This window comes from Varanus komodoensis, unplaced genomic scaffold (assembly GCF_004798865.1).
Source record: "Varanus komodoensis strain SLA01 unplaced genomic scaffold, ASM479886v1 scaffold72, whole genome shotgun sequence".
NCBI classification, from domain to species: Eukaryota; Metazoa; Chordata; class Lepidosauria; order Squamata; family Varanidae; genus Varanus; species Varanus komodoensis.
The window spans coordinates 16,346-88,434 of NW_025336374.1; the positions used below are offsets into that span (position 1 = coordinate 16,346).

The 72,089-nt window shown below is 42.2% G+C and overlaps 1 protein-coding gene across 1 annotated transcript; it reads left to right on the plus strand.

Annotated features, from left to right (window-relative positions):
* Positions 1 to 1,727: 1,727 nt before the first annotated feature.
* On the plus strand, positions 1,728 to 56,109 carry POSTN (periostin). Its single transcript, XM_044452472.1, has 24 exons — positions 1,728 to 1,894; positions 9,350 to 9,448; positions 12,311 to 12,375; positions 12,939 to 13,096; positions 15,225 to 15,389; positions 16,571 to 16,717; positions 20,430 to 20,571; positions 25,011 to 25,223; positions 25,447 to 25,581; positions 26,583 to 26,731; positions 27,024 to 27,160; positions 30,130 to 30,260; positions 33,277 to 33,407; positions 33,722 to 33,824; positions 34,245 to 34,312; positions 39,150 to 39,195; positions 40,163 to 40,243; positions 41,391 to 41,447; positions 42,504 to 42,599; positions 43,323 to 43,412; positions 44,321 to 44,401; positions 45,096 to 45,176; positions 53,655 to 53,696; positions 54,717 to 56,109. The coding sequence occupies exons 1-24, from the start codon at positions 1,770 to 1,772 to the stop codon at positions 54,785 to 54,787; spliced, it is 2,613 nt and encodes an 870-aa protein (XP_044308407.1). The 5' UTR covers positions 1,728 to 1,769; the 3' UTR covers positions 54,788 to 56,109.
* Positions 56,110 to 72,089: the final 15,980 nt, after the last annotated feature.

Here is a 72,089-nt window from a genome sequence, read left to right on the forward strand (position 1 = left end):
TGATCTCCTCTAGGACTGACCAGTTTGATTGCCTTGCAGTCCAAGGGAGTCTCCTCCAGCACCACAATTCAAAGGCCTCAATTCTTCAGCACTCAGCCTTCCTTATGGTCCAACTTTCACAGCCATACATTGCAACTGGGAAAACCATACCCTTGACTATATGCATTTTTGTCGGCAGGGTGATGTCTCTGCTTTTTAGTATGCTGTCTAGATTTGCCATAGCTTTCCTCCCAAGGAGCAAGTGTCTTTTAATTTCTTGGCTGCAGTCCCCGTCGGTGGTGATCTGAGAGCCCAGGAAAATAAAATCTGTCACTATCTCCATTTCTTCCCCATCTATTTGCCAGGAAGTGATAGGATCGGATGCCATGATCTTAGTTTTCTTAAAGTTGAGTTTCAAGCCAACTTTTGTGCTCTCCTCTTTCACCCTCATCAAGAGGCTCTTTAGTTCATCTTCACACTTTCTGCCATTAGAGTGGTATCATCTGCGGATCTGAAGTTGTTGATATTTCTTCCCGCAATCTAGCCCCCTGAAAATTCATGTGGAACGGGATGAACTGTACTGCAGAGAGGGGAAATCCCCTAAAATCAGATGGGGAGTTCAGCCCTTCCTGTCATGGAAAACCCTTTCCTTTTTGTGGAAGGCAGATCCTGGATCCCACCTCCAGGTGTTTATTGCCTGTGTTGAAATAGACTCATGCGTACACTGAACAAAGTAGAAAAAAAACTCTTTTTAGAATGTACCATTTCAGGTTGAGGGGCAGGGAAGAGATTACATGATTAATGCTCCCTTCAGAAAAGATATTCATTGTACACAAATAACATGTTAGGGAGAACTCTAGTGTGAACTTGCTGATCATCTGTGTGCAGGAATAGTGATCACTAGCCCCTCCTGCAGCCTGATATGGTACAAAAAAAGTATTTCCTTGATCTTGCTGTTTATTTATACTGTTAAATTGTGATTTTATGGAGGGTGCAAATAATACTTAATGGGAGAACTAAAAACTGCGTATAAACAGGTAGTGTAGTATACCTTGCTGGGGGCAGAGACCAAGGCATAGCAAGTAAAGAAATAAGTTTTTTTTTTTTCTGGAAGGTACCACTTCAGACTGTAGGTGGAGGCTTACATAGTTTGATGTTCCTTCAAGAAAGGTTTTTCTTTTCATAGAAAACAAGAGTGTTAGGGAAAAGACTGAATTTTTCCCTCTGTGTGTATATATGCACACATGCAAACGCACACATGCATTTGTTCTTCAGAGAAGAATTCTTGCGGCTTTCATGTGAAGCCTTTCTGAGCATCTAAAACAGTTTTGCCTTCTTTTATGAAAATTATACCAAGTGATCTCCAGGAGAAGGATATGGTTAGGCTCACAATGTTTTGTTAAATCCTCAGGGTAGTGCTTTAAAGATTTGTTCTGTTTTCAACATTAAGAATGTCTTGCAATAGTTAACAGTACACTTTCTCTGAACACTTCAAATGCTCACTGAGGCTGAAAGGGGGTAAAATGTTGTAGAAACAGAATCTATATTCATGAAACATGATACATATATTCTTATAGAGATGCAAGTAAGGGAGGCTGCTGTTGTGTTTCATATTCATGCAAAGCTGATTAAAAACAATGTTCCTGTTTCTGGGAGGGTAATTTGAAGTCTCAGGTTGATACATTTTCCCCTCCCACAGCACTGTAGCATGTATATAAAGTGTGAGATCTCCAAAACCTTTTGCCAGTTCTCTTTTCAGACTAGTGGGGAAGAAAGAAAAGGACAAAAGGATGGAGCGCCTTCTGGTTGCTACAATCACCATTTATTTTCTGTCCCATTGCCCTACTTCAGAATCTTCTGCTGCTCATTATGACAAGATTTTGACCCACAGCCGGATCAGGGCACGAGATCAAGGGTAAGTACATTTTATCTCCACAAGAAACTGGAGCTTTAAATGGAACTCGTTTCTGTAACTGAAGTTATTATTTAGAGAAAGTAGACTGTTCCAATAATGAGAGCTTTGCATGTGCTCTTACAAACATATTTGCTATGTTTTTAAACAACTCTTTTAGGGGAAAAAAGTGCACAAAAAGTTTGAAGATTATTAATTGGATAAAATAGCTGAATGCTGAAACAAAATAAAAACAGGAAATAAATATAAACATACTTTTCATTTAACATGCCTAAGGGTGTTTCAAGAAGGCTTAGATTGTGCTCATCAGATCTCAGTAAGCATCTGGTTTCAGTGCTAAAGCTGAACCCTAGAACATATTAAAAAATGCATGCAGGTTCAAGAACAATTCTCTTACTATGGAGTAGGAGCGACATTAATCAGAGATTGGGGGTAGGCTGCCAAATTAAAGGAGAGTATTTCCATGCCATTGTGAGCCCTGGCAACTTTTCCTTTAGAAATTAGTTTCTAATTTCAGATTCACAATAAGACACACTAAATTAGTTGTTCCCCTAAACATGCTCAAGCATTCTATTTGTTTGTGTTGCATTTTGAAAGAAGAACTTGTCTTTTAAACTTGGAATGCTCAGTTATATGCTTATGAATATTGTGTAAGCTATAGCCATGTTGTAATAATCACATTGGTTAACACTGCATATCAGATGCTTATGAGATATTCTGTCCTGTTAAAAATGGCATGCTCATATAATCCAGTTTGTGTGTATGAAATGATAAAATGTTAAAAGTCAAAGATTTTGTAAGAGAAAGTTACAAAATTAAATGTTTTCGCATCTAAAATATTTCACAATATTTTTGGTTGAAGCTGCCATAAAAGAAAACAGGACACCATGTTGAACTAGAAAATTATCCTACACAAGTTCCATTGTAATGTAAGTGACTTGCTGTTGCATAGTTCACCTTCATTTCAATGAGGTTCACTCAAGAAAATTTCTCACTGGATTGTGCCCATGTTGTGGAGTTGATATAACATTTAAAATAAAAATAAAGATGTGGTATTTTAAGTCCAAATGGCGTGCTGTTCCTACCTTTTGTCTCAAGGTAGGGTTTTAAGTGCTCTTGTGGTGTTCTAAACAGTGCCAATCAAAGTAGCATATTGAAATGCAGAAAAGTTTCCTGTGGGAAGCAAAGGAAACAAAATGTTTATGCATAACTGCACATCTATCTTCAATATACAGCTGTGAGCAAGGTGACACCAAACATAGTGAAAACTTGTGCCAGGAAAAAATGGTTGCCATTCTAATCATTAAGATTTTAGAGAGGCATTTTTAATTATTTATTATTATTTATCAGTGTTTTTTATAGTCTGTTCTCTTCAGCATATACTCTCAGAATATTTTTTAAATCATTACTAAAATAAGGTAGCACATCCTCCAAGAAATCATATCCAAATACCAAAATTAACTATCATAACAAGAAATAGAATCATAATATATATTAGACCAGAGCAACCTATTGTTATTCAAATAAAAACCAGTATTAAAACAGAACCTCTAATCAGCAGTTAAAATGATGGCTAAATAAAAAGGTTTTGACCAGGTGCACCTCCCTGGGGAGCTGATTCTACAGGAGAGGTACCATTACCAAAAAGGCCGTTCCCCTTGTAGCCACCTTCCTTACATCCTTTAAAGGTGGTTCTCAGAGAAGGACCTCCGTTGATGATCTTAGGGTCTAGGTAGGTGTATATGGAAGGAGATGTCCCTTAAGATGTCCAGGTCCTAAGCCTTTTAGGGCTTTATACATTAATGTGAGCGCCTTGAAATGGGCCGACTGTAAAAGAATTACATGGTACACTGAATAACTCTGAAAAAGAGACAAGAGGCCAATCAAGAAAGGGAAAGGATAGCAAAGTTTGCAAGAACAAAAGGAGAAGAGTGCTAGTTGTGGGAGATTCCATCTTGCACGGGATGGAAAATTATGTATGTCATGATGATGCAGAGAAATGCCAAGTGTGCTGTCTCCCTGGTGCCAAGATTAAAGATATAACCAAGAAGTTCAAAAAACTCCTACAACGCACTGAAAACGCACTGACAAATACCCCTTCCTTCTCTTCCCTGTGGGAACTAATGATAATGATACTGCCAGGAGAAGCTTTGATGAAATAACATTAGACATCAAAGCTCTAGGAAGGAAAATAAAAAACACTGGGGCCGAGATAGTCATCTCCTCAGTCCTACCAGGACATGGAAAAGGAACTGTTAGGGAAAGAAAAATCCTTCAAGTGAATGACTGGCTATGATGGCAATGCCGTAAAGAGAGATTTGGATTCTGGAACCACAAGAAATGGGAAGCAGATCAGGAGAGCTTTAAACTAAAACCTGTAGAGGTGGGAGATGTGCAGAACGGCATACCATCACCTGGCAAAGACTTATATATTTCAAGGGAGAAAAAACCTCAAGCAGAGCTCAACACCAGTCTTCAAAAAATGTAGGAGGAAAACCAGAACACAGCAAGAATGAACTTCAATGTCTCTACACCAATGCCCAGAGTAAGGGAAACAAACAACATGAACTTGAGCTCATAGTACATGAGGGCAATCATGATCCTATAGGAATAAATGAAACCTGATGGGATGACTCACATGACTGGAACTCTACAATTGATGGCTACAACCTGTTAAAGAAAAATAGAAGTCAAAAAGGGAGGTGGAGTTCCACTATATGTAAGAGACACATATATTTGCACTAAAATGAAGGAGGAGGAACTTCTGAAAGCCCCACTGAAAGCATCTGGCTTAATTTAAAGGAAGCAAAAAATAAGGAAAACATAGTTATTGGTGTCTCTTCCTGACCACCCAGTCAAAAAGAGGACACGGATGCAACTTTTGAAAAGCAACTTGCTAACATTTTCAAGAAGAATGATGTAGTCATCATGGGGATCTTCAATTTCCCTGATACAGGCTGGAAAACAAAATAAATTCTGCCAGGAAGGCCCCCTCCAAGAGATCCCTGACATGTGTTGCCAACAACTTTCTCCAGCAGAAAGTAGAGGAAGGCACAAGAGGGTCAGCTATCCTCAAAATAATACTAACTAACAAGGATGGTCTGGTGGACAAAATAACAACCATGGGAACTCTGGGGGAAAGTGACCATGTGATGCTTTGAATTTTCAATTATAAAGGTAAATGGAGCCAAACATGCATTCTGGACTTCTGGAAAGCCACCTTTAACAAACTCAGAAAAATGATAAGCAAAGTGCCATGACAACACATCCTAAGGGGAAAGGAGTCCAAGAGGGGTGAGAAATCTTGAAAAGGAAAATCCCGAAGCACAACTACAAACAATTCCATCAAGAAAAAACTGGAGGAGACAATAGAGGAAGCCCATGTGGCTCCACAAAAGGTTAAGGACAGCCTGAAAGGAAAAAAAAAAACAGGAAGTGCAAACAGGACCAGGCCAAGAAGGAAGAATATAAACAAATAGCAAGGAATAGCAAGGAATCAGGAAGGCTAAAACAAGAAATGAACTGAGAATCAAAAGAGATGCTAAGAACAAGAAAGCCTCCTTCAGATGCATCCAGAACAAAAGACATGAGAAAGAGAAGGGTGTCCAGATACTTGAAGTGAATGGCAGAGTGATAACAGATGACAATGAAAATGCAGAGGCACTTAATTCCAACTTCACCTCAGTCTCCTCCCACAGGGAAATCTGCAATCAGGAGGAAACACAAGCTGGAAGTGAGAGATGGCAGCCCAAGACTGACAAAAGTTCAAGGAATACATAGGTGGAATAAACACTTTCAAATCTCCAGGGCCCAATAAACTCCATCCCAGAGTCATAAAGGAGCTAGCAGAGGAACTTTCAGAACCACTGGCTATTTGCTTTGGTAAATCTTCAAAAACAGGAGAAGTGCCCCTCAGCTGGAGAAGGGCTAATGTTGTCCCTATCTTCAAAAAGGGGAAAAAGATGAACCTGGGAACTATATACCAGTTAGTCTGACATCAGTCCCTGGAAAAAATCTGGAGCAAATTATTAAAAAGTCAGTCTGCAAGCATCTTGAAGAAAATACAGTGCTTAACGAAAGCCAGTATAGATTTATAAAAAATAAATCCTGTCAGACTAATCTCAATTTTTGCCTGGGTAACCTCACAAATAGACAGAGGGAACACTACCAACCTAAAGCACTGCCATAGTGCCACACAACATTCTGATAAGCAAATTAGCAAAAACTGGACTACCTGGAAAAACCATTCAGTGGATCCTAAGCTGGCTGCTAAATTGGACACAAAGAGTACTAATCAATGGAACATTCTCAAGCTGGATGGAGGTAAATAGTGGGGTGCCACAGGGATCAGTCCTGGGTCCAGTGCTCTTCAACATCTTTATTAATGATTTGGATGAGGAAGTACAAGGAAAGATAATCAGATTTGGAGATAATACAAAACTAGGTAGAATAGCAAACACCCTAGAAGACAGAATCAAGATCCAAGGTGACCTTGATAAACTTCAAAGCAACAGAATGAGATTCAGTAAGAACAATAAGGATGCTGGGGATTTAGGGGCACAGGTTAGGAGCATCTCAGGGCACCGGATGTAACAAAGGTGCTGGCCCCTAATGGGTTTCACCCGATGATAGTTAGGGAGATGGTGGGGGTACTCTTGTGCCCGTTGACCTCCATTTTTGAGGCCTCATGGAGAACAGGTGAGGTTCCAGAGGACTGAAGGGTGATATCAGTGGTCCTCATCTTCAAAAAGGGTAGTAGAGGAGACATGGGGAAATGAAGGGCACTTAGCCTTATGTCTATTCTGGGAAAGCCGATGGAGAGTCTCATAATAGGGAAAGCTCTAGAAACCCTGGATAGGGAAGGGAGGCTGGAATTCACACAACACGGCTTCTATTAAAACAGGTCCTGCCAGACAAAACTTGCAGAATTCTGACAAGGTTTTGATGTGGCTAGACAGAGGGAACACGGTGAATGTGGTTTATCTGGATTTCAGCAAGGTCTTTGACAAAGTGCCCCATGATGTCCTGGTTGAGAACCTGAGTAGTTTTGAGATAGACCATTGCACTGTCCGATGGATTAGGGCATGGTTGACTGACCAAAAGCAAAGGGTAACCATTAGTGGGGAATCATCAGGATGGCTGCCAGTGACAAGCAGGGTCCCCCAAGGCTCTGTCCTGGGACCAATCCTGTTCAATCTTTTTAGCAATGACCTGGAAGCCTGCTAATCAAATTCACAGATGATACTAAAATTGGGGCAGTGGCCACAACTGAGGAGCAGGTACTCCAGATTCAGAAGGATCTGGACACACTATAGAAGTGGGCAGTGGACAACAGGATGGCGCTCAGTGCAAAGAATTGCATGGTCTTGCAGTTGGGGCATAGGAATGGGTGTCATAAGTACAGGTTAGGGGACAAGTGGCTGGAGAACAGCACTTGTGAACGTGATCTCGGGGTACTGGTTGACTGCTGTCTAAACATGACCCAGCAGTGTGATGCAGTGGTCAAGAGGGTGAACGCCACCCTTGGCTGCATAGCCAGAAGTGTGGCTTCTAGATCGAGAGAGGTATTACTACCACTCTATATGACTCTGGTCGCCCGCAACTGGAGTATTGTGTTCAATACTGGGCTCCACATTACAGGAAGGATATAGCCAGGTTAGAGACAGTGTAGCATAGGGGCACAGGGATGGTGGCTGGATTGCGGGGAAAGCCATACGAGGCAAGACTGAGGGAACAGGGTCTTTTCAGCCTGGAGAAGAGGGGACTCCAAGGGGATCTGTTGGCAACATACATGGGGGGTGTCACATGGACGTGGGTAGAGACCTGTTCTTCCCTGCAGAGGAGGGCAGGATGTGCTGCAATGGAGCCAAGCTCAAGGAACCAAGATTGTATTTGGATACCAGGAAGTACTTTCTGACAGTTAGACCCGTAGGGTATGGAATGGGCTTCCACAGGAGGTGGTTGAGGCCCCATCAGTGAGAGTGTTCAAGGATAGGCTGCACAAGCACATGGTAAGCACATGTCATTAGCAGAGCTGGTTGAAGCTGGAGTCAGACTAATGGCCTGGGAGACCCCTTCTGACTTTCTATGTTTTAAGTTGTCCAGCCAGCAATCCCTGAAGCATGTTACCCAAGAAGGGAATGTTGGCCATAGACCTATAGTAGTTAATGTCTTCTGGATCCAGTCTAGCCTTCTTCTGGAGATGCCTGATCACCACCTCTTTTAATGAAGACTGGAGCTGATGCGACCTCTGATGAGACTTGTCAGAGAGCCATACAGAATCTCCTGGACCCAGTAATGCATTCCTTTCTTCGCTTGCCTTGATGACCTGCCATGAGGGGCAAACATCAAGGAACAGGGCAGATGCTTTTGTTTGTGAAAGCAAACTCAGTTGTCAGAGGTTCCCCTCCCTTCTAGGCTGTTGAGCAGGAGGGTCCTACTTCCCAAGGATACAGAACAATGACCAGAAGTGGGATGATGCCAAGAACTGCCTCAGAGCAAAACTGCTTGGGACAGTTGACATTTTGGCTGAAGGCAAGAAGTAGCTTGTACAAGAGCTGAAGGTGGAAACACAGAGATATTGGCTGGATTCTTATAACATGGCAACCCATACACAAGACTGAGTGTGTGTTGTCATTGAATCATGGGTTGTTGTGTTGTGAACCCAGCGAAGCTAACAAGTGATAAATGATTTGTTAACCAGAAACACCCAACAAAGAGAAACTGTGGTTTGTTCATGATAAAGAAACCATGGTTTGTTAGCATGGCTGGATACACAAAGTATAATAATCCATGTTTCAACAACACTCATGATTCAACAATAACCTGCATTCCACTTTAAGTATGGGTTGTCATGTTGTGTGAATTCAGCCACTGATACGCATTCAATTAATTTAGTTCAGTATTGTACATGTTCCAATAAATTTTGTGGGCTTTTGAAGCACTACAAAACCTACGAACCTAAAGTGCAATGAACTTGCCCATCACAGGTAGTAGTGGGTCTTACTCTACAAAATAAAACACAATTGTATGTCTCCAGACTTAGCCATTCAAGGGTTAATGAAGTTCAGGGAGCAGAATTTGAACTAAACTTAGGAATCAGCTGGAAGGTGAAATAAATTTAGCCATGCTACTATTTCTCCTTTGAGAAGAAGAGCTAAATCGGTAATCATTTGCAACTAGAATTAGCAAATGTGGTTACATTCAAATCCCAAGGGGACTCTTCTGCTCATTCCCCTAAAAGAAATCTTTCAGACCTTTTCTGTGTGAGAAAGCCTTTACAAACTTGACTTTTTTCTTTTTGAAGAAGTCCTAATGACTTTAATGCATTACTCTGTAGGAAATAGATTGCTGGTTGTAGCCTTGCAAAGCTTTGCTTTTTTATAATGAGTCTGCTCACTTTAAAATGTTAGAACTACAAAAGACTTTTCATATTTTCCTTTTATTTCCCCACTCAAGGCCAAATGTTTGTGCCCTCCAGCAAGTTATGGGGACCAACAAGAAATACTTCAGCACATGCAGGAACTGGTACCAAGGAGCCATCTGTGGAAAGAAAGCGTAAGTGTCTACTCAGACTGGGTGGCAGACCACAAGTGACACAGCCAGCAGTTGATGGCACCATCTTGATAGGAGTCGGTTGGCTAATGTGCCTGGCTCAGGGATGGCATTAAGGCCTGTGTTATTGTGTAGAGACGAACAGACTATTGCAAGAAAGAAATATAGATTTATAATCTGGAAGCATTTTTCTTTTAGTGCAGAGTATCTGCAGCCCTTTAAGCTCAGCCATTAAATGAGACCTTACATACTTGGCAAAAGAAGTACCTGCTGTCTGGTCCAACTGTAACACAGCTCTCCTTGCAGCAACAGAGCTCTACTGTAGTTGAGGACACTTGTGATGGAATTCCCATATGGCTGACAAATTTGTCATCTGAAAAGCAAAACAAAGCACAATCACACAATCCAGAAAACCGTAAGAGTCTTAGGGATGTGAAATTCAAAGAGTGAACCTTTAGCGCACAAATGAAAAAAGTAAGTGAGCTCTGTGATTCTGTATGATCCGAGCCCCTCTCCTGTGCACAGTAGGGTTTGGAGAGAATTAACAAGGGTAACAGAACAGTATTCTGCTGCCTTTTCTCCTGCTGTAGGACAACAGAATGAAAGTTCTTATGACCCAACAGAATTTATGTTTAACTCCTCTAACACACCTCTCCTTTTTCAAGGTGAGAAAGATGTATGAGATAGCTTAGCTGTTTGTAGGCAGCTTTGTTTCAAAACCCTTTTCATCTAGTATTTCCAAAAACATAAAACCACCCTGTGTGTATGTATTTGTGTACATACAGCACAAACCAGTGGCATACTGGTTTAAGTACAATATCATAGAGAGTTTATAAGGACCACAATTTACATCTCCATCATTGGGTCAACAGAAAAAATCAATTTTGCTATATGCTGGCAACATGGTCCTGGTTTCTCAAACCAAAATTGACCTCAGAAGGCTTTTACATCAACTAGGACAATATTACAAGGAAGATCTTACTATAAATTATACAAAGGCCAAAGTAATGGTATTTAGGGGGAGGGAGGGAAGCCAAGAATTTCATCTTGGAGCATCCTTGGTAATTCACTTAAACAATGTAGCTGCTTTAAATACCTGGGAGTTACTTTCAAGGATACCTTGAATTGGAAAATCTGGTAATGGTCAACAGCACTAAACACTAAGGACTGTAGGTCAATTCTGCATATTTTCCACACCAAGGGTGGACACCTGATAGATCCAGCACTGAAGCTGTTTAAGAGTAAGGTCATTCGTGACCCCTGATATGGAGTTAAAGTATGGAAATGGAATGAGGATATTCTATCTAGCCTAGAGATAATCCAAAATCACTTTCTAAGGCATATCCTTGCTCTCCCTAGGGGTACCTTGACTGCCCTGTTGAGAGGTGAAACGGCTCCCCTCCTTTTAGGGCTTGTGTACACTTAGCAGTGATAAAACATTGGAATAGAAACATCTCCTCTTGTCCCACTTCTTTAGGTCAGAAATCATTTAGTCTATTATTATCAAAAGATTTCAAGCATTCTGGTTGTTTAAATTCCACCATCTGTTGTTACTCCATCCCTGATGTTATTCTAGGGACTACAGCTGACAACTCTCACCTCATGGATTGGATCTACTATTTGGATGCCCTAATAGATCAAACATCAGTTTTAAAGTCCAAAGTAGCCCCTTGATACTATTTAAGCATGATTATTTTAGACCTAGCTAGTTAGTTAACATCTCTAGTTACAACCCTATGGTGGCTTTTATGGCTCTGCAAACAATGCATACAGCTCTCCTGTTTGGCCAATACTCCCAAATTCAGGTGGGGCACTGCATCTGTATATGTGGATCCCTCAAACGGCAGAACTTTCCTCATTACGCTATTTATTGCTCTCTATATAGAGAGCCAAGAGACCATTTTTTTTTACTGGTTTCTTATCTGCTATAAATGCATGGTCTGATTTTGAGAAAACAGTACTTCTCTTATTAGACCTTGATGCACATGTCATGCATAATTTCTCTCTTTGCTTTTGCAGATAAGAAGTTAAGATCTAAGGAGGTTTCAAAGGGGTTTGGCTCTTGCAAATAACTTGTCCATTTTTACTTTTTATCCCTTTTTAACTATTCTAGTTTTTATTAACTTTTAAAGTTCTCCTTTGTTAAATAGTATCTTGTGGCATTGTAAATTTGTAATGGCCTATGGCTTAATACAAGCAGCTACCTACCTACTGGTTTAAGTAGAAATGTTTTGGATTTTACCATGAATGCTTGCAAAGGCTTTGGATACTAGCCATCCTTCAAAACAACCCCCAGATTTATGTATTATTTCAGTTTGTATGCCTTCATCTGGTATAATACATCAACTTTCTGTTTGCCTTTATCTGTTAGGGAACAAACCAGCAGACGGCTACACATACTTTTGTATTTCTGTATTTTGTTTTGCTTTGTTTTTTCTGGATATGATTCAACCTTTCTTTATCCCCAGCTGGATTCATCATTGTAAAAGCTTGGTCATTCTTCTTCTTGCCCCTTACTGGTTATGATCAGCATCATAGGTTCTACTTTTGGACCCATCCATCCCTACACGATAATAGACAGAGTACTAGAGTCAGATGTTTTTCAGTAGTAGCACCATGATTAATCTCATTATTTATGGAAATCCAGGGCCCTTTCTCTTTAGTCTTTGGCAAATCCTTTTTTATTTCAGCTTGTTTTCAGCATTTGACTTTGGCCTCCCAACTGTTAATTACAGGCCTTTACAACTGTCTCCTTTCGTTTTTTCTTCTATTATCTTTGCTTGTAGAAATCTTCTAAACTACCTTCTATATGTATTAATACAATAATTGGGACAACAAAATGATATTTGTGTTGTTTTTCTGCAGAACTGTCTTGTATGAATGCTGCCCTGGCTACATGAAGATGGAAGGCAAGCAAGGATGCCCTGCAGGTAGTGTTACTGAACTGTATGTCCAGGCTAACATATTAAACGTGCTGTTTCCGTTGGTTGCAAAGCAAGGGGCTTGGGGCAAAGGAGAAAGGAGAAAGGAAACACATTCGGGGTCTTTATTATGTTAGAAAGCATTACCCTAAGGAAGATTCATATGCTAAAAGTAGTTACTTCTCTCTCCTTTTTTAAGGACATAAATGCATGTGAATGGGGTAATGTGTAAGATGAACTGATGGAAAGTTCTATAGAAGTACATGTTTAATACTCCTGAGTGGACCCAATCAACTAATGGCACCTTAGTTCTGTAGCTTCCTTGGAAAAAATGCACAGTTTTCACAGTTGCCCTACTGAACTTAAGTGAATAATTCCTTTCCTTTGGGTATTCTTTTAGCTCTGCTGTTTGTACCCGGTTTGTCCAAAGTTTATTACATGTTAATTTGAGTGTACTAAAATGAACTTAATTTAACAAACCCATTACTAATTCCTACTGGATGGGGAAAAATAGGACCAAAAGAGGATAAATAAACAGACGTGACAGTATGCTCATTTATTTTCTTTTTCAGTTGCCCCAATAGATCATGTTTACGGCACTTTGGGCATTGTGGGAGCTACCTCCACACAACAATACTCTGACTTGTCAAAACTGAGAGAAGAAATTGAAGGACAAGGCTCTTTCACATTCTTTGCACCAAGCAATGAAGCCTGGAATCTTTTGGATCGTGTAACTATATCAATATGCATATTGAAAGTGTTATTTTGCTGCATATAAGCCAAGTTGCATAAATAATTTTTAATGGAGGGACTACACTGGTTAGTTAGATTAAACAGGAAAAATCCTAACTGTGTTCAATATTACAGGCATAATATATGGTGGATGGGGTAGAACAGTGAAAGCTGGGTCTTTCTAATAACTTTCAGTAGGTGTTGCCTACCCTAAACATCGAAATCAAACGCTCAAGTCAGTGAAAACTGCCTTGTTAATAGTTGTTAGGCTTCAGTTGAAATACTGTATTACAGAACACACATTAGAAGTTTTTGGACAGAACCAGAGAAAATTGAGAGAAAACAGCCTAAGGCCTGGGTTAGGGTCATGCATTACCTATAAAAGGGCCTTGTCTAGAGATCATGCATGTTTGCATGGCCCCTGTCTCTGGTTCAACGTGTACACAGCTGCAGGTGTGCTCTACATCTATAATCCTTATTCTTAGGAAGTGAGTGGAACAATTACCATTACCATCTGTGTTACACACTTAAGTTGGGAGGTTACGGGGGAACCAGGTGAGAAATTATTTTCTTTCCAGTGCACGTTGAATGATCATTTGGGGACGAGAACGAAAGATCCTTAAAGAGCTAGGTGTCTTTACCTTGATTTCAAAATCTCTCTCTCAAGTCATCAACTCAGAGCACTAGTGAGATTTATTTATTTATTTAAAACATTTCTATGCCGCCCCCATCGCAACAAAGCCTCGGGGCGGCTTATCTATGCCTCCCTCAGCAACCTGGATGGTAGGGAGGAGAGAGAGAGAATTGCTGACAGAGAGGGGAAGAGAGAGTGAGAGAGCAAGTTGGGGCTGGTAGAAAAATGAAAGAGTGAGAGCAAGAGAACACCGGGGATGCCCTGCTTAATTTTGTCACCCAGACATGCCTGGAAAGTAAATTAAACTCAAGGGAATACATAGGAAAAACTTCCCCACCACTGGCCTAAGGGAAAGAAGTTGTTAGATTTATAAATTAATAGGAAGGGATTGGAGAAAGTCTGAGGTGATTTACCTTATCAAAGTAATGAAAATATACAGTTGTGGCAACAAACAATCCCTACCAAATAGGCTAATCAACAAGTAGCATTAAAAACTTGTGGGTCCCCTCTGACAGGGGCTTCCTTTACTGTCAGAAAGTGAGAAGCCTCAAAGAGTTGGCGTGGGTTCTGTCATGCCCGTTGACCTCCATTTTTGAGGCCTCATGGAGAACAGGTGAGGTTCCAGAGGACTGAAGGGTGACATCAGTGGTCCTCATATTCAAAAAGGGTAGTAGAGGAGACACAGGGAAATGAAGGCCACATAGCCTTATGTCTATTCTGGGAAAGCCGATGGAGAGTCTCATAATAGGGAAAGCTCTAGAAACCCTGGATAGGGAAGGGGAGGCTGGCAGCCAAACAATACGGCTTCTACTAAAACAGGACTTGCCAGATGAACCTTGCAGAATTCTGACAAGGTTTTGAGGTGGCTAGATGAGGGGGACGTGGTGGATGTGGTTTTCCGGGATTTCAGCAAGGCCTTTGACAAAGTGCCCCATGATATCTTGGTTGAGAAATTGAGGAGTTTTGAGATAGACCATTGCACTGTCCGATGGATTAGGGCATGGTTGACTGACCGAAAGCAGGGTGACCGAAACCAGGGTTCTGTCCTGGGACCAATCCTGTTCAATCTTTTCAGCAATGTCCTGGAAGAGGTCATTTCAAAGATCAAAGAGCTTTGCAAGAAAGGCTTTGCTAATGAAGTGACATTTGAAGAATAGGAGGAGTGGCTTTATTGGATGTAGAGAAGGCTTTTCTTGGAATAGGGAAAATGTGGAAGAAAGAACAAAGATGCATGTAAAAGAAAGCAAATTGTTACAAGGAAAAAAGAATATATAAATGCAATAAGGGATGGATTAATGGAATTTGCAATTAGGACTAGCAAAATGAAGTTGCGTAAGAATACAGTAAGTACTACAGCTTATCAGAAAGGGAAGTTAGCACTCAAGAACATTAGAAAAGATTATTTCACTCGTGACAGATAACTGTGCTGCAGCTGGCCGGAGTAATGTGTGTGTGAAAAAACTAACTAAATTCCTCCCCTCCTGCTCCCCAGGAAATCCACAGTGGACTGATTGAAAATGTAAACATTGAACTGTACAATGCTCTCCATAGCCACATGGTAAACAAACGCATGCTGACGAAGGACCTCAAGAATGGCATGTCTCTGATGTCTATGTATAACAATCAAAAGCTGCATATAAATCACTATCCCAATGGTGTAAGTTTGTTCACTTATCTTTCCTTATATAAAACCATTCACTTTAACCCCTGCCGTAATGGACAACATGTGCAATTTATTGTATAAATACAGCTTTGCAAAAAAAGTTATTCATTTCATAATTCTAGACAGAATTTCATTTTATAAACACTGAATTGGCTCTGGCTGCCTGAATGCGGGTCCTACTGAAATCAGTATGAAAAGTCATTAATGACTTTTTAAAACATGAATATAGTGCCTATTGTAAAAGAGTCCACAGTGGTTGCACAATTAAAACAGGTTAAATAAATACAGACAAAACAACCAACACATAAAAGTGTTGGTGTTATATCTCAACAAAATATGTTTTAAAATACCTAGGTTAGTGACGGCGAACCTTTTAGAGACTGAGTGCCCAAACTGCAACCCAGAACCCACTTATATTTATTGCAAAGTGCCAACACTGCAATAAAACCTGAATTTGCTGACCACCAGCACAAGGGGGCAACATTCCACTGGCCACCAGCTTTTGGCCGGCCCTGAAAAAGGCAGCCAAGTGTATTTCCTACCTTTCCTACCTTCTGCTAAAATCACAGTCCAAGAAAATCCCTGGCAGCTCACTGACTGGCCATGCGAAAGCTAACGAATGACATCACGGCTAACGAGTGACATCATTGCCTGGCGCCCTTAATCTTTCTGAATATGCACATGGCTGCTGGGGTGATAGCGTGCCTCTTCAGGCATGCATGCCACAGGTTCACCATCACTGACCTAGGTAAGTAAACACAGTTTTCCAGATACTTAAAAGACATCAAAACCCCACTGGGGCACCACAGCTTGCAGAACTTGGATTTGGAAAAGAATATTAGCAGAGTATGCAGGCAGATGGAGATGGAGTCCCAGTGATCTAGATCCATCCTATTAAAATTCTCAGAGTTGGCAACAGCTGTCCATAATACACAACTCACATGTTTATCTAACCATCATTTTTATCAGGTGTTCAATACAGCTGAAAATGTAAAAGGTCGGTGTAAGTTCTATTGCACAAATATATGCTAGCTAGATTGTTTCCAGAACATTTCACAGAAGATACTGCATGTCTCATAGGTAAGTTATAAGAAAGATAGGTAACGCTTCCTCTGAGGGAAAGACAGCCAAATGGTCCATGCTTAACATTCTCTTGCATCATTCTTCAATGCTAGGTTGTTACTGTTAACTGTGCCAGAATCATCCATGGCAACCAGATTGCTACAAATGGTGTTGTTCATGTGATTGACCGTGTGCTGACCCCAGTTGGAAATACCATTCAAGACTTCATTGAAGCAGAAGATGATCTCTCATCTCTCAGGGTAAGTTTTCTACTTTCTTCCTAATGAAGAAACTCCTTTAGTCCAATGAACAGATGGAGCTGTGTTCTTAAATGTAAAGACACAGCTGAATACCATAAGAAACTGAGGATGAATGGATCTGAAGATAGTACTAATTGTTCAAAGAAGCAGTTGCTCCAGATTTTCAGAATTTTCTATTCTTGTCTCTTCAGAGGTAAAATATTTTGGGCTGAATACATTGTCTCATTTTTAGTTAAAAAGCCTTTCTATCTTCATTATATGGACCATAACAGCTTTCTCTTAAGGTAGAGCAAGATAGACCTCCACCTTCCTCTTAAATATCCTAAGAGATGTAAACTTGTTAAACTTGGTCTTAGAGAAGCAGGATCTATTCAGTGATAAGAGGGAGAATGTACCTGCAAATTGGAATCAGTGTTAGGAAAGCATTTGTCTTGGCGCAAGATTCACAAAGTTAAAAAGTACTTTCAAGGAAACTGCACAATGATCCTTGAAAGGAGGATTCACTTGAAGAATCCTTTTCTTTGTGAGGCCCCTTTTTCAAAATTGTAGGTGATCATATACAATTTATGTTAATTTATATACTGAAAACTTAGAAATTTCTAGTTACTCAAGTAGTTTCAAATTCTTGCTCTCTAAAATCTGACCCAGACTTTATATTTATAATTGAATACTAAACAGATGGGATTTCAAGCAAAATGCCAGGAAATCAATTTTATATATGTCAGAAGAAGAGGATTGCTTTGTGTGAGACAAGGAACCTGGAGTGGGGAACAGCCTTGCAGTGAGTTTCAAAGCCCAGTGTGAGGCAGCCTACCCCAAAGCTTGCTTGTGGCATTGTTCTGTTGGGCAGAACATTGACTAAGCAGCAAGAAAGCACCCCACTCCACTTGACAAGCTGCTTGTTAAGTGGAGGGGTAGTGGATGCTTCTTGGTATCACTTCTGTGCCTGGTAGAGGGAGAGAGAAGCATCCCCCCACTGCCAGGGTGGTTCCCAGCCCTTTCTTTCTACAGTTCCTGCAGCATGTTTGAGACATTACAATGATCCCCATCCCAGGCATTATTACACTATGATCATAGCAGAGGGCAGGAGAGCATTTAATTGGATCTTCTCAGGAGGAGTCCCTGCTGAACTCACCTTACCACCACCCAGAACAGCTGCAACTACTTTATCTATTTTGGTGTGACAAGAGCCCAATGAAATTCACTTGGGAAGTGGGTCTAGAAAGGAAGATTCTAAAGCTGACCAGGGAGACGAATCTACTCTAAGTAGCAAAGATCAAAATCTAGTGCAAGTCAGGAAATATGCCTGATGGTATAAGGAAAGGTTAGGAAGTCAAAATCCACTGTTTTGACTGAAAGTTGCATCCTTTTTGAAGATATTCATAGGAGATATGAGACTCAATTTAATTTAGAAACCAATTGCTTGCCTGTTAGGGTCTCATGTAAACAATCTGCTAAAGCATTCATGAAACTTGGCTGGACAGCCATTATTAGACCCATACACAATAATGAAAATCATTACTTTCTCATTGCATTTTCCAACCAGAATGAAAAACCAACCATTGGGATCAATAATAGTTAGTTTGTTGTATTGAAAACACACACGCATGCACACAGAGGAAGAGAGAGAGAGAGAGATCCATATAGCTAGATTAAGATCACTACCTCCTTAAACTTGGTCAAAGTGTCTGTTGCATAGACCTCTTCCACCCATTTGCTTGGCAGGCAATATGTTTCTGCTGACAGTTAGATGCATTTCTAAAGAACACATTCACATATCAGTGCCATATCCCTTTAGTATGGAAAGTACCTTCTGTTTAATTGGATTCTGCTGTCCCTTGAAATTACAAGAAGTCATTTCAGATATAGAATTATTATGTATATATTGTTTGTTATTGTATCCTTATAAATCTTATTTTTGGTACAAGAATGATCTGTCACAGAGTAATTCAAAACATATGTTATAGATACTGTCACAGTGTCATCGTGGTGCCTTACACCCTTACAGTGGAAAAAAGTAACTAAAATGCTACAGTTTGAAAGAAAAGATTAATAAGGAAACCTATCAAAAAGGAAAAAAATCAAAATCAGTAGAAACTTTCTAGCTCACAGCAAGAAAAAATAAACTTTTTGGCTCCCACAAGACAACAGCACAGCCCATCATACTCTGCCCTTATGCAATCATCAATTATGTCACTGATTATTCAGACCAGAAATACTATTAACCTTAACACGGCCAAGCTAGTCAAGAAAAACATTTAAGAGGGAGGGGGAGAGAGCAAGTAGTAAACAAAACCTAGCAGAGGAAGAAGGAAGATGGCAAAATGCCTGAACTTTATCTTGTTAAATATGTAAGCCATGTTGGAACGTGTGGAGGTTCCAATCAATTTGTGGAAAGTGGACAGTAGAATTAAACAAAAGCTGTAGCAGGAGCTGTAAGATCTGAAGACAATTTCTGAGCAGAGCAGTTAACTCAAATACTCATAAAGATAGATTCTGCAGCTTCTCAGGATCACTACATCTTCAATTCATCTTGGAAATCTACTACAAACACTCAGGATCAGTTCTGTAGAATTTCAGATTAAGATTTCTGGCCATGCATCGAGCTTCCTCAAGCTTCCTTCTCTGATTAGATTTGTCCTGTGTGAAATCTGGGAAAAGCATGATTTTATCATTACATGGACCACACTGGAAAATTTGAGTCTAAATTTTGAACAACAAAAATTGAGCATGGGGGAAAAAACAAAGAATCAAACCTGTTTCTTGAGTTATATTCTCACTGACCAGGGTTACTGACATATTTTGCCCAAAGGGACTTTCTGAACTGCTACTAGACATACTGTTTCGTTTTAGCACCCTCTGCATATCAACATCAGAACACTCAGACAATGAAACTGTTGTGTTAGACTAGATTGGATTCGATGCCTAAAAGGCCCCTTCCAACCCATGACTGCAAGCATTTTGTCTCCCTGAACAGGACCAGAAAGTCCACACTTCCATCCTCCATTTCCGCATTTGGAGAGTTCCTCTTGTAACCTAATTTAACTCACTGAAGAAATAGTGCATTCACTTCTAGACTGAAATGAAATGAAGTACAAATTGAAACATCTGGGATGTAGGGACATTTCAGGAGGTGGTTTTTCCTGTAAGATTAGTTAACAGGGAAATATGTGCACTTCATATCGCAGGTATTTGGGGTCGGGTGCTTAGCTGTTTATTAAGTATTATTAATTATTATTATTTGCACATCATGAGGCTGAGAGCTTCTTTATGATGTAGGCATACAGGTTCCTGCATCTAAATATAAGTTCAATTCTATGCATGTCTACTCAAAAGTAAGCCCCACTGAGCTCAAAGGGACTTACTTTTGAATTGATAAGCATAGGATTCCAGACTGCATAGACAGATAAATGACAGATGGATAGATAGAAAGACAGATGGTAGATAGAGTTGTAATTTTATCCTAAGATGCACTTTGGAAGAAGAAATAGGTACTGTTACATGTGTTGCAGAAAGGGTTGCCCCAATCTGTTGTCTAAGAAAAATGCAAAAATAAAAAAGACTATGATAAGGTACAATTCATTACTTTTAATTTCAGAATAGTCAGTTGTTACTGTACTTAGCTCTTAATATTAACAAAAGTGCCTCTCTATACCTTCCATGTCAGTGTGTAGCCAGATGTTCTAATAAGTGTCCCCCATTGCTTGCTTAGGCTGCTGCTTTTACATCGGATGTAATGGAAATGCTTGGGAAGCCTGGACATTACACACTCTTTGCCCCTACAAATGAAGCATTTGAGAAACTACCACGTGGAGTCTTGGAAAGAATCATGGGTGACAAGGTGGCTTCTGAAGGTATTTCAGTAAAATAAATGCAGGATTAAAAAAAGAAAATGTTTTATCATGGATTGTTGCTTATATTCAGGGAGGAAGGAGGAAGCCAAGGTTCTTGGGAAGAAGCTGAGATGCATGTATACCAATGCTAGGACCATGGGAAACAGGCAGGAAGAGCTTGTGGCTCTCCTGGGAATAGGAGGGTATGACCTGATGGGAAATATGGCAGGATGAAAGGCATTATTGGAATGCAAACATAGAGGGGGACAGGAAGGGAAAGAGGGGAGGGGTTGTTGCATGTCAAGGAAGGGACAGTATGCAATTAGATAGAGAGTGGTGCAGATGGGGATCTGGGAGAGGCCGTCTGGGTAAAACTGAAGGGTCTTGATGAGGGCAGGGACCTGATAGTGGGGGCATGCTATTGTCCACCAAGTGAACTTGAGACCCTGGACGATACCCTGATAGATCAGATTGAAAGGCTATCCCAGGGGAGGGATGCAATAATTATGGGAGATTTCAGTCTCCCAGATATTAGCTGGGAGACTCATTTGCTGGCAACAGCCCAGTCACATCACTTTCTAGATGCTATGGAGGGAGGATTTTTCATGTAGAAGGTCCAGGCGGTGACAGGGGGGTGGGGGTTAAATATCCTTGACTTGCTTTTGACCAACAGGGAGGACCTGGTGAATGAGATGCAGATTAGGGGATCTCTGGATGCGAGTGATTGTCCATCCTTTGCTTTGAGATTTGGGGATTGGTGATGAGCGACAGGTCGAATGCTAGAAGCTGGGAATCCATGAGGGCCAGATTTGGTCAATAGAAGGCCAGACTGGGGAAAGTCTCCTGCGGAGGGTACTGGAAGGCAAGGGAGATCAGTAGGGGTAGATGGCACTCAAAAGGGAGGTCTTGGAAGTGCGAGCCTTGATGATGCCACTAGTTAGCAAGGTGAAGAGGCAAAGGAGGGCACTGCTGTGGATGCAAAGAGAGGTGGTAAGAGGAACCTCTGTAGGAAATGGACACTGGGGCAAGTGGACAAAAGAACGTACTCATAGGAGGGAGCAATATCAGGAGTAACAAAAAGGGCTCCTACCAACATGTAAATAGCAAGAGGACGGGGATTCAGTGATTGGTGTGAGGGAACAGGCACAGATGCTGAATGACTATTTTGCCTCTGTGTTCTCCCCAATGTAGGATGGGGGAGATTTTCATGGGGGGGCGGGTGAAGCCAGGACTTTAGGGGCACAGATTAGAGTCACCTGCACTAGAAGTCAAGGAGCTCCTCAGGGCACTGGACGTTACAAAGTTGCCAGGCCCTGACAGGTTACACCCAAGGGTACTTCGGGGGTTGACAAGGGTACTCTCACGTCCTCTGCCCTCTATTTTTGAGACCTCATGGAGAATGGGTGAGGTTCCAGAGAAATGGAGGGTGATGTCAGTGGGCCCAGCCTTCAAAAAGAGGAGTAGAGGGGTCATGGAGATTACAGGCCAGTTAGCCCATTCTGGTAAAGACAATGGATAGACTCGTAAGAAGGAGAGATCTAGAAACCCTGGATAGGGAAGGGAGGTTGTCAGCCATGCAACACAGCTTCCACAAAAACAGGTCCTGCCAGACAAACCTTGTGGAATTGTATGACAAGGTTTTGAGGTGGCTTGGCAGAGGGGATGGGGTGGATGTAGTTTACCTGGATTTCAGCAAGGCCTTTGACAAAGTGCCCCATGATGTCCTGGTTGAGAAATTGAGGAGTTTGGGAATAGACCAATGTACTGTCCAATAGATTAGGGCATAGTTGATGGACTGAAAGCAGAGGATAAGTGTTAGTGGGGAATCAATGGGATGGTGGTCAGTGATGAGCAAGGTCCCCGAGGGCTCTTTCCTGGGACCAGTCCTCTTCAAGCTTTCCATGAATGACCTGAAAGGGGGCATGACCAGTTTGCTGATCGAATTCACATATACTAAAACAGGGGCAGTGGCCACAACTGAGGAACAGGTACTCCAGAAGGATCTGGCCAGACCATGGAAGTGGGCCGGGGACAACAGGATGGTGTGCAAGACCTAGCACTTATCCCCATTGAATGTCATCCTGTATCCCCATTGAATGCCTCCATTTTAGTATCATCTGAGAATTTGATCAGCAGACTGGTCACTCCCTCTTCCAGGTCATCGATGAAAAGATTGAACAGGATCAGTCCCAGGACTGAGCCATGGGGGACCCTGCTCATCACTGACTGCCATCCCGATGAATCCCCACTAAGAGTTGCCCTCTATCATTAAACCTTGTCAATTTCTGTCAAAATAAGGAGATTGTAAGTAAGAAGAAAGAAAATGGGTGGAGACAAGTCTCCTTACACACATTTGCCTGGTTTTGAATTTGAATTCAAACCTCTTTGGTAAAGAGCCGAGCTTCTTTATTCTTGATCCCATAGACGAGAAGCTGGAGAGGAAAGGAGTTGTGACTCAACAGGTCAACAAATGTGATGGTGGCAAGGATAAAAACAGAGTAACACTCCCCTCCTACTAGTATAGCAACTCTCCCACAGTTCATCAATTTTTCCACTCAATTAAAGCCTTCTATGCACTGGGGATCATTTATAAATGTAGAAGCAATACATCTAAATTAGACATACATGTGAGTAAGCAGTGTTATTTTTCACTTAAATAAAAGCAGAACTGGAAAGTGTTTTTTTAGTTGTGTCACTGGCTCTGCCCACCAGAAGATACACATTTAACTGCTTTGTGGACCTCAATAGCTGTGGAAAAATTGCTGCAGAAGCTGGGAGATCAGCAGAAAGACATGCATATGCACATAGGAAGGTGCAGTATAGCAAGTCAAACTGTTGGTTCACCTAGGAAATATTGTTGACACTGTATAGATGTCTCCCTTTGGCTTCAGGGAGAAAGTCTTTCTCAGAACCTGCTGACCAACTAGGGGACAGCAGACAGGGTTCCTTTAAATGGAGGATAAAATGACATTCCATTATTCAATGAAATTTTCTTTCAAACTTCTAGGGGAAACCTGTTGCTTACTGTGAAAAAATTGAGTGATACCCTAAAAGCCTGGTTCATATTTCCAGAATAGACCTAACAGAGCTGGAGCAGCTAGCAAGAAGGACTTTGCTGCTACTTTAAAAACTTTAAGTGTGATTGTATAGGCCTGTTTGGCTTCTTCAGCTTTAGTAGTAAACCAAGATAGCTTTGGTGCAGTTGTTGTAATTAAACAAGATTAGTCAATGTCCAGGGATGCACAGCTTCTCTTTCTACCAGTACCTGGGTATATTCTTGGACTTCTGCACCGATCTCTAGAACAGGGGCAAATGACTTTTTTAGTACAACGGCTGCATTGGGTGTCCTCTGGGTTGGGGTACATTCAGATGCATACAGTGCACAGATAAATGCTGCAACAAGAGCAGCAAGTTTCTGGAACTTCCAGCCATGCCAACAAAATCATCAAAAAAGGAGCGGGGGGATGCTGTGAAGAACAAATCGTAGGAAACTTATTCCTAGAAAATCCCAGGAAGTATGTGGAATGTTCAGCCACTGCTTCCAGCTTCGTGGTTACCGCTCCATGGTACAAACAATCAATTTTGGTTTTAGAGCATTTCTTTTTTGCCTGTTTTTTTCCATGGTTGCAGATGCTGGGAGTCTGGGGAGCTGCCAGACAGGGCTTCATGGGTACAACTGCCCTAGAAAAATTAAGATTTCCTCTTGCGGGTATGTGGTTAGGCTCAGATTAGTACCTATGATTTGCACCAAAACATGGACAAACTTTTAATACCTTACACAAAATAATCCAGATCAGTTTAAAACTCCCCAAGTTATTTAAAATCACTTAAAAATGGTAATCCATTTGCATATCAAACCGAGATAAAAATAAAAGATCTAACAGTAACACTTTGGAAAAGCCTGAATGGTTTTAGTAGGGTAAGAATAGGCCTTCTTTGGCCTAGCTCTAATTGTAATGAATTCCTTTTTGTTTTGATCTCAGTGGGTTGTTCTAGCTGAAGACTGGTAAGGAAATACTCGAAATGTCTCCTGTCTTGCAGCTCCTGTAATGACAACTTCTTTATACTATGCCAGCTACAGGAGGCATCTTAGGTCAGTTACCCCACTCAGCAATAGATAAATGCTGCATAAAGGAGAAAAAAGTAAAGCCTTTTCTTTCATTTTTTTCACAGCACAGTAGCACATATGTATTTTAAACAGAATGAAGGGGGAATTGCATGTGCCAATACATCCATTACAAAAGATGAAATCCTAAATACACTGGGTAGTTCAGCTACATTGTAAACACTTATTTCTGAGCAAAGAGTGTACTGTTATAGTTTGAAGTACGTTTATTAATACAGATTTCCCTGGTGGGTAAAACAAAAAACCCCACTTCATTATATTGGTGGTACATAATTACATGTTTTCTCAAGACTGATCTGAGCACATGGGTCTTCTTGTTCTTTTCTCTGTTCAGCTCTGCTAAAGTTCCACATTTTGAATACTCTTCAGTGTTCTGAAGCTATCATGGGTGGGGCTGCCTTTGAAACCTTAGAAGGCAATACAGTTGAAGTTGGCTGTGATGGCGAAAGCTTGACGATCAATGGAGTAAAAATGGTAAAAAGAAAAGACATTGTGACAAGTAATGGCGTAATTCACCTTGTAGACCAAGTGCTTATTCCTGACTCTGGTGAGTGATGCATGAGTGATCTCTACATTCATTAACTTCAATATTGATTGGCTGCTAGATTGGACCAACAGCTGGATTGACCTTTATTTCTATTTTTAAATAATATGGACTGCACTGATAAATACAACTCCTATGAATCTTGCTGTGGAAAAGATTGTCTGCAAGATGAGAATTTTGCGGGGAAATTAACATTTGTCCATTTGTATTTATTTCTTAATTTCAGCTAAGCAAGTTACTGAACTGGCTGGTCCCCAACAAGCTACTTTTACAGACTTGGTGGCTCAGCTTGGTTTGGCTGCAGCTATAAAGCCAGAGGAAGAGTATACCCTGCTAGCTCCCGTGAATGGAGCTTTTTCTGGTAGGTAGGCCAACAGAATTGGTGGTATTAAAAATAAAAGATATTTCATCCTTTTGTACAGTACTATCAAGAAGGTCTACACAGACTTTGAAAGTATTTAAAATAATGAAATATTGACACTGAAATCCCCTTAAAAGATTTAGTTGACCACATGTTTATTGATACAAACCTTAAGAGAGCTTTGTGAGTAGGCAAAAAACACATTATTGCATATAAAACCCACTCTTTCAGTCTCACATCACTTCCAGGATGATTATGGGATACAAAGACCTCCTTAAATGGTTGCATCCCAGGGAGCCAGTCTTTGTAGCCTCTGGTAGCAACGAGCAAATGAGTGCTAACACTGCATAAGAGGAGAGGCTCTCATTTTCTGTCACACAGGTATGCCACCTGATTCCACCACAACCTTTAAAGACAACGATAGGAGTTCTTTAAAAAGCAATACACACACTTGGTTTACTCAGGCTACAGGCAAGCCATGTGAAAATGGAACCAACTGATCAGAGTTTGCCTTAATGGGATTAAGAAAGAGTGAACATTTCCCCCTACCCTCAGAGATGCCCATGGCATACCCACAGGACTTCTTTGGTCCAGTTAGGCAGTAAGATGTGGGGTGGTGAGACTGGCCTGCTAATGCCATCATTAAAGGTGTCCCATCAGAAACACATGCCATGATGTAGGACAAGGAAGAACCCCTCTTGCACACTCCCTTTAGAACCTTTTGGGATTCCACATGAGATGGTTGAAGCCCCATTGATGAGGGATTTCAAGAATTGGCTGGACATGCACATGGTAGGCATGTCATGCGTGGATCCGGCTGGGGCCAGGGGTCAGACTGGATAGCCTGAGAGGCCCCTTCTGACTCGCTCTGTTTCTATGTTTCTTCTTATGAACATAGCATGAACATAGCATGTTCACTGTTTTAGATTATCATGAGATACAGTGGATGTCAAATAACAAGAAAACCTAATGTTGACATTATGTTCTGTCCAAATGTTCAGATGACACCTTAACTATGGACCAGCGGCTCCTCAAACTCATCCTGAAGAATCACATTTTGAATGTGAAAGTTGGCCTGAATGACCTCTACAATGGACAGTTCTTGGAGACTTTGGGAGGGAAGAAGCTCAGAGTATTTGTGTATCGTACAGTAAGTGAAGCTAAACTTTTTGGAAATACTTGTGACAGCAAAACATTTTGGAATGATTTAAAATGGTGATAGAGTGTCCCCAGATTAATTTTGAAAATTTGCACATTTAAGCTTACTGCAATATGCCTTATTAAATCATTGACCTACACCCATTTAGCTTGGAGTAAGTCCCACTAAACACAGTAGAAATTACTTCTGAGTAAATTGTATGCAAGGAAACAAAGTTTCATCCAGGATCTGTGTTGCATATTTTTCCACTTTATGTTGTTTGAGTTTACTTTTTCATTGCTAGGCTGTGTGTATTGAGAATGCATGCATGATCCGAGGAAGTAAGGAGGGAAGAAATGGATTTATCCATGTTTTCAAGGAAATAATCAAACCGGCAGAAAAAACTCTGCATGAAATACTGAGTTCTGATAAACGATTCAGGTATGTAATGATTTTTAACCACATCAAAACTAAACTATACAGAAACATGAGAACTGGCTTTTGTACAGTGAAATTGGGAGATGTCATGAATTATTCTGAAATTTTACATTTCAGAGTTTGCAAGGGGGTTACATTGTATAATGAAAATTCATAAAAAAACACAATTACATCCTCACCTTTTCTTGACTGGATGGTTATATCACCAGTTTTGGTGTGTGTATCTCACATATTTCAGATTTGGATGATCAAAAACTGAACAATTGATTTAAACAAAATATAACATCACAATGGCATAGAAGGGAGGATTCCCATTATAATGCTGCACTTGTGAGAAAAACTGCATCTATGGGAATTTCTTTGCCTCCCTAACCTTTAGAGATGAAGGTGATCTCAATGTCTGAAACCCTGCTTTTTGAAAATCTAAATTTGAAATTCTGACTTGTTTCTAAAATTTACTTCAGCATTCTCACCACCCAAGTAAACCTTGAGCTTGCCTATAAATACCAGTGATGAAGTAAGTCAGGGCACAGCAGTTATAAATTTGTGTTTTATTCTCCATAGTGATGATATATACAGTTACAAAGTTAGTGAAATAGGAGGAGAAGAAAGTCCATCATCAAGGCAATGAGATGGACTAAAATTCCAGTGTGATATGTTCATCTCAGAATGTATGGACAACTTTTTTTTTTCATTCCACAGTTCTCCTTTTGCTCCATTCTTTTTCTTCATGGAAACACATTTTAGAGACATCTTTGAGATTCTAAGGTCCCTAGTAGGTTTTAAGTGATGTTTCTACCTTTTGTTGATGGTGTAAAACCTCTTCAAACACTGACAGATAAATTGTGTTATCAGGACATTTTTTATAAAATAAATAATCAAATCTGAAAATATTGGGGAGCAGTCTTACACAGATAGAAATAGGCCCTATGCGATGGACCTTTCCAAACAGTTGGGATTGTGTTATTGCTGTTGACTGAAAAATAAGATATAAATGAAGTTAAGAAAAAATGGATCATAAGTTTGATAATGGAAGCTAGGTTAGTGATAGTTAAATATTGGAAACAGAATTGGGTTATGCAAAGGCATTAATTGTATAATGAAATATGGAATATGGTAATTAATGACAAACTGACAACAGAAATACAAATTTAAAAAGGGTTAATAAAAGCAAATGAATATAATGAAATTTGGGAAGATTTTGTAAAAGCAGTATTGATAGAGGGTATAGGTTGCAAGCCTATTCAAGATTATATGAATTTTTGGAGGGGATATGGATATAATTGAAGTATATTATATATTATTAATTGTTACAATATATGAATTAAAATGGAGATATTATTGGTCTCTTGGGTGGTGGCAGCACTGTATTATTTTCCTTTTTTTATTCATTAGTTGGGTTTTTGTGTGTAATACTATTATGATGGTTGTATTTATGTATTTATGTTGTTTTTTTTCTGTATTTTTTAAAAAAATAAAAAGGGGGTAAAAAATAAACCAAACAGTTGGGCAGCATAGATTCAAGCAGATTCAGAGTAGATTAAGATGCAATCATGAGTACAAAAAGTAAAATGTGATTTAATAAGGAATAAATTTACAGTGTGGGAAAATAAAAGAAAATGTTTAAAAAGCAAACACAAAATTCTCTGGTCATAGCCTGGACAGCAGGGGCATCCAGCAAAAATAGGTAAGGTACCTAATTTGTTCTGAAAATATGCAACAATACTCAACTCGGATGAGAACTAAAAGAAATGTTTGAAAAGGAGGTGAAACTTCCAACACACAGGAAAATGCTACAAGTGTGTACATGCTGGTGGTCTTTTAAAATGAAGCCTTCAGTTTTCTGGGATAAAATTAAATATGGTTCTCCACACACGTTTGTAAGGACCAACTTATATATCACAGACTTCCATGTAATTTTTCCACACCATTTCTTTTAACTAAAAGCAGTGATGGGAGGGTGCCATTTTGAGCAGACTGTTTTTGAGCGAAGAGTAGTGGAAGACCAAATGCTCCTCCACTCAGTCCCTTCCACAGGAACTTTTTTTACTTACTGGAAATATATTTGAACCTGAGGGAAATCCCCTTTCCAATTGCTGGTAGCCTTCAACAACTTACTTTTGTTTAAGCATTCTTGTTGCTGTTTTAAACAAATCTTGGAAGAAACTTATTCACAACACTGGGAAATAAGCTTGGCCCATCCTTATCTGACTATTATCCATGGCTTTAACCAGGGGTGAGTGATCTATATCCCTCCAGATGTTTTGGACAACAGTTCTCATAATCTTTCACTATTGGCTAGAGTTAATGAGAGGTACAGGCTAAAACATCTGAAGGGCCACACATTTCCTACCTCCAGCTGTATTTCAGGCTGTAGGTAGATGGCACTTACTCAGAGCAGTGGAATGCTAGTTAGCTGGGAAAAAACAGTGATTTGACCCAAAACTCATGCAATGAATCATTTTACTATTGCCTAAGGCTACAATAGATTAAAAGCATAAAATGTTTCATATCTCTAAAATATTCCAATAGAATTAATTCACGTGCTATCTTACAAAGAAACAAGGGTGCTTGGCTTACCTGCTCATTAAAGAAGGCCTCAGCAATCATAGGAGGCCTATAAGTATATGTAAATTAATTAATTAATTAAGACTGAAAGATGGGACTTAATTCCAGGAAAGTGTGTATAGAAAGAATTGCAGTCTTAAACTGGTTTAACAGTAATCATTTCTTCCTATGGAATTCTGAAATTAGTAATTTTCTGAAAGGGCTTGATTATTAAAAGAATTCTTAGCAACTCTTATGACATTTCTCATGACAGTTACAGTGGTATCAAACTGATATGAGTTCATCATATGGATCTGCCTTTCAGGGCACGTTCTTTCCCCTATGTGCAATCTCATCTTAATATTCTATCAAATGTTCATATCATCATGGCAATTTATTGTGTTGTTCCTTGTTTTCCTTCTCAGCACTTTCTTGAGTCTCGTGAAAGCTGCAGATCTAGAAGAGGTTCTGTCCCAGCCTGGTGACTGGACTTTCTTTGTTCCAACTAATGAAGCTTTTAGAGGCTTAACAGAACAAGAGAAAGAGACTTTGAAAAGTAAGTGGCTCATGGGGCACTTTGTCAAAGGCCTTGCTGAAATCCAGGTAAACCACATCCACTGTGCCCCCTCTGTCTAGCCACCGCAAAACCTTGTTGTAGAATTCCACAAGGTCCATCTGGCAGGACCTCGTCTGTACCCTTTAGGTGTCCAGAAATGGACACAGTACTCCAGGTGAGGACTGACTTGTGCTGAGTATAACGGAACTAGTACACATGTGTTGTAAGTGATACTTCTGTTAATGCAGTTCAAAATAGAATTTGCCCTTTCTGCAGTTGTAACCCCAAGATCTTTCTCACTTGCAGTATTGTTGAGTCAAGCATTCCCCATCTTGCAGTGATATGTTTGGAGTCTTGTTCCTAAGAGGAGGACTTGACATCTATCCCTATTTAATTTCATTCCGTTGTTCTCTGCCCAGTGTTCTAACCTATCGAGATCACTCTGTATCTTATTTCTGTCTTCCAGGGTATTTGGTATTCCACTCAGCTTTGTGATTAATTTAATTAATCTTGTACTTCCTCATCTAAATCATTAGTACAAACACTGAAGAGTACTGGCCCCAGGGCACAACCCTGCAGCACCCCACTCTCCCCAGTTTGGGAATGTGCCATTGAGGAGCACTCTTGGAGTCCAATTTTGCAGTCAATTGTGTATCCACCTAATGACTGCACTTGTCTAGCCAGCTTTTTGCTAATTTCCTAATCAGGATTTTCAGTAGTTTGCAGGTTCATCTTTTTTCCCTCTTTTCTGTAGATAGGGACAGTATTAGCCCTTCTCCAGTCATCTGTCACTTCCCCTGTCGTCCATGAATTCTCAAAGGTTATAGATAGTGATTCTGAGAGTTCTTCCACTAGCTTTTTTATGACTCTAGGATGAAGTTCATCAGGCCCTGGAGATTTGAACTCATTTAGCCCAATTAGATCCTTGACCTATCTTGTCAATCCTGGGCTGCCATCTTGCTGCTTCAGCTTATGTTACACCTTTATCAGGAAGGTTGTAGTTCTTTAGGAAGAAGACCGAGCCAAAGTAGGTGCTGAGTACATCATGCCTCCTTGAAACACTGCCAATTTATTTTTTGAAAGTTTTATCCTTATCCTATCCTTGACTGGGTGGAGAGAGAATAATAATAGAACCCAACTGCTATGCTCCTTTGATTCCTTTTTCAATTTATATTAATCCAGATACACTTGATGGGATTACTGGTCTTTTCTTCCTCTATTTCTTCTCAGAGATGTGCATCTTTAACAAGGTGCAACTCTACCTCCTTTTCTGTTATTTCTATTCTTTTTGAAAAGAATATAGCCTGAAATTTTTGAAATCCATTCATGGGATTCATGGCATAAGTTTCAGTTATTCCTATCAGGTCATGTTTGCCCTTGTGTACTAAGAGTTCATGTTGTTTGTTTCCCATCCTTTGCGCATTGATGTATAGATATCTAAGGTTGCATGAATTATTCCCTAGCATTTTTTCTACATTTTTGGGAAGACTAAGGAGTTCGGCAAGGCTGTATACTGTCGCCCTGCCTATTTAACTCATATGCAGAGCACATCATGAGAAAGGCAGGGCTAGATGAATCACCAGTTGGAATTAAGATTGCTGGGAGAAATATCAGAAACTTCAGATATGCAAATGATTCCACTCTAATGGCAGAAAGTGAAGAGGAACTAAAGAGCCTCTTGATGCAGGTGAAGGAGGAGAGCGCAAAAGTTGGCTTGAAACTCAACATTAAGAAAACTAAGATCATGGCATCTGTTCCTACCACGTTCTGGCAAATAGATGGGGAAGAAATGGAGGTAGTGACAGATTTTATTTCCCTGGGCTCCCAGGTCACCGCAGATGGTGACTGCAGCCAAGAAATTAAAAAATGCTTGTTCCTTGGGAGGAAAGCCATGGCAAATCTAGACAGCATACCTACAAGCAGAGACATCACCCTGCTGACAAAAGGTATAGTCAAGGCTATGATTTTCCCAGTTGCAACGTATGGCTGTGAAAGCTGGACCATAAGGAAGGCTGAGCGCCAAAGGATTGAGGCCTTTGAATTGTGGTGCTGACGGAGAATCCTGCAAGTCCCTTGGACTGCAAGGTGATCAAACTGGTCAGTGCTAGAGGAGATCAACCCAGACTGCTCTTTAGAAGGCCAGATACTAAAGATGAAACTCAAATACTTTGGCCACCTAATGAGAAGGAAGGACTCCCTGGAGAGGAGCCTAATGCTGGGAACAATAGATGGCAAAAGAAGAAGGGGAAGGCAGAGGATGAGGTGGCTAGATGGAGTCACTGAAGCAGTTGGTGTGAGCTTAAGTGGACTCTGGGGGATGGTGGAGGACAGGAAGGCCTGGAGGAATGTTGTCCGTGGGGTCACGATGGGTCAGACCCAGCTTTGCAACTAACAAGTCCAGCTAGAGTTTCTTTCACTGTTGCAGTACATAAGCCTTTGTCAATTGATGTTGCACGCAGATGTACATCTTCCTTCCCTGTAGAAATCAGTTTAAAGCCCTCCTGATAAACTTCTTCATGCTGTGGCCAAGTACATCCTTTGCTTTCTCTGAAAGGTGCTATCCATCAGTTGCCAGTAGGCTGTCTTCCAGGAAGCTTAGTGCATGGTCTCAGAATTAAAATCTCTCATGGCTGCACCATCATTGTAGCCAGGAATTTGCTTGGATTATTCCCCCACCCCCATCTTTTCCTCTTCTGTAAAGTTGAAGGATTGAGGAGAAAACCATCTGAATTCACAGATTACTGTGTTCTATGGAGTTGTGAATCTTATTAGAGATACACCGTTATTTGTTACAATATTTGCACTCTTCTCAAAATGAAAGAGTCTCTGAAGTTCTTCATATTGACCTCAGTCTGGTTTGCTATTGAATGATATGCAAAAGCAAAACAGAGTTGAATTCATGGGTTGCATGGTTAAAGGTAAAAAGGTTCCTGCAACATTTGCCCCTAGAAGCAGGATATTATATTCAGTGGATTATTCATCCAACTGTGTTTATATCCTTATCTTTCTTCTGCAGGGGACCAAAATGCTCTCAGAAATATTCTGCTTTATCATTTGATTCGAGGAGTTTTCATTGGAAATGGATTTGAACCTGGTGTGACCAACATTCTGAAAACTATCCAAGGTGGCAAGCTGTACTTGAAATTGGTATGTACTGACAGTAGTCTTTTGGCAAGCATTGTTCAGCATTGGTCATGCTGTCTTTAAAATTAAAATTGTCTGATCATTATGTATTTGAATAACCCAATGGGGTGCATTCCAAAGTTCAAGATTTGGAAAAACCATCAAATTATTCTGGTTTAATTAAAATGTGGGTGTCCCTTGAAATTCCTTGCAGAAATTTCCAAGTTCATCTTATGATGAGAGTTTTGCTACATGAAATGTTAATTATTATGAAAGCATTTACTTTGACTGTATGGAGATGCATTTCCTTCTTCTCATATTTATTAGTTTATTCATAGGTAAACAACACTCTTCTGGTAAATGAACTGCAATCAAAAGAACCAGATCTGATGGCAACTAATGGTGTAATTCACGTTATAGACAAGCTCCTGTATCCTGCTGGTGGGTGCTGGATTATTATAATATATTAATATGTTTCATGTACACTGTTTATCCCGCAGATTTGCTGCTGTAATGAAAAGGGAAGATGGTTTTGTGTAGCATCTGACCATGACGTAAACGGAAAATAGTACTTCAAGTAGTACTTGAAAGACCAATATTTATATTATAATTACACTGTGTACTGCACCCCACTTGACATCTGTCAATCCCCCTTCCCCCATCTTCCTGGACAATATTTGGTTAATTTTCAAATTTGAACAAATTAGAATATGGTATACCTAGGATTGGTATCTTAATAGGAGAAAAATAGGGGATTTAAATACAGGAGATTGAACTGTGTGTACATATGTGTGTGAATTAATTTTCCATTCCACTGAAATGCTTGAAGCAGCTTCCTGTTTGTTTTCTATGTTTTTGCAGATGTTCCTGTTGGAAATGATGAGCTCCTCACAATTCTCAAAAAATTGATTAAGTACATTCAGATCAAGGTATGAGAGCTTAATTTTACATTGAGATATATCAAGACTAAAGTTCAGACCAGACTGGTGGGCTCATTTCCTTCTGTCAACATTTTATCTGAGGCCAAAAATGTATTTGTCCTAGAGAATATAAGGATGTCACTCTTAAATAAGATGAGGGGACAATTAACCACTCAGTAGATATCCAGAGGATACATCTACTTCTCCCACGGAGCAACTTCACCTTGTTTTGATGATCATCTGTTCCATGTGGTCTTTTCATGATGTTGCTACACATCACTATATCCCAAGCCAGAGAAAGTCAGTGAGGGGAAGGAAAAGGAAAAGGAAAACTTGGAGGAGATTCAAGTACTGATTTCATTTCCTAACACCTGCCTGTCTTTACAATGGACATTGTACCATTGCACTCTTTTTCTTTAACTAGATTGTGTTTGCTGAACATGAAAGAGCAAACCTGGACAGTAGGACCTATCTGACATGGCAGCCTGGAGCCCTTAGCAATGCCTTATGCTGTTCTTTGCACAGGTGGATAGCAAATACACAAATACATGGAAACAGTATGTTTCCAGGCAAACTGAAAAGAAAGGGAAAATGGTTCTCTGGATGGTAACAGAGTCCCAGAAAATTGCTCTGTACTACATTATTTCCTATTCCACAATGCAAATTTAAAAGGAATTAAGGAATACAGTGGTACCTTGGCTCACGAACTTAACCCGTTGCAGGACTCTGGTCATGACCCAAATTGGTTGTAAACCAAGTCAAATTTCCCCATAAGGTTCAATGTAAATAAGGTTAATTCATTCTGTAAAAAATATTTTTAATCACAGGGAAGATGGGTGCAATCGTGGGCATGCTGGCGGGAGGACAGGCGCGATTGCGGGTGCGCTCGGGGAGGAAATGAATGCGATCATGGGCGCGCTCCTGCAGGGAAGACAGGCACGATCATGGTTGTGCTGGGTGGGAGGGGATGGCCTCAATTGCACCCATCCCACATCCCACTCTGAGCTTGCCCACGATCATCACCCAATGCGCAATGCGGAGTTCACGACCTAAGGAATTTTTTTCCCTAAATTTCTGTTTGCAACTCAATTTGGTCATGAACTGAGGTGTTCATGAGCTGAAGTATCACTGTATTGTGCACTTCTAAAATAAACAAAAATAATAAAGTTGCTTAGGGAGTGGAGGTGTCTCATCTGAGTCAAATCTAAATGTTATATTGAACTCTGAGATGCAGAAAACTGCTCCATGCTTAATTTCCATATTTTGTCTGTCTAGCTTAGCCTTTGTCCTGTTTCTATTCCGCAGTATGTGTTCACATCTCTCCTATACATTATTGACTGTTCCAGGATCAGGGAAATGCATAATATAATGCCTTCAAGAAACAGGCTTAGTTTTATTAGAAGTTGAACAAAGGAATTTGAGAACTCATCATTGAGTTGCCATTTTGGTGGCAGCTCCATGTTTATTACAACATTTAATTATTGGCAGCATACAGTTTCTTTTAAGTCAGAGGCACGAATTGATTTCCAATATCTCTCTCTCTCTCTCGCACGCATGCACGCACAGTAGAACTGCCGTATCTGCTGACTCGGCAATCAAATTCTTGCTTAACTGTGGCTGACCAGAGTGGTAAATACCACATGTTTGAGGGCTGCAAGCAAGTGCCTTGATCTGGCCACCCCTGGTATATGTGGTGGGTGGTTGAGGTTGAAGGAGCTGCACATGTGGTGCGGGGGGGGATAGGTGCCCAGGAAGAAGCCTGTTGTTGCGAGTGGGACAGAGGAGGGATGAGCTGAGTTTTGGTCTTGGCTGATAGGAGATTTAGAAGCAGGGGGATAGCAAGCAGGTTGCCAGCACTTTCTAGGCTTGTGGTGCAGTCTCTTCTCACTCGGACAACATCTCCGTCATTGTGCCCTGGCAGAGGTGTGTGGGGCCTTCACTGCAGAACCATCCTGCCAGGCTGTTTGACTGCCTGGAAAGTCTAGCTCAGGACACCAGGCATCCCAGCATATCCACTGCCCAGCTCTTAGGAGCCTCTTGGCTATCAAATCAACTCTCTTCTGTTTAAGTAACTCTCATTTGTTTAACAATGGCCCCAAAGCACGAGAGCAATGATGCCAGCAAATCAGATGTGCCAAAGAGAGGCCATAACATGCATCCCTTAAGTGAGAAGATTTTATAGGAAGGGAAACCATTTATGTTGAGGTCTCTAAGATGTATAGTAGAACGAATCCTCTACTTGTGAGATTGTGAAAAAATAAATATAAATTCATGCTACTGTTGCTGTTGCACCTTATAGGGTGCTAACCGCTTGGGATCCTAAACACTTCCTGACAGTTAGGATCCCAAGGGTGTGGAATGGGCTTCCATGGGAGGGGGTTGAGGCCCCATCGTTGAGGGTGTTCAAGGATAGACTAGACATGCACATGGTGGGCATGCCATGAATGGAGCCAGCTGGAACCGGGGGTTAGACTAGATGGCCCAGGAGACCCCTTCTGACTTGCTCAGTTTCTATGTTTCATACTGCAAAAGTTATAGCCACAGTGTGTGACAAGTGTTTAGTTAAGATGTAAAAAGCAATACATTCATGGATGAAAGATATGAGCAGAAAGCATGTTCCAATTGACAATAACGTATCACATAAGAAAACAGAACCCATACAATGACTTTTTAGCAAAGGTTCTCCTGAAATGAGTGACACCAAGCCATTTACTGCAAGTAGGGGATGGTTGTACAGATTTAAGAAAAGGTTCGGAGTGAAAAATGTAAAACTGACTGGAGATGCTGTGTCTGCCAATGAAGAAGCTCCTGCCACATTTTGGGCAGAGTTGAAGGGGTTGATTTGGATGGTCTCCTTTGGATGGTCTTCCATTGTGATGAAATGGGCCTGTTCTGGAAAAAGATGTCTGACAGACCCTACATTCATAAAAGTGCCAAGCAAGCACCAGGGCATAAAGTGTGGAAGGACAAACTGTCTCTGCCCTTATGTAGCAATGCTACAGGTCATATGATAAAGCTAGGCATAATGTACAGAGCAAAGAAACCACATGCTCTCAAAAACAAGAAGAAAAGTTATCTGCCTGTCTTCTGGTAACGTAACCAAAGCTTGGGTGACACCTATCTTGTTTCTGGCATGGTTTCATCAATACTTCATTCCAGAATTGAAAAAATATTTTGAACAAAAAGGGTTGCCATTTAAAGTCCTATTAATTGTAGACAATGCACCTGGCCATCCTGAATCTGTTTGCTGTGAAGATGAAAATGCTGAGGTTGTATTTTTACTTCCAAATACAACTTCATTGCTTCAGCTCCTTAACCAGGTCATCATTTTGTGTGTCAAGGTCATACACACCTGCCTGGTATTTGATCGCTTTCGATCAGCAATTGATGCTGACCCTAATCTTGGCATATTGCAGTGCTGGAATGATTTGTTATTGCTGATACAATAACATTCATCAAAACTGCAGTGGATGGATTAAAACCAGAAACTCTGAATGCCTGCTGGAAGAATTTATGGAGTAAAGTCCTGATTTTAAAGGCTTTCTGGGAATCAATGGAGAAGTTAGGGAAATAATTGACAGTGCAAAACAAGTACGTGGAGAAGGATTTGTCAGCATGCTCAATGAAGAAATGATGGAGCATACTGAAGACCATCGAGAAGTGTTACATGATGAACTGGAAAAGCTTGTTAAGTCATCTACAGAGGAAGAGGAAGAAATTGAAGAACCAGCAATGTGGACATTAGAGAAATTTGTGGAAGTGTTTTGAATTGCAGAGTTTAAAGGATAAGGTTATTGAACATGATCCTGAGATGGATCACAGCATTAGACTAACCTGTATGATCACAGAAACATAGAAACAGAGCGAGTCAGAAGGGCCATCTAGTCTGACCTCCGGCACCAGCCGGCTCCGCTCACGACATGCCCACCATGTGCACATCCAGCCTATCCTTGAACACCCGCACTGATGGGGCCTCAACCCCCTCCCATGGAAGCCCATTCCACACCCTTGGGGTCCTAACTGTCAGGAAATGCTTCCTGGCATCCAAATGGAACCTTGGCTCCCTGAGCTTTGCTCCGTTGGAGTGCGCCCTGCCTTCCTCTGCAGGGGAGAACAGGTCTCTACCCATCTCCATGTGACTTCCGCTCACATACCTGTATGTTGCCAACATATCCATGTCACCAAAGCATTGCAACCTTAGCAGTAACATTTTGATGAGTTAAAAAAGAAAAAAGAAACAGCTAGTTCCAATCACAATGTTCTTCCAAAAGAATTCAACAAAAAGCCTTCAACTATCAAGGATCCCCAACCATCGGCATCATCTGCTAATGAAATCCAACCATGAACATCATCATCGCTTGATGAATCAGGATCACCCAAAGTGGGTCCTTTTTATTCTCAGAAGATCAATAGCAGCCTAACACTACATAACAACACCTTGTTTTATTATTACAATTGTTCTATTTTATTATTAGCTATTGTTGTTAATGTCTTATTGTTCCTAATTTATAAATTAAACTTTATCATAGGTAGAGTGTAGTGTGTGCTACTATCCACAGTTTCAAATATCCACTTGAGGCTTGGAACGTATCCCTGTGGATATGGGGTTCTGCTGTACACAAACTCTTACTTCTGATGATATTCTTGCTATGTTGTCATTCTAACATCATGCATTGTGCCTGTTAGGCTGCTGGCATGACACACACTGTGTGATCAAAACAATGTTTATCCCAAGGCAAGCTACAGGAGACTGAATTACTTCCATTGATGAACTGTAACACAGCATTTTTTTTATTTTCTAGTTTCTCATATACACACTAGATGTAACCCTTCTTTTCCCCTCCAGCATGTTCGTGGTAGCACATTCAAAGAGATTCCACTGACATTTTACAGTAAGCATTTTTAAAAGTAACTTGAATAATTATATGCAACTACATGGTGGTTGGGAGAACTCAATGGTCATCTTGGATAATTAGGATTGTCAAATAGCTGACTGGGTATTGTAATCATTTCAGTGTAATTAGATGTAAACGGCACTGAGCATCTTTTTCCACCAAGTAGGATGCTATTTCTATAGGGCAGGCATAGCAAAGCTTTTCCCTCCTGAGGGCTGCATTTACTCAGAGGAAAATGGTTAGGGTCCACATACTGGTGGCAGGACGAACATACCATTCATGCTGTCACCACTGAGCAGTGTGGGGATGAGGGGTATTGCATGGTTTAAATTTGCATGGTCTCCCTAGCATGCTGCACAGCTGATCACTAAGTGACAGCTGAACATCAGCAGAAAAAGACTCAGATATCTTTTTCCCAATCAGCTGATCAAGGAGAGAAGATCATGGGGGAGGGAGAAGGTTAAAATCCCCGCTCTCTCTGTGTAGCTCCTTGAAGTGGGAGCTGCTCCACTAGAGCTACTACAAGTCCAAATACCTTGGGGTAAGAAAGTAGACTGCGTTCACCTTTCCTCTCAAGAAAGCTGAAGAGCTAAGGGAGCCTTTGGAAACTACCACTTCAAGATACTCCAAGTGCCCTAAAAAAGCAGTTCCTTGAGTTGGCTTCCCTGTTTTCTGAAGAATGGGAAGGTAGGGGGAAGGGCCTTAGTAGTCCATATGGACAGGCTTGGTAGGCTTCAAGGAGGGACTGAGAATATTGTTACAAGGGTTATGCAGTGGTCACTAGTATAGAAAGTACAGTCATTTTGAGCTTTTCAAGAGCATAACTTTAAGTCCATTTTTTGTGGTTTTCCCAAAAGCCCATTCAATATCAGTAAATCACCCAAATGCTGTTAAAAAGGGGGATGGTGTGCTTTTAAAAAGTTACATCAGTGTTTGCTATCTCCCAATTTCTATGCTTTTTCAGCCACCCGGATTATTACTAAAGTTGTGGATCCCAGTACTAAAGTAATTGAGAGCAGCTTTGAGCCCATCCTTAGAAAAGAAGGTAAAATTGGTTTCATTCTGACTTCCCAGCAAGTCTCAATAAATTTGGCGAAGGACAAAGCAGGGAGGGCTCACAGCAGGGTGGGGTGGTAATTCAGTATTTATACTTTCACAGTTCTCCTTCACTGCTAGTAAAATTAAAAGCAAATGCAAGGGTTTCTCCTCAGAAAATATCGGAAATATGCCAGAGAAAAAAGACTGAGATTAAAATGGTGAAATTCCATTCATTTCCTTGCTTGTTGCCAGATTTCATCTAAAATGATTCAAAGTATATTTTCAGGTCTACCTTCTGGCCAAATAGGCAAGAACTTTCAAGGAAACTGAAAGAAATGTTTACATTCCAAGCCACACTGACTTCTTGACATTGCTCACAGTCCCACCACTGATGAATCAACCACAATCTTTTGCAGAAACCAAATTTCAGCCCCTCTCCATAGGCCACTGATTTTAATAAGGTTAGGCTCTGAAAGATCACAGAAACATTTGATTTAAAATTTGGTCCCAAAGTGTGTGAGATGGTAAGATAACTTTGTCCAGGAAATGTAAGAAAGGCATATTCTTGTCATTCATACAAAAGTAAGGCTTGTTCTAAATTGAATTCTTAGAGTAGTAACTGGTATAAGGTTCTTTCTGCCCCTATGTTATATTCCATAGGTTGGATACAGGTTTAATCCCTTCTGAAATCATTGGGACTTCAGTTAGCTTTGCTTAAGCCCTACTGATTTCTGTGTTTCTGTTCTTAGTCTGACTAAATCTGGTTCCATCTCTCTATTTCTATATGCAGTGTATTTTGACACAATACTGTGTGGAAACATGGAAGAGACTTTTCATTTTCCATGAATACATAAATAAATTATAAGTTATACAGATTAAGTGCCATTGAATTCAATAGAAGATTTAACTCATTGGAATTTACTTTTGAATTGGAATTTACTTCTTGCGGGCATACATAAAGACTGCTCTGCAATTCACTATTATCAAACTTACAGTGTCGTAGAAATTTGGTCAGATTAATCCATAACTATCTAAACCTGTTGCATTTTTAAAAGCATATAATCATATGTGGATTATGAGTCCATGTGAACACAGATGTATTTTTAAAACCTGAAATTTTCCAACACATTTGTTTTAATCATTGTTTACCACAGATATTAAAAAAATAACAAGAGTAGTTGGTGGCACCACAATTCGAAAAGAAATTGAAGGTAAGTGCTTACGAGGTCCAGATAGCAACTATTTACTTTAGTTACCTATTTACGGCACAGGTGGAAAAGTTGCCTATTCTTGGTTCATAGTAATAGCTAGCTATGAGCTGAACCAACATATCAAACCCTTTTCAAAGGAAAGAAGTCCCCGAAACTCCTTAACATAGTTCTTAAGCGTCTTAAGTTCAATCAAAACTGCAGAAAAATCTCACAAGGGCCAGCCAAGACCTCCAAGGTCCCCTCTCAGGACAGAGTTCTTGTAGTTAGGGTGATCTAGGATTAGAGAAACCTTCACCTATGCTAGTTCCTGATGCAGTCCCGAGTGCTGCTGTCCATTTGATTTGAATATCCAGTCAAGTGACAGGTGCTCATCCACTCAATTCAAAATAGCTGCAGAAATGTGGTAGCGAGAGCAAGAAGCAGCACACTCAGATTAGAAATGACAACACTCTGAATCCACACTCAAAGGTTCTGCTAGCAATAAGGATGTCAGCAAACTCTGCAGCAGACTAAAATGAGTTAAAATTTCTAACAGTCCAGCCTGCAAATTCCACAGCAGAACAGCTTTTTCCAAGTCACACAGAGTTCATAGACTTGTAAGATTTGGGGTTTTTAAAAACTTTGCATAGTTCAGCTGAAAGAGGTGGCACTGGGTCAAAAAGTGTGCCGAGAGTTGACCCATAGGATCGCTTATAGTCAGACACGAGTGAACAGCTGAGCAACACCAAACTTTGCATAATTATATACAGGTTTAGTATATAAATTATAAATATAGCTTGATTATACAATTGTTTGTATATATTAATGCAGTCACATGTCTTTTACTCTTCATACTGAATAATTTGACAACCCAGCCTAATTATTTGCATCACTTTCAGGTTATCATACTGGTCTCAGAAAGCTTAAATTTGCTCCAAAGTTGATGATTTTTACATACCTTTATAAAATATACGCTTTAGATGTATGTTCATCCCAAGTACTTTGAAAACTTTATAGTATTCATATAGACTTTCATATCTATAACATGCTTTGTAATTTTGAAATAATATTTTCCAGTGCCATCCATTACAAAGCTCACCAAAGTGACTGAAGGGGAACCAGAATTTAAGCTGATCAGAGAAGGCGAAACAGTAACTAAAGTGATTCATGGAGGTAAATATGTCTCATGGGCTTATATTACTAACCAGAAGGGTTTGGAAGAGTAAATTAAAATTTCAGATCTTTTGAAAGGCAGAAGAGATTATCAAAATTGCCTAGAGAAATTATGTTAGCTGTGGATTTGTGTTTTAGCATGTGTTATAATTATTTTAATGCTATATTACACTGCAGTATTTCATATTTAAGCTATTTGTCTCTTCATATTATTAATACCAATAGAACAAATAAAATGCAGTGCATTTGCATGCTGAAATTTTGCTGTTTCTTAATATTTTGCATAGCTGCATCCTAAATTGTAGACCTGCAGTGAAATGTGCTCCAGCAGTTTGCCAGCTCATTTAATGTTTTCATACTACAACACATTCATGCTCCACCATAGCCTTGACAAACTTTATATTGTTGTCAGTTGGGTTGTGAACAAAAACTGAAAAACTATGATCAAAAACACAATACATTTTAAATTAAGTCTATATATTTTAATTAAAAAATAAAACCATGATGTTGTCAATATTTGGTCTTGACACAATTGGCATGCTTGGAAATGAAAATGGGCCTGTTTACATGCTTCTTATAACCATTCGGTGAAAACCTTGGTTCTAACCCTAAAACCTACCCTCTCTACTATGTTATAAAATTTAAATCCTTTGGCTGATTAAGGAGATGTCTGACAAATCTAAGGACTTGTTCATTACTAACATTTGCAAACATGTTTTATAGAGCCTATAATTAAAAAATACACAAAAATAATTGATGGTCATCCTGTGGAAGTGACTGAAAGAGAAGTAACAGAAGAAAGAATTATTCAAGGTAAACTATGTCATGATGATGCAGTTTTAAAAACTCCAATTTATACCAAAATGGAGGGGAAAAGAATGAGCACATTTTTAACCTTTTCCAATGGAGACCACTGCTAATTCTGGTATGTTTAAGACTAGTTGCCAACAATATAAAAACACTCTTCATAGCCTGAACTTTCCTGAATTCATGAGGAAATGCCTTAAAAGATAGAATAGGATTAAGAAGTTCATTATCTTATTATATAAGATGTGAAATATGTTATTACCATATGTTTCCGTCTATAAGACGCTCCCATGTATAGGACACCCCCATTTTCTTACCGATCTCCAAGTGAGCAAGTTGCTGCCACGCACGTGCCCATCGCCTCGCCACCTCCCTCTGTGCACACCCGCAATTGTGCCAGTCTCCCCCCCCCCCCGTGCACCTGTGATTCTGCCAGTCTGCCCCTCCAAGCGTGCCCGTGGTTCTCCTCTCGGCCCCCTGTGCATAAGATGCTCCTCCATTTTTAGGTAAATATTTTAAAGAAAAAGTATCGTCTTATACACGGAAAAATACAGTACAGTCACATCTTTTATCATTGCCATCTTAGCACCCCTTGTGTGCTGTTCTGCTGCATCTGTTAGTGTATGAGAGTACTTGTGTTTCGACACATTTTAATTCACTTCATAAACCTCACTGCTCTCTTTGTTCAGATCTCCTTGTCTATCACACCAGCTGTCAGACATATCACTCTCTTTTAAGTGCCCCTGGACATATGACGTCTTCCAGTAGAGCCATATTCCATGGCTCTTGAGTCATAAAGAAAATGATGTTTCTGTATGAATTAACTGCACAAGAATGAAGATTGTAGAAAAGAAATTCTAAACTTTAAGGGATTTTTATTTTTCACACATTTCACTGAATCTTTTTCTGTTCAGGCCCTGAACTGAAATATACCCAAATCACTACAGGTGGTAGGGCAGATACTGAGGAGACCCTTAAGAAATTGCTGGACGAAGGTTAGTATTCTTTCTTGATAGATTCATTATATCTGTGGCTCCATAATGACTATTTTAATAGCAACCATGCTACAGAAATCTATATTGTACACTGTTTAGTTTGCCAGTCTTTACATCTGAGCATTTAGTCATAACAGCAATGTGCAGAAAATGCAACTGGAAACAGATTCCCCAGAATCGCAATGCTTACATGCATGGGGAGGAGGGGTTGCAGTGAATGTGTGCAATGCGTTTTTTTGTTAACCTTGGTTGTTGACTCCCAATTAAATATTGTGAATGTCTCAATCCACAAGACATACTGATGAATGTTGAGAAGGCACCTAAATTCAGGAAAATATGTATCTTCAGATATTAGAAAAGTATAATTATTTAATATTGACACTCATATATTCTACTATTAAGCTTCATGGAATGTTAATTCATGATTTGCTGCATTTACCTTTGCTTATGTTTTGTATCAGATTCAAAATATACCTCATTAATTCTTAAGTGAAACTGAATATTATTACATACTAGCAACATGCTACAGCCATTGCTTTCTTTTAATGAGAACAACCAGAAGTTTAGTCTGATGCTTATAACTGTAATAGATGGCTTGTGTAATTATACAGTGTGTTTCTTAAAAGAGCTTGAACTGCATTTTCTCAGTATCCAATATGAATCATTTCCATGCCATAAACATGTGTCCTATCAGAGGTTGCCAAGGTGACCAAACGCATTGAAGGTGCTGATCATTTACTTGAAGATGAAGAAATCAAAAGACTCCTCCAGGGAGGTTAGTGGGAGCAAGATAACTAACCTCATCACACTGAGCTCTGTGAACTGACCTCTCAACTTTTTAAAGTCTGATTTAATTTAAGTTAAACAAATCTACTGAACTAATACAATTATGCATGAAATATATACTTTTGAGTACTCGGGAGCCATATTAGTGCAAAATTATTGTGTGTGTGTATTCAGTCTTCAAATGGTTTCAGATGAGCACTGGAGATTTATTGCTTCATTAAACTTTATTCTGAACTCTAACAAATATAAAGTATGGTGAAATCTTGTGCATTACTAAAATGAAATTAATTGCTCATAAGTTTACTAAGGCATGTCTAGCATCTTTCTTTTGAAATGACTGGAGGTTATATGTATTGAACCTTAACAATTATAATAGTCTTGAAGAATACAGTGCACTTATCTTTATATGAACAGGTTGATGGAAACTTATTTCAGCTCATAAATCAGGAAGCATCAGGGCCCAATTTTTTAATTTATTCATTTGATTTATATGCCACCCCATTAGCCATAAGACTTTCTGGGTAACTTACAAAACAATCAGTACAGTAATACAATAAAATCTGCAGTTACAATGCAACCAATAGTAGCAATAAAATCAATAATATTTAACAAAAATAAGTAAGCAGATAATAAAAATAAATAAGGAAAATAAATTAAAATGAAATGAGAGGAGAGGAGAGGAGATGCAACATATTAAACAGATTAAGGCAATCATTAAGGTAAAAATAAACATATATAATTAATAAAATTATAAAATTTCAGCAATAATTCATAACATTAATTATTGCTCAATTATATCCAGTTTAATAGCTGTCCCAGTAAACCCCATATCCTCATGACCTGGGAACATTGGCTTACCACATTGGCTTTCCATGAAGACAGTATTCAATGCAGCTGTGGCAGCAGCAGCTGCCATCACCAAATGTGGCATGGCAATGTCTTAGGAAACTGTTACATGGCACAAAAGCTGGGTACAAATGAGGAGTGACTATTTGGAACTGAGGAATGATTCATCCACACAGCATCCTCAAAAAATGTTTAGTACTAAAAAGCAGTCATTCTGGCACTGCAAGAATCCCATGTGTTTGAGAAAGGGAGGGTGTGAAGGGCTTTCAACTCATGACAAATTTAATAGAGCCAATCTGCAGTAATTGCCTTTTCTCTTATGCTGCTGTATCCATCTGTGCTACTTTGCACCCAGTCCCAGACATACATGAGGACTTTATCACCATATGGTTGCCAGCTTTGTTGCTCAATAGCATCTGAACATAGTAAACCACTGCATCATATAAGTGGAGTGCACTGTATTGCCAGGAATGGTAGATCTTCAAGTCAATAATTTTTTCTTCTGCAATAAATTACCATGGGAAACTGAAATGTATTCTTTAAAATGCAATGTATATGAAATTAATCTTTATTTATCCATTTGTATAGATTAGACCTATCTGAAATGTATGAAGAGTGAAGAAAAGTATTTTGACATAGTTGTTTCTAGCTTGGACTTCTAAGCCCAAGCTACATATTTTATTCTTGTATTAGATGATGTGAATCCACATCACCTGTTTTGACAGACTAAGTGACAATTGGAAGCCAGTGAAGTAGATCACTGCCAAATTGCTCTTCATTGGTCCAGATTGTGAAATCCTATTCAGGCAAAATGTATCAGAAGAGTCTCACCTGCTTAAGAAGTGCATAAAGAACACACAGAGGGAGGGACTGAGAGTGGACACATATCCTCTTACTTTAGTAAAATTGTAAGAACAGGTGTTAAAAGCAGGGGAGCACATGCTGACAGGACAAGAGGAAAATGCCTTTATATTTGATATATGTACATGCATGAAAGCAAGACCTAACTAGAACGTGGGTGAAAAAATCCCATCAGCCCTAGCTGTTATGGCTAATGATGAAAAATAATGGGAGTTGTAGGACAAAATATCTGGATGGCCTAATTTGTCCTCCCCTGCTACGGAGGAAGAAATACCAAAGAGCACCCTTTTTCTTAATATTCCATAGGCCAGCTGTGCAAAATATACATTCAGTAGTCAGCTGATTCATAATTGTGCATTAGAAATGAGTGAGTGCCAGCAGCACCTAGAAGGCCAATTTCTTTTTCAGTTTCTAAAGGATTAGCTGTCCTACACTGTAAAGTGTAAGTGTTGCAGCCTGACTCATGCTAAATAGAGAGGAGCCAGTACCTCACATGATGTGGAAGCTCAACTTCTATAAATGCAGCCCAGTTTAGCATTTGGGGTTTTTTGGTTTTTTGCAACCACATCACATTGTTGACTCATATTCAACTTCTGATCTACAGACATCTTTCTTGCCTGTTCAACCTAATATCTCCCAGTTTGTAACCAAGCATTTGGTTCTCTTTTTCCAACTGTAAAACTTGGTATTTGTCCAATCCTAACCCTTTCATCCCAGGAATCCAAAGCAAGCAAGATCACTTATTATTTAGTTTCTGTCTTCTAGGGTATTAGTTATCCCATCTACTTCTGTGTCATCTGAGAATATGATTAGCATTCCTTGCACCTCTTCATCCAAATGAATAAATCCAAATGTTGAAGAACATTTCTTCAGTACTATTCTGAGAAGGTGCCATTGGGAAGCACTGTCTGAGTCCAATTCTATAGCCATCTATGGATCCACCAGATAATTGTTCCATCTAACTCACTTTTACCTAGTCTTGTGATCAAAATGTCATGAGGAGCTTTGTCAAAAGTTTTGCTGAAATTAAGATATATTATGCCCACAGCATTCCCACAGTCCACAAGTGAGCTTACCTGATCAAAAAATGAGATCATTTTAGTCTTGCAAGATTTGTGCTTGATAAATCCATGCTGGCTTCTAGTAATCACTCCATTGACTTCAAGGTGTTTACAGACCGACTGCTTTATTATCTGCTCCTCAGGGCCCTGGATGTTAAGGGTACTTTGGGAATTGGCAGAGGTACTCTTGCATCTGTTTGCCTTCATTTTTTAGGCCTTGTGAAAATCAGGAGAAGTACTGGAGGATTGGAGGATAGTGTCAGTGGTTTCAATCTTCAAAAAGGGTAGCAGAGGAGACAAGAGGAATTATTTGCCAGTTAACCTAAGGTCCATTCTGGGAAAGATGATGGAAAAGCTCTAGAAATCCTTGAATGGGGGTAGGGGGGGTTGGCAGTCACACGACGTGGCTTCCACAAAAATAGGTCCTGCCAGACAAACCTTGTGGAATTCTATGAAAAGGTTTTGAGGTGGCTAGATGGAGGAAATGCAGTTGATGTGGTTTACCTGGATTTCAGTAGAGCCTTTGGGCCGGCAGCCGATGGGTGACAGCCTAAGGGTGTTGCCATCTGGGGCTGGCTGGGGTGGGCCAGGAACTCAGTGTCTTTGTTGTGGGGTAGGTTGGAGGGTTTCAATTGTATTTTAATTGTATTTTATTTATTCCACAACTGAGTTTTATTGTTGTTTTATGGGGTTTCCTGGGGAGCGCGTGGGCACCACCATTGGGGTGGTGTTGGGCAAGGGAAGATATGGTGTTGGGGGATTAACACGTCATCATAGAAGAAGGAGGGGCAGATGGTTGGTATCTGTCCCCTCTTCTGGTTATTCCCCCAACTGGAAGGTTCCGGGTAGCTTTATCAACCACCCCTCGGGTCTGATGGCGCTGCTGCTAAATGCCAGGTCAGTCCACAATAAAACATCCCTCATCCATGACCTAATTGTGGATGAGGGGGCTGACCTGGCTTGCATTACAGAGACCTGGGCAGGAGAGGGTGGGGATGTAGCCCTCTCTCAGCTGTGTCCACCTGGGTATCTAATCCAGCACCAGCCATGTCCTGAGGGGAGGGGGGATTGCTCTAGTTCATCGAGCTGTAATTCTCCTTGCAGGGCTTCCTGTCCCCTCGAGACCAGACCTAGAGTGTTTATACCTGGCGGTGGACTATCGAGACAGATTAGGGATTCTGCTGGTGTACCATGCACTCTTCTGCTCATCAGACTCCCTGCCTGAGCTGATGGAGATCGTATTGGACCTGGTGTTGAGGACCCCCAGAATGTTGGTCCTGGAGGACTTCAATCTCCATGCTGAGACTGTTCTGACTGGGGCAGCTCAGGACTTCATGGCTTACATGATGGCCATGGGGCTGTCTCAACATGTCATTGGCCCAACCCATAAACGAGGTCACACTCTGGACCTGGTTTTCTCAACGGGGCAGGAAGAGGGTGATCTGGAATTGAGGAATTTGTGTCTGACTCCCTTGTCATGGTCAGATCACTTCCTCGTGAGGTTTGAGCCTGGAGCTGGCCTTTCCCTCTGTAAGGGTGCAGCCCCCATTATGATGGTTTGCCCTTGGAGCCGGATGGATCCAGATGGATTCCTGAGGGCTCTAAAGGATTTTTCCGGTTGATAAAGCTGGCGCTCCTGTTGATGCTCTGGTTGAATGGGGAAATGGCCAGAGCTATTGACATGATCACTCCTAAGCGTCCTCTCCGGCCAGGCAGAGCCCACTCATCTCCATGGTATACATCTGAATTACGGGCAATGAAGTGGGTTGGCAGATGACTAGAGCACAGGTGGAGGAAATCATGGGATGAATCTGACTGAACATGTTTATGTGCTCATTATCGAACCTAGGCTGTGGCAGTGAGGGTGGCGAAGAAGAAATTCTTCTCCACTTCCATTGCCTCCTCACAGTGCCATCCACTGTGGTACATGGGCTAATGCATCCAGGCCCTAAGAAAGATCCTATGTCACCATTGACAGCCCGCAGCGACGACTTTGCCCACCACTTTAAGGAGAAAATCATTCAGATTCATCACGAGCTGGACTCCACAGTTGATACCTTTCCTTTAGGGGAGGTGTCCAAAACTCCATCTGGTTCAGCATTATTGGATGAATTTTAGTTAAGGAGGTCTGATGATGTGGAGAAGGTGCTTGGACAAGTACGTCCCACCACCTACTTACTTGACCCTTGCCCTTCATGGCTACTAACCAAAGCCAAATACAGGATTGGGTCCTGCATCCAAGAGGGAGGTCCGGGTGCCCCCTTCTTTAAAGGAGGTGGTTATCAGGCCTGTCCTAAAGAAGGCATCCCTGGATCCAGAGATTGTCACTAATTACAGACCGATGGCCAACATACCGTTTCTGGGCAAGGTGTTGGAGCGGGTGGTGGCGGGACAACTCCAGGCACTCTTGTATGAAACTGATTATCTGGACCCATTTCAATCTGGTTTCACACATGGTTACAGTACTGTATCTGCCTTGGTCTCCCTGTACAATGACCTGTGCAGGGAGAGGGACAGGGGGAGTGCATTCCTGTTCGTTCCCCTGGACCTCTCAGTGGCTTTTGATACCATCGACCATGGTATCCTCCTGGATAGGCTTTGGCTCTGTGCCATGGCAACTTTGCCATGGAGTATCACAGAGCTCCATTTTGTCCCCCTTGCTATTCAACATCTACATGAAACCATTGGGAGAGGTCATCAGGAGGTTTGGGCTGCAGAGTCATCAGTATGCTGATGACATCCAGTTCTACCTCTCCATTTCAACTAATCCAGGTGAGGCAGTGTTGGTAGGTGTTTTTTTTTGGTTTCCGGATAAGTGACTTGGGCCCTGCCCTGGATGGGGTTGCACTCCCTCTAAAGGACAGGGTCCACAGCTTAGGAGTGCTCCTCGACCTGGAGCTGTCCCTGGAAACCCAAGTGATTGCGGTGGTGAGGAGCACTTTCCTTCAGCTTCAGCTGTTCTATCAGCTGCGTCCTTACCTGGAGGAGAACTGCCTAGCAACAGTGACACATTCCTAGGGTATGGAATGGGCTTCTGTGGGAGGGGGGCATCAGTGAAGGTATTTAAGGAAAGATTGGACAACCACATTTTGAAAATTACATGAGTGGAGCTGGCTGGAGCCTGGGGTGAAACTAGATGGCCTGGGAAGAACCTCTTTTTTTTTGCTCTTTCTGTGGGGTCAACATTAGCCCTCTTCCATTCATCTGGCATGTCACCCATGACTTATTACAGATAATGGGTAGTGGTTCTGAGAGTTTTTGTGCCAGTTTGTTTCATTAGGTGCTGGCGATACGAACTCATTCAAAAAAAATTAGGTGTTCATTGGCCACTTGTTTGTGAATCTCAAGCTTCCATGTGGACCCTTCAATTTGTGCTTCGTTTCTGCCAGGGTGGTCATAGATCTGCTTTTGGGAAAAGAACTCTCAAGTATGCTGTGGTCACTTGACTTATGGTTAAGATATAAGGCAGCTCCACCTCCTTTCCTATTTTTCCGCTCTTTACGAAAAAGTAATACCCTTCAACTTCTATATTCCACTCATGGTAGTCATCTCACCAATTTCAGTAATACCTATCAAGTTGTATTTGCATTTGTCTTCCTGCATTAAGAGTTCAAGCTTACTACATTTGTTTCTCATGCTCTTTATGGTTCGCCTTCTTTCCTGTATTACTGAGAAGACTAATTCAGGGCATCACTAGAGCTCTTTTGTCTTTTATATTATTTAGGCATTCATCTCCTATTGCCTGCAAGTTATGACCTCCATGCCCTGTAGGATTCAGTTTAAAGCCTTCCTGATAACCTTCTTCATGCTATGGCCAAGCACATCCTTTCCAGTCCTTGTAAGGTGCAAGCAGTGATCTATCTTCCAGAAAGTGTAGCCCGTGGTCCCAGAATCCAAATCTCTCATGTTGGTACCACATTTGTGGTCAGGCATTCACTTGGAGTATTTTTCTTTCCCTATCTATTCCACTACCAAGAACTGGAAGGATTGAAGAGAAAACTATTTGAGTTGCTAAGCTTGCACTTGTTGCACATGTTGGCCATGTTGCCCTCAGGCAAGAAAAGAAAAATTGTAGAGACATTGCAGGTCACCACCACTGAGGAGTTTTCTTGGGCCATTCTTTCTGCTAGCTTTTTTATTCTAGCTTTCTGGGCTTGCTGTAACAACCAGTGCTTTCTCCCGTATTCCCTTCCTAATGGTTAGCAACACAGTTCTACCAGTAAATGAGAGTGTGTTACAAGGAAGAAAACAAAATGGGGAGGGGGGACTAAGGAGAACAAAGAAAAATGTTAGGGACTTCCTCCATTGAACCTCACCACCAAACTCCCGTTAGCTTTCCCTGTTCATTCATCCTGATTGCTTGCTTTCTATGAGCTTGGTTGTTTGTATCCAAGCATCCCTAGAACAGCTGGGCCAGCTTCCTCTGATCTGATCTGCTCAGCTCAGCTCAGCTCAGCTCAGCTCAGCTCAGCTCAGCTCAGCTCAGCTAGGAGTCACAACAAGCATAACTGTGTTAGCCAAAAGAATTGTTGAAAATACAAAAATCAATATCACAGTAATGGCTTTATTAAGCCATCAAAAAGGTCACAAAATACTACAGAAGATTTCTAATTCTCTAGAATGTTTGTCATACAAGATGATCCAACTATAGAGTCTGTAGTTGTTAAGATAGAAAGTGGGAGGTGGCTGTTGATATCCAGTTGGATCCATGACAATGGTTCCACAGAGGAAGGGATCTTTCATGAGATGAAGGGCTCTACATAAGGAAGGTCCCTCCCAATGATTTTTGGCAATAGCCCCTCCCCACAAACATTACAGCTTTCCCCATTTGGCAAAGTCTTCTGATTCTCTTGAGTCACATTTTAAAAGAGTGGAGAGGCTTCCAAAGGAAGGGAGGCATGGGGTATTCCACTCCTGCCGGTTGGTAAATCTCTTTGCATTAGACTCTACCAGATGGTCGAATGGTGTCAGGTTCTATCTAGAGCCCTCCCAAGACTTGCTGGAAAGAAGAAATAAACATATACCTACAGTGTACATACCTATATGCTTATATACAGTGCATAGTGCAGTGTCATTTCACTGAATATATTTTATTTTTCTAAACCATGCTTAAATAGCATCTGTTGAAATCAATGTAATTTAAAACTGCTTCATGTTGACTGGGTCGTACCCTTATATTAATTGTTTTTAGCAGTATGCCCTGGGTCCAACAAACCGGTCAACTAGTGCCATGTGCCCGACAGCAGTTGGCATGCCTAAATGTATGAACATGTTTAAAGAAGTCCTTCATATTCTTGTCTGTATCCGAACACTTTACCAAATCTGTGGTACTGCTTTTGAATGCAGATAGGGGGCCACGTGATGGAATACCTGTCCTTGGGATGGAGAAGAATCCTGGCATGTCAAGAACAAGACTAGGCTGCAGAGTGCTTCTGCTTGACACGCTAGTGTTGTATAAGGAGGGAATAGGATTTTGTGGATTGTACTTCTTGTCACTAAATATCGTACACAAACAGCACAGCAAATTAATTAGAAATGGCAAAATGCATATAAGATACACACATATCTAAGGATCTAAAATGTAGTATAACTAAAGTAATTCAGCTTTAAAACATGTCAAAATGTAAGTGTGAAGGTATGTTTCTATTTCAAATGTTTATGATAAATTATGTATGACTGCAAAACTTTTTCTTTTTTAGAAACACCTGTAAAGAAAGTGCAATCATCCAGAAGGGTACAAGGTACTTACCAGTTTTACCTGTAAAATAAATTTAATTCTTAATTGCAATGGTAAATATGTTCCAGTTCAATACCAGCTGAGGGGTTTTTTTGTGCACAATCTAACTTATAGAAGTTGGTTGTGTGAATAAGTGTTGAGAACAGGGATGCACAACCTGGCTTGGAGTGTCTGTACACATGTCACTTCAACTGTCACTCGCACAAGCAGTCAGACAAAGATTATTAAGGGTTGGGCAATTGCTTAAATTGGCTATGTCCATGTGTGCACATCTGTCTCTGTGTTGATCTATTTCCACATCAAAACACACATCCCTGTGATCTGCAAGGAGGGTCTGTGAGGATGTGAGTACAAAGCCTCTTCTCCCGCCCTTCCTTGGTGATCCTGATGCAGATCACTCTTTCCTCACGGCTAGCAACAGTGGAAAGGGAGAGGATCCTGAGGAGGACATGGAGAGGACATGCCATTAAGGATTTGGTGATGGTGGCAGTGGCAGCGATGGTGCCTGGGCACCATAAAAGGGAGTGGGGAGGCACATGTTTTCCACCCTTGCTTTAGAGACAAGTTCATTCATGACAGAAATATGGGGAAAGTTCCTTCCACAAATTATGAACTTCAGTTCTACCATGATCAATATATACTATCAGTGAATGAAACAATGATGTACTATGGACGGAGTACTAAAGCAGTGCAAATGAGCATCCCATGCTTGTGTTGTAATCTTCAGGACAGGACTGGCTTAGTCCTTCCATCACCCACTGATTCTCCTTTAGGCCTAGATATTAAGAGACTTCTCCTTAAGCTGCATAGTAGCTTAATATTTTGGAACGCGGGGCTAGGGTGGACTGCTTTCCCATAGGGAAACATTTATTTCTGATGATGTGGTGTTATTGCTATTGCATTTGTATGATAACTTTTCATACATCTGTACACTGCCCTGATAGCCACAAGATGGTTTAATTTTGAAACAATACATATAGTAATTATGGTTCTAACATCCATACATCTTGTTTTGGGTCAACAGGATCACCAAGGAGAAGAGCAAGACTGGTCCAGCCTTCTGCAAGAAGGCAGAATCCACAGAAAGAGAACTGAATCTTTTAGAAAAATATTAGAAAACAAAAAGATCTCAAGAGAACATATTTACTGAATCCTGTGCATTCATTAACCATTGGACACAGCATCCACTAACCTATAAAATCACACAGGAGTACATGTGTTAGAAAGCACTTCCTAAAAAATATGCCTAATAAGCAAGGATTAAATCAGAATGTATCCAGTTTCTATGAATCAGAATTATATAAATTAAGTTATATCCTATCTATAAGTAAATAAAAATTTAAGTAGCAAAATGTAAACTGTGTAAATCTAGCAAAACAATAACAGTTTGGGATTATATTATTATAAAATAATGTGATCAAATATTATAACATTGACAACATTGCATTAAACATTCATAATGAATTTTAAAGCATTAACATAGAATATTTGCCAAAACATTTGCCAGTGAATTTAATAGATTTTTTTGTCATAGTAATGACATTTGTTCCCATCTTTCACACAGTAGTAATAGTCAGTACTACATAAAAAGCTTCCTTTCAAACATGATCAGTAATCCTGTTCACCTATTACAAGAGTTAGAGGAGGAGTAAAGGAATTTGCTCAGTTTGGGTTCAGGTTTTCCATAAGTTTCGCATTCTGCACTTTGGGGATGCTGAATGTGGATTCTTCCCTTTTCTGCAGTATTCTTTTGTGTATTAAGAAAATAGTCCAGAATGATCATTTGCACCAAGAATTCTGTTTATAATTGATCCTTTTATTCATCCTTTGATGAATGCAGTTACCTACTATAAAATACCTGCATTTAACAGTAGGCTTTTCTTTGACAGTATGAATATGGAGCCAGATATTTTCTGGATTGCTATATCCATATATTTTGTTTCTGAAAACAGTGGTTTAAATTAATGTTCCCCATTCTCAAAGGAAGTAATATTCTTGCATTTGTATGCAGGTGTCTGTAGCTCTGTACAAAGCTATTAGTTCTGTTGATTTCACAAGAAATGACTTTTAAGAATTATTATGGTTGAAATGAATGTAATGAAACAAACGAGTCAATGAAATGAATGCAAAAAGTTATTCTTGTTTGGGAAGAAATATTTCATTTGAACTTGGTTGGAAGCTTTTGTATAAAAATGCCTTGTGTATTTCCATTATTAATGTGAGTCTGTTTGTAAATCATTGTTTTTACAACAAGTTTATTTGCTTCTTCTGCCATATGTGTATGTCAACTCTGTAAGAAACCTCGAGAGAGAAGTAATAAAATGTTATCAAGGTGCCTTAACGTTTTGTTATAAAGAATTCAGGATATGCCCTAATATTTTAATTCTGAAACATATTCATTAAATAAATTGACTGAATTATTATTTTATTTATTTGTAGCAAACATCTAATGAGAAAAGACACAAATCCCCAGATTGGCAATAGAAAAATGGTTTAGTGGTTTTCAAACAGTGTCCCCTGAAATCTTGGGTTTCTTAGTGAGATCTGTAATGGCCACTAAGTTCCTTTGAAATGCAGCTCACCAGCTGCTGCCTAAAATGTGCAGTCGTGGGGAGGATATTGGATATTTTGACTCTGAATTAATAGTTTATTCTTAATTTTTATTTATTTGTTTATTTAGGAGACTTCTATGCCGCCCCATTCGCCGAAGCCTCGGGGCGGCTCACAACCATAAATAAACTTTAATAGAATAATATAAATTAACAATATAAATTAAGTTGCCCTGGCCAAAGAATAAAATGAATAAATAATATTAACAATTAAAATAACATTTGAATAAAAAGGTCTTCACCTGGCGCCGAAATTACATGGGCAAGTGTGAGGCCTTCAGGCCTAGTTAGTGCCTTGTAACTGAATGTAGGCTCTAGAATGTTTTGCAGAGTTCTTTGCAGCACGTGAGATTTTGTGGGAATCGGGCACTGAGTTGCTTAGCAGACAGGTTCATGTAGGGAAAATTGCTTTAAAACGGAGGCATTCTTATATTCCCAATTATGTTGTCCACAAAAGCATTGTAAAACTAAGGTTTGGAAAAATGTCAGGCCTACCATATGCCCAACCCATGGTAAGCCATTTGTGCTGACTTCACAAAGAAAACAGAATAAGAATTTAGTATATATCAGAGCAGGAGAAGCAGCTCTCTGCTCTTAGTCTTGATTTGTGAAGGAAAAAATGTAGCATTTCTACTGCAATCCTTTGGTAATCTGGGCTTGGTTCTTCCTGCTGAGTCTTTTGACTGGTGACATAGTGTAGGTCCCCAGTTCAAGGAAAAAAGGTGTACTTAGTTGTTCAACAAAATCTATGGCCTTTTCTCAAAGTGAGAAAAACCAGCAGTACTTTTCTGAATTCAATTCCAAAAATGAATTAATCCCAAAATGTTCTTAATTCCTACAATAGAATTCTGGTGGGAAAGATATTCTGAAAAGTAATCATTTTCCACGGCATCCTTTGTGTTATGTTCATGTTAAACACAACTTCATATGTTTATTTAAAATTTAATTGATGGAAGAAAGCCATTTAAGGGTATCTTAAAAGTGTGCACATTTATCTTGAAAGTGCACACTTATCTGGAAAGTGTGCACTTTGATAATATACCAGGAAGTTGGAAACATAGAAACAGAGCGAGTCAGGAATGGCCCCTTGGGCCATCTAGTGTGCCCCCGACTCCAGCCAGCTCCGCTCATACCATGCCCACCATGTGCATTTCCAGCCTATCCTTGAACACCTTCCCCGATGGCTTCAACCACCTCCTGTGGAAGCCCATTCCATACCCTAAGGATCCTAACTGTCAGGAAGTACTTCCTGGCATGCAAAATGAACCTTGTTTCTCTGAGCTTTGCAGGTCAAGTTCTCTTGACCAATCTCTTTTGGTACACATGGGATTTGTTCAGAAAGTTCTGATTAAGTTGCTCTTACTTGTGTTCAAAGAGGAGTGAGATTTCAGGGGATGGACAGTTTCAAAGTTGGACTTGTGTGCTGAGGCCAATGCACTTAAGATGAGTATTATACTCTGAATTGCATATAAGTGGGATTCCTTTACTTCTTCCTGCCAAATATTACACAACATATTGTATGTTATGTTATATAACATATTGTATGCGCATGGTGGGCATGTCGTGAGCGGAGCTGGCTAGAGCCAGAGGTCAGACTCGATGGCCCAGGAGACCCCTTCTGACTCACTTTGTTTCTATGTTTCTATATTAATATTTTATATAAATATAAACATAACACTCTTTTTCATAAATGGAGCAAGTGGTTCCACCCTGTAATAAATATCCTTGAATAGGAAGTAACTTCCAGTTTAAAAAAAGTAGGATTGGCTTTCAGGATCTTGTATCATTGATTCTACTTTTTGATCAGTACCAAGTTTTGGTCTTTTATGTATATTTTCCACCTTGGACATTTTTGGAGTTATCATGTCAGGAACCTCTCTCTAAATGTAGAGCATTAGCTTCTTGGCACACTAAATGAATAAGAATCCTCCCATGGTTAAACTTTTTAAGAGGTGTATGATCTATAGCATGCCATAATTACATTTCAAACCAATTTACTCTGTAAGGAAATCCAGACTTTAAAAATTGATAAGAACATGTTCTTATAGCTGACTTGGATGGGTAGGTTGTTTTGGGACAATTAGTGGGTGCTGATGGCAAATTTTGTCATTTTCATTATGCATGCCAGTTTTAATTACCTGTTAAAGCTGAATGGCAATTTTTGCATTTACAACATTTCTTAGAGTCAAGGGTTGGCCCTGCTACATTCAGATTCAGAATCTCCTTTCCTACTGGAAGTACTTATAGAGGCTGATCAGATATATCATCCCAGAATTCAGGTTTCAAGTTCTTATTACTGGTGAAAATCTATGATACACTGGGTCTTAAACATAATAGAGCAGTGGACTTCCTATTTTGCCCAATGGGCTGCTGTTTTAGCATCTGTATTTGAAATGGCAATGAATCTTAGGTTATGTCTTGCTCGGCAAAAACTTTGTTCTGCTTCTATTGCAAACACAACAGTTTTAAGGGTTTGGGGCTCAGGAGATCCAGCTTCTTGTCTCAGCACAAATCACCATAGTTTGTTGCATCATAGACTTAGCCATTGACTCTCATCCTCCTTATAGGGTTGCTGTGAGGATAAAATAGGTAAGAGGCAAATCTTGTAAACTGTGCTACTTGCAAGAAGAAAAAGATAAGGACCAAATGACCCATGTGCCTGCTCAGTCTGCTGTTCAGTGGGAACTGTGGGTGGCCCTCAGAGTCTCTGCTCTCCTTTCTTAGGGGTCACTATCTTTAAACTGGACTTGGACCTCACAGCCCCTCAAACAAAGGACCACACTTTCTAATACAGCACATGGCTATCCCAGAGATGGGTACACTCACTTTGAAAGGAAAAGTGATCTACTGAAGTGGAATGCATAGCATGCCTTTTCAGCCTAAGAATTGGGGTAGGGTAAGATTGTGGTTATGCAATGATGGGATAGAACACTTTGCATAATTCTGATCTTTTCAAAGATGGGAACAACTTTCAAAACACGCACACAGAGATGCAAACCATTCTAACACTGAAATTATTTCAGGAGCACCAACTGTGATCGGTGTTAAGATAACTTCTTTCTTAAACTTCTTACTTTCGGTGTCTAGGGAAGAGAGAGACAAATGTGATAGAAAATCAGTAGTCATAGAATCATAGAATAGCAGAGTTGGAAGGGTCCAGAAGGCCAACCTCCTGCACCATCCCATTTAGATGACTGTCCAGATGCTTTTTAATGTCTCCAGTGAGAGAGAGCCAATGATCTCCCCAGGCAATAGGTTTCCTTGTTGTAGTGCTCTAACAGTGAGGAAATTCTTCCTGGTGTCTGGTTTCCTTTAATATACCCAGTTCTCTCAGTTCCTTCTCATAGAACAGTGTTTCCAAACCCTGGATCATTATTGTTGCCCTCCTCTGGACCTTTTCTAATTTTCCTGCATCTTTCTTAAATCTTGGTGCCCAAAACTGGTCACAGTATGCCAGATGAGATCTGAATAGTGAGGAGTATACAGCACGGGTCCTCAAACTTTAGCCAGCGGGCCAAATCCGGCCCACCATGCCCATTTATCCGGCCTGCCTCAGAGGTTTTGGACTCGCCAAGCGGCGCCCGCCACTACCACTGCCACCACCTCACTGCACCCGCGCCTGCCGCCACCTCACTGGCATGTGCCCACCACCACCGCCTCACCACATACATGCAGGCCTCGCCGGCCCGCACCCATGGATGCCGCTGCCTCAAGCAATGAACAATTGCTTGTTCATTCTGTTCATGTTTGTGCACCGAAAAGGGTGAACTAGCTCCATACACATGCAGACAAGCTGGCATTTGGGTTGTTGGCTCAGCTGGGCTGCTTCTGCTGATCACACCTCACCTTGCCTCATTTCTGGGCAGGTCCAGCACCAGCAACTCTTCTCCTCACAGACACAGCTAGCTTTTCCCATTTATCTGCTCACAGTAGTACCTGCTTTCAAACTGCTGGGTGGGCAGAAGCTAGAAGCGAACGACAAGTGTTCACTCCGTCACACAGTACTGGGGCCGAAGCTCCAGAGTGTCAGCCATTTCTGAATGTCACATCCAGCATCATTAAGCTGCCAAGTCACCGCACCTCCTTCAATGTAAATAAATAAATAAATAAAATGTGCTCAGATACAATTCAGTGTCATCCTTCCAACAAATGATTGTCAGTTAAAAGCACAGTGGCCCAATCTTTACTACTTTTATAATCTAACCCCTTTTAAATCCAATGGGACTTCTGTTGAATGCTGTACACACATTGAAAGAGAATAAACAATTGTCCCGTGACAGTGCTTTTATTGTATTTTATGTATCTCTTTGGATTCTGCCTTCTGTGATGTTCAGTATGCTTTACATCAAAAAAAAAAAAAAAAAAAAATCCAATATATTACCAAAGTGCTGATTCAGATAAAATCCACTAGGCTACAAATCACTGTGATGGCATCCATTCACTATCTGGTATCTGTGTGGTTGGGATCTTGGATATGACCATTCCAGGAAGAAGATCTATGAAATACTAGTGGTGTGAAGAAAATTTCAAAATGGCACCTCCAAGTGGGCTTGGAAGCCAGGTGAATGTTGGAAGCAAGGTGAAAGCAAGCATCATTTCCTGGAAAACACCCACTGCCCCAAGCGCTATTTTTACTATGTAAATGAAAATAGGCAAACATTTGCTAGAGCCCTGGAACCAAAGTTATTTTTATTTTTAACTAACTTAATAATACAATACAAATATGCATCAATAACAACAAAAAGGAAAAATATGATACAAATAAATTGAATTATATAAATCAATCAAAACAATTGATAATTAAATTATATAAAACAGAAAGCAAAAGTTGCATCCCCATACCAGGACCTTCAGTTACATAATAATCTATAATAAAAAATAATATATAGCCCTCTTCTCTCTCAGAAAGACCCCTTCCCCATCCACAATTTCACTGAATCATACAAAGGTTTAATACCCTTCTCTTTTGTTAATATTTATTCAGTAAATAATAAATAAACAATCCTCAAATGTTGTTAAAATTATTCTTATTTGTCAACCCTTTTTTCACCTTAATAATCCATGTTCTTTGTTGTGGCCTCTGTGCATCACACGTATGGGTGCTGCACCTACACAGTGCCTAAGGCCAGAAAGATTTGAAAGCTAAAGGTTTTTGGCAGGAAAACTCCACTCCCCTCCCCCTCAGCAGTATATATAGAGCGGAGTGTCCGCCATTTTCTCCAGTCTTTTGCGACCGTTTGCTGTGCCTCGTGCCTGTTCATCTCTCACTTTGACTGCACTATTTACTCTTTTACTCTTATTGTTCCTGTTACTCTTCATTACTATTACTCCAAGTTATTGTTCCCTTGTTATATTTTCTTCTTTCTTCTCTTAAAAAAAAACAAAAAACCAAAAATATTATCTTATCCCTCATTACTATCCCTTATTTCTTCCTTCTTCTACGATGGTGCAGCAGACGGCTTTCTGCAAATGTGTGGAATGTGGGTTCAAGATGTCCCCAGTGGACCCCCATGACTTGTGGCTCCTTTGCCTCAGCGAGGGGCACAGAACAGATAAATGCCGCCATTGCCTCTCTTTTACCAAGCAGGCTCACAAAAATAGGGAGAATCACTTGCGAAAACTCCTATGGGACCAAGCGTTAATGCAGTCCGATCAACCCACAAAATCGGCTAAACACTCGGTTTCTGCTTCGACTGCATCTGGCCAACATCCGGCTCCCGCTTCGGCCATGCCTGGCCAACGCCCTGTGGCCACGCCGCCCATGCCTCAGCCACAACCATCGGATGATGGAAATTCACCCTCTGGGGCCCAACAATCCCTTTCTCCTCCATGTAAACAACGGGAGAAAAGGAAGCATGGTGGATCAGATCACTCTTCTTCCCATAAAAAGGCGAAGAAAGATAAAGCGGCCAAACCAGCTCATAAGCCTAAGAGACATCGGGACTCGGGTTCATCAGCCCCATCGATCCCGACGGCAGCTTCGGTACCAACACCATCGGTTCCAATGCTACAGGTGGCAATGCAGGTCACCCCACCGGGGACTCTGCTACAACCTGCTCCTCAACAGGGCCAGTCCCTGGATCGACCAGAGGAACCTCATTGCGAGTCTATTTTGGATGGAGAGATTCAAGACTCCCCTCCTATGGCTCGCTCACCAACTCCAATGCCTCCAATTAGAGCTCGGAATCCGTCTCCCGCCTCTCCACCATGGCCACGATCCCGTATGGATGAACGACATGAAGAGGGATGGTTCCAACCCTACTACGATTACCCGTCGGGTTGGGGAGACTACCATTCCTTTGGATTCCATCCTCAACCACAGGATTGATCATCGCCGTCCGTCCATAAGGAAATTCTGTCTACCTCAAAACATGCAGAACCCGAACATCCCATCTCACCCGGAAGTTCATCGTCGTACCCATACCATTTCGGTCCCGACTCCGACGTAGACTCCACCTCCCCTGATGTGGCAATCACAGGGCCCAGCATCCCCCAAGGAGCCTCACATCTCCTTTGTAGAGCTCATGTCTAGGCTCGTTCAGTCGCTTGAGATCGAGGCTCAACACCAGCCAGATCCGAGCACCGACAAATTTTATGACATCGTCAGGGAAGAACAGTCACCTGCGATTGTCCTGCCATTAATTACAACGTTGTGGCAGGCGATGACTCAACCTTGGGATCTACCCTCGCAGGCACAGCCCACTGTATGCCGATATGAATCCATGTATCGAGTTTGAGAGAGTGACATACGCCTTTTGCTACATCATCCCAAACTGAATTCTGTGGTTGTGGAGTCATCCCAAGGCAGGGAATCCAGGGGACATATCACCCCCCGTGACAGGGAGGGACGAAAAATTGATATCTTGGCCCACCGGGTCTACACGGCTGCTGGACTTGGCCCTCGGATGTCCAATTATGAAGCCACCCTGGCCAGGTATCAATTTTTCATCATGCAAAGACTGAACAATGTTGTTGCCTCCCTGCCGGAACAACAACGGGCTTTGGCCAGGACCTTCATCAAAGAGGGTATGCAGGTAGCCATCCAACAATTGTCCACAGCTCACCACCATGTGGATATGGATTCGAGAGCCCTAGTTGGTGCCATTTGGTTACAGAGGCATGCCTGGCTAAGGAATTGTAACTTCTCTGATGAGATGAAAAGGCGCACAGAAGAAATACCCTTCGATGGCTCTGGACTTTTTCATTCACGAACGGACCATAAACTCAAGTCCATCCATGAATCCCGCATGACGGCAAGACGGATGGAAATGCCAGGACAACAAAAGCGTAAGTGGGCTTGGTCGCGTCCATCTTATAGATACCAACCCCCGCAGAGACAATACCACCAACGTCAACAGCACAGAAGGCAGCAACCTCAACAGCGCTTTCAACAAGGCCACCATCGTTTTGAAACTGAAAAGCGGGGAAACAGCAGCGCGCCGGCTCCGTGCTGCCACTCAGCAGCGACGCCCGCACCGGCAGCAACACCGCCCGACCGCACCTGGCACCGGGACCCACCCCGCACGTGTGAGAGGCATGCGCCGGACGGGGGGGGGCAGAGCATCGGAGCGCCCCGCGGCCTCAAAGTGCCGGCGGCGGCCGAGGGGAATGCGGGAAACAGCAGCGCACTGACTCCATGCTGCCACTCGGCAGCGACGCCCGCACCGGCAGCAACACTGCCCGACCGCACCTGGCACCGGGACCCGCCCCGCACGTGTGAGAGGCGTGCGCCAGACGGGGGGGGCGGAGCGTCGGAGCGCCCCGTGGCCTCAAAGCGCCGGCGGCGGCCGGGGCCGGCAGCCTCGGGGCGACAGCCAAAGGGCGATGGCCAAAGGGCGGTTCCTGCCATTTGGTGGGCCGTTCGGTGGGCCGAGCTGGGGGCTCGGCTGGCTAGGAGCTTTGCTTGGCCATTTCATGATTGGCCTTTTAATTGTTTTTAAAAATTTTTTATTGTATTTTAACTGTTTTATGGAGTCGTCCCTGGCCATACCGCCGCTTGTGTTTCCTGGGGAGCGTGCGGGCGCTGCCATTTGCGTGGTCTTGGGCAATGGACGTAACAGCGGAGGGCGCTTAACGTGTCCGCGTAGAAGAAGGAGGGACAGATGGCTGACACCTGTCCCTACTTCTGGTTTTGCCCCCAGCCAGAGGGTACCAGGGAGTCTTGTCAGCCGCCCCTCGGGCTTGACAGTGCTGCTGCTTAACGCCAGCTCGGTCAATAACAAATCTTCCCTCATCCATGACTTGATTCTGGATGAGGGGGCCGACCTGGCTTGCATTACAGAGACCTGGGCGGGAGAAGGGGGGGATGTGGCCCTTTCCCAAGTGTGCCTGCCCGGGTATCTGGTTCAGCACTGCTCATGCCCAGAGGGGAGGGGAGGGGGGTCGCTTTGGTTTACCGAGCGTCCATCTCTCTCACTGGACTTCCTGTCCCTTCGAGACCAGGGCTGGAGTGCCTCTACTTGGTGTTGGGCGACCGAGACAGATTGGGGATTCTGTTGGTGTACCGTGCACCCTTCCGCCCAACAGTCTCCCTGCCTGAGCTGACGGAGATCGTCTCGGACCTGGTGTTGAGGACCCCCAGGATGTTGGTCCTGGGGGACTTCAATCTCCATGCCGAGACTGATCTGTCCGGGGCGGCTCAGGACTTCATGGCCTCCATGACGGCCATGGGACTGTCTCAACATGTCGCCGGCCCGACCCATGAACGTGGACACACTCTGGACCTGGTTTTCTCGACGGGGCAGGAGGAGGGTGGTCTGAGGGTGAGGAATTTATGCTTGACTCCCCTGTCATGGTCAGATCACTTTCTGGTGAGGTTTGTGCTCGAGAGCGACCTCTCCCTCTGTAAGGGTGCGGACCCGATTGTGTGGGTCCGCCCCTGGAACCGGATGGATCCGGAAGGATTCCTGAAGGCCCTGGGGGAGTTTCCGGCTGACAAGTCGGGTGCTCCTGTCGAGGCTCTGGTCGAACTATGGAATGGGGAGATGACCAGGGCTGTTGACATGATCGCTCCTAAGCGTCCTCTCCCATCAGGCAGAGCCCGCTCTTCCCCTTGGTACACTCCTGAATTGAGGGTGATGAAGCAGGTTGGGAGACGGCTAGAGCGTAGGTGGAGAAAATCACGAGATGAATCTGATCGAACACACTTGAGAGCCCACTATCGGGCCTCTGCTGTGGCGGTGAGGGCGGCGAAAAAGAGATTTTTTTCCGCTTCCATTGCCTCCTCACAATGCCGTCCAGCGGAGCTTTTTCAAGCGGTGCATGGCCTGGTTAATCCAGGTCGGAAAGAAGACCTGGTTACACCCTCAAAGGCCCGCTGTGATGACTTTGCCAGGCATTTCAGGGAGAAAATTGCTCAGATTCGTCATGAGCTGGATTCCTCTATTGATTCAGAGGTTTCTGGGGAGACGCCAATGCTGCCGTCTGGTCCAGAATTATTGGATGAATTTCAGTTATTGCGGCCCGATAATGTGGACAAGGTGCTTGGACAAGTACGTCCCACCACTTGCCTACTGGACCCTTGCCCGTCTTGGTTAATAAAGAATTCCAAGCACGGGATTGGGATCTGAATCTTGGAAGTGGTTAACGCTTCTCTGAGGGAGGGTTGGGTGCCTGCCCCTTTAAAGGAGGCGGTAGTCCGACCGGTCCTGAAGAAGGTGTCACTGGATCCAGAGATGGCCACTAACTATAGACCTGTGGCCAACATCCCGTTTCTGGGCAAGGTGTTAGAGCGAGTGGTGGCGGGACAACTCCAAGCACTCTTGGATGAAACTGATTATCTGGACCCATTGCAGTCCGGCTTCAGACCCGGGTACGGTACTGAATCTGCCTTGGTCGCCCTGTACGATGACCTGTGCAGGGAGAAGGACAGGGGGAGTGCGTCCCTGTTGGTTCTCCTGGACCTCTCAGCGGCTTTCGATACCATCGACCATGGTATCCTTCTGGATAGGCTTGCGGGACTGGAGGTCGGAGGCACTGCTTTGCAGTGGTTCCGCTCCTATCTCAACGGCCGATTCCAGAAGGTGGTGCTGGGGGACTTTGGCTCTGCACCATGGCAGTTATGCCATGGAGTACCGCAGCAGTCCATTTTGTCCCCTTTGCTGTTAAACATCTACATGAAACCGCTGGGAGAGGTCATCAGGAGGTGTGGGCTGCGGAACCATCAGTATGCTGATGATACCCAGCTCTACCTGTCGTTCCCTACCAATCCAGGTGAGGCAGTGGCTGTGCTGAACCGGTGCCTGGCCGAGGTAATGGGCTGGATGAGGGCCAATAAACTGAAGCTCAATCCAGACAAGACGGAGGTCCTGTTGGTTGGCGGATCGGGCTTCGGAGAGGGTGAATTGAACCTTGTCCTGAATGGGGTTGCACTCCCTCCTAGGGACAAGGTCCGCAGCCTGGGAGTGCTCCTCGACCCAGAGCTTTCACTGGAAGCTGAGGTAACAGCAGTGGCGAGGAGCGCTTTCCTCCAGCTTTGGCTGATTCATCAGCTGCGCCCCTACCTGGAGTACGACTGCCTGGCGACAGTGACACATGCACTGGTGACTTCCTGCCTTGACTTCTGTAATGCGTTCTACGTGGGGCTACCCTTGAAGACGGTCCGGACACTTCAGTTGGTTCAAAATAGAGCTGCCAGGCTGCTGACGGGGACTGGGCGTTATGGACACATGACTCCAGTTCTCCGTCAGCTTCACTGGCTTCCCATTGAAGTCCGGGCACAATTCAGGGTGTTGGTAATGACCTATAAAGCCCTAAATGGCTTGGGTCCTGGTTACCTGAAGGAGCGCTTACATCCATATATGCCCAGCCGCCCCTTGAGATCGGCGGGAAAGGCCCTTCTCCGGGAACCCCCCATGAAAGAAATTAGGAGGGTGGGTACTTGGAGGAGGGCTTTCTCTGCGGTGGTGCCTAAGTTATGGAATGTGCTCCCCAGAGAGGTCCGCCTGGCGCCGTCGTTATTTGCTTTTCGGCACCAGGCGAAGACCTTTTTATTTAAGCGGCATTTTAACTGTTAGTGTTATTTGATCTTATCTGGCCAGGGCGGCTTATTTTATATTGTATTTTTTGGATTTTTAATGTTTATATTTATTGTAATTTATATTATAATTACTTTTAATTATTGTTGTAAGCCGCCCCGAGGCTTCGGCGAATGGGGCGGCATAAAAATGTTTTAATAAATAAATAATAATAAAGCGCCAGCATTGACGGGGCAGGTGAACCTCTCCTCCACCTCAATACCCACCTTTCCCTCTCCCTTTTGGGGAATGGCTCCACAGCTGACTCCCCATTTGGGAGTCCATTACATCTGATCAATGGGTCTTATCCATCATCCAGCTTGGATACAGAATAGAATTCAATACCGTCCCTCCGTCGAGCCCGATCTGCTTTACACCACGCTCCCCGGTCTTAGTGGATGAAATACACCAACTGCTTCATAAAGGAGCGATTCGACTGCTCTCCAGCTCCGAAGGGCTTCATGGATTGTATTCTAGATATTTTACGGTCCCTAAACGGGATGGTGGTCTTCGTCCAATTCTGGACCTCCGAAATGTTAACAAGTTTATCAAACCAAAAAAAATTTCAGATGACTACCCTGCAAAATATCCTTCCACTGTTGAGAAGAGAGGATTGGTTCACCTCACTGGATCTGAAAGACTCCTATTTCCACATTTCGATCCATCCATCTCATAGACGTCTTCTGCGTTTTACTGTTGGGACCGACCTATATGAATTTAATGTCCTCCTGTTCTGCTTAGCTACAGCCCCGAGGGTATTCACGAAATGTATGGCTCCAGTATGTGCACACCTATGGCTCCAGGGCATCCTACTTGGATGACTGGCTCATAGTCTCACAGACCCGAGAAGGTCTTCTGTCAGCAGTCGCGGTGACTTGTTCCTTGCTGGACGATTTAGACTATGCATTAACTGCAAAAAATCGTCCTTCATTCCTACACAGGTGATAGACTTCATCGGAGCCCGCCTCAATTCCACTGTAGCAAGGGCTTTCCTCCTTCCAGTTTGTCAAGACAGCCTTTGCTCCTGTATCTCTCGGATTCGACAGAACAACATCATCCCGACACTCTCAATCCAAAGACTTTTGGGCCGTATGGCCACCACTGTAGCCATTATTCCCCATGCCAGGCTACAACTATGTCCTCTTCAACTCTGGTTCAACAAGAAATTTCATCCGCAACGAGATTTGCCCGACAAACCAGTTCGACTGCCACTAACTATCCCACAGACGTTGACTTGGTGGACTATCCCAACCAATTTAAATGTGGGTACCCCGTTCCAAACGCTCCACCCAACACTGACTCTTTATACCAATGCGTCTCTGATCGGATGGGGTGCTGTATATGCGGGACTTCAGTCCCAGGGCACTTGGAACTGATAGGAGTCGTCGAGACACATCAACTACCTCGAACTTTTAGCAATCTTCAAGGCTCTTCGATCCTTCGAGGACACTGTTCATCAGCAAGTTATCCAGATCACGTCCGACTGTATAGTCGTGGTGTTTTATATCAACAAGCAGGGCAGAACAAAATCCATAGCCCTAGCTCGTCTGTCCATGGACATTTGGGAATAGTGCATCCCGAGGGGTATAACTCTTCTTGCGGGTCACCTTGCCAGGACCGACAATGAAGAAGCCAACATTCTGAGCCCATGAGTCCATGACTCATGAGTAGGAGTTAAATCGCCAGGTCCACGGTCAACTCTTTCAACTTCGGACACAAACCTCTTTGCTACCCACAAGAACAGGTTATGTGAGAAATTCTGCTCCAGGGCAGGAATAGGACTGGGATCGATGGGAGATGCTCTCATGATCCCTTGGACAAATATCAGAATGTATGCATTTCCGCCTATTCTGTTGTTAACGAAAGTTGTTTCAAAAATCGTTCATGATGGTGCCACAGAAATCTTGATAACACCTTGGTGGCCACGTCAAGTGTGGTTTTCCACCCTCCTCCAGATCTCGGACAACACCTTTCTCCACCTCATGTCGATACCAGACCTGATAAAGCAACAACACGGCGCAGTTCATCACCCGGACTTACCATCTTTGAATCTCACAGCATGGCAAATTCAGTGAACAACGATATGGGTTTGATAACGAGGTCTACGAGATCACTGGGTACTTCTACTCAAGAATATGTGGACTTGCTTAATCCCTCGGTTCCGATAGACATTCCCGTGGGACCAAGTACTCTAGACCCAGATGTTCAAAGGATTCTCGAGTCTGCGCTAAGACCATCAACAAGGAAGTCTTATGGAGCGAAGTGGCACCGGTTCTCATCTTTCACGGAATTATGTTCATTTGTTCCAGCTATAGCCTCGGTAGAAAATATTCTCCAGTTTCTTTTACAATTACACCGTTCGGGACTTAACCCTTCATCCATTAAAGTCTATGCAGCAGCGATATCACATTACTGTGGTATGATACAAGGATCATCGGTGTTTTCACAGCCTCTTATCAAGAGGTTTCTTAAAGGTTTACAAAATCTTCATCCTTCCATTCGACCTGTTATGCCTACATGGAGTCTTTCCGTTGTTCTTCAAGCACTTACAAGATCCCCATTCAAACCTTTGGCAACCGTTGATCTATGTCTCGTTTCATGGAAAACGGCTTTTTTAGTTGCAGTTACGTCTGCTCGTACAGCTAGTGAACTTCGTGCTCTTTGGATAGACCCACCCCAATCTGGCGTTGCTCTCACTGACATCGATGGTGCGAAGGAGGGCGCCGCCATCTCGCTGCCTGGTGGGTTTCTGCGCCCTTCTCTGCTCCCCCCCCCACCGGCATCGGTGAGAGCAACGCCGGACTGGGGCGGGGCGCGCAGACGGGCGCCAGCTTAACCCGCCAGATGCGGCCTGGGGCCGGCGGCCAAAGTGCAATGGCCAAAGGGCGGTCGCCGCCGTTTGTGGCCGTTCGTGGCCATGCAGGGCTGGGCTGGTGGGAGGCTAGGTTGGTGGGTGGAATTTTGTATCGGGGGGGGGGGGTAGATGGGGAGTTTTTACTGTTTTAAAGTTTTATTGTATTTTAATTTGTTTTTATGGAGTCGTCCCTGGCCAAGTCGACGGTTGAGTTTCCTGGGGAGCACATGGGCGCTGCCATTGGGGTGGTCACAGGCAATAGATGTTACAGCGGTGGGGGCTTAACGTGTCTGCTTAGAAGAAGGAGGGACAGATGGCTGACACCTGTCCCTCCTTCTGGTTCTACCCCCAGCCAGAGGGATCCAGGTAGTCTTGTCAACCGCCCCTCTGGCCTGATGATGCTGCTGCTTAATGCCAGGTTGGTCCACAATAAATCTTCCCTCATCCATGACTTGATTATGGATGAGGGGGCCGACCTGGCTTGCATAACAGAGACCTGGGCAGGAGCAGGGGAGATGTCGCCCTGTCTCAAATGTGCCTGCCCGGGTATCTGGTTCAGCACCGTCCAAGCCTGGAGGGGAGGGGGGGTCGCTTTGGTTTACCGAGCCTCCATCTCCCTCACGGGACTTCCAGTCCCTTCAAGACCAGGGCTGGAGTGCCTCTACTTGGTGTTGGGCGACCGAGACAGATTGGGGATTCTGTTGGTGTATCGTGCACCCTTCTGCCCAACAGATTCCCTGCCTGAGTTGACGGAGATCGTCTCGGACCTGGTGTTGAGGACCCCCAGGATGTTGGTCCTGGGGGACTTCAATCTCCACACCGAGACTGGTCTGACCGGGGCAGCTCAGGACTTCATGGCCTCCATGACGGCCATGGGGCTGTCTCAACATGTCACAGGCCCAACCCATGAACATGGACACACTCTGGACCTGGTTTTCTCGACGGGGCAGGAGGAGGGTGGTCTGAGGGTGAGAAATTTATGTCTGACACCCCTGTCATGGTCAGATCACTTCCTCGTGAGGTTTGTGCTCGAGAGCGGCCTCTCCCTCTGTGAGGGTGCGGACCAGATTGTGTGGGTCTGCACCCGGAGCCGGGTGGATCCGGAAGGATTCCTGAAGGCCCTGGGGGAGTTTCCGGCTGACAAGATGGGTGCTCCTGTCGAGGCTCTGGTCGAACTATGGAATGGGGAGATGACCAGGGCTGTTGACACGATCGCTCCTCTCCCGCCAGGCAGAGCCCACTCTTCCCCTTGGTATACATCTGAATTGCAGGCGATGAAGCAGGCCGGGAGACGGCTAGAGCATAGGTGGAGGAGATCACGGGATAAATCTGACCAAACACACTTAAGAGCCCATTATCGGGCCTATGCTGTGGCAGTGAGGGTGGCGAAAAAGAAATTCTTCTCCGTTTCCATTGCCTCCTCAAAATGCCGTCTGGTGGAGCTTTTTCAGGTGGTACAAGGGCTGGTCCGTCCTGGCCCTAAGAAAGATCTGGTTCCACCCTCGAAGGCCCACTGTGACGACTTTGCCAAGCATTTCAGGGAGAAAATCGCTCAGATTCGTCACGAGCTAGACTCTACTAGTGATTCAGAGGCTTCTGGGGAGGTACCAATGTCGCCGTCTGGTCTAAAATTAATGGATGAATTTCAGTTATTGCGGCCTGATGATGTGGACAAGGTGCTTGGATGAGTACGTCCCACCACTTGCCTATTGGACCCTTGCCCATCTTGGTTAATAAACAACGCCAAGCACATGATTGGGACCTGGATCTTGGAAGTGGTTAACGCTTCTCTGAGGGAGGGTCGGGTACCTGCCCCTTTAAAGGAGGCGGTAGTCCAACCAGTCCTGAAGAAAGCGTCACTGGATCCAGAGATGGCTGCTAATTATAGACCAGTGGCCAACATCCCATTTCTGGGCAAG

Excerpts from the sequence above, each read along its gene's own strand:
- POSTN (XM_044452472.1), top strand. The coding sequence starts at position 1,770 with ATGGAGCGCCTTCTGGTTGCTACAATCACCATTTATTTTCTGTCCCAT. Across the intron at positions 16,718-20,429 it reads ATGATCTCTCATCTCTCAGG|GCTGCTGCTTTTACATCGGA; the intron begins GTAAGTTTTCTA and ends TTGCTTGCTTAG. Across the intron at positions 42,600-43,322 it reads AACTAAAGTGATTCATGGAG|AGCCTATAATTAAAAAATAC; the intron begins GTAAATATGTCT and ends CATGTTTTATAG.